We start from the raw sequence: 72,089 nt of genomic DNA on the forward strand, positions 1-72,089 counted from the left end.
CAGCCACATGGGGATATTCTTGGGGTTGTTGGCTCTTTGCTTCTTCTCCAAGGAATGGTAAGTGGTACTTACCTAACCTCCCTAATATTGTGACAAGTGTTGTTTGCTTATTGTTTTTGGTATTTAATTTAATTTGGAATTAAATTAATTGCTTATTTTCTCATTTCAACAACTCTCCCACACGGAAAGTTGATTGAAGTTTTTGGGAGCATTTCCCTATAAATAACCACCTTGGGATTTCTCACTTGAGTTGAATTCAAAAGGTATCTCCCAAAAGAGTGAGAAAGTCTTAAGTTCGTAATACTCTAGTTTTATTTGGTCTAGCCCGGTCTAGGCTACGGGGTAGGGGTCGGTTCGGGCACGAGGGTGTGAAACGTTGGAGGGCTTGCACTTGCGAGTCTCAAGGTTTTCCAAGTCTGAGCTCGTGATACGAGCGAAGCACGTGTCAAAGGTGAGCTACTCTTATCCTTACTTTCTCTCTCTTCCCTTTTATGTGTTTATGCTTTCATTAATTGCATGCTATGTTATGTTGTAATTATTATGCATGCGATCCTTTTGCAGGTATTGTTTCCGCGCAGTGTCAAACACCGCAAAACCCAAAAAAATTAATTGCATAATTCACAATAATGAGTTATACATTAACAATATACAAAGTATGTGACTTAGAATAGATAATTTGCATTATTTCCTAATGAATGAATGTAAAGTCGGACCACAATCAAATCTAGTAATTCAAAAACAAAATGAGAAACTTGAACAAAGTTAGAGATTATTAGATTATTACAGAAAAACTAGGAGAATAATTTAGTAAAAATAAACCAGAAAATCACTTTAAACGAAACGATATTAGAGCCTTAGAGGGGAGGTGAGGAATGCCACGCTGCCGCCAGTGAAGAGTGTCGCTAGAAAATCACTTTAAATGTTATGTTGTAATTATTATGCATGCGATCCTTTTGCAGGTTTTGTTTCCGCGCGGTGTCAAACACCGCAAAACCCAACAAAATTAATTGCATGATTCACAATAATGAGTTATACAATAACAATATACAAAGTATGTGACTTAGAATAGATAATTCGCATTATTTCCTAATGAATGAATGTAAAGTCAGACCACTATCAAATCTAGTAATTCAAAACAAAATGAGAAACTTGAACAAAGTTAGAGATTATTAGATTATTACAGAAAAACTAGGAGAATAATTTAGTGAAAATAAACCAGAAAATCACTTTAAACGAAACGATATTAGAGCCTTAGAGGGGAGGTGAGGAATGCCACGCTGCCGCCAGTGAAGAGTGTTGCACTGCCTCCGTTGACGCGGTGAAGAGTGTGGAAACCCCGCAAGTGAGGAGTGTTGGCGGAGGACCGGTGAGAAAGTGAGAGTGAGAGGTTGAGAGAGTGAGAGTTAGAGGAAAGAGACTGAGAGCAAGAGACTAAGAGAGCGAGGGTGGCTGTGGAAGGCGTTCAAAATTAGGATTTAGGGTTTTAGAAATTAGGGGGGGTTATATATATACAATATATATTACGAGTGGATGACAGATCGGATGATAAATGGATAACGGATCGGGTGACGGATGAAACGGAGCCCCACCCGAATCCGACCCAATCCGTCACCCATTTCATCCGTCATCCGCCCATCATCCATTTAACAAGGATTTTCATCCATTTATTTATATCGGGTGGAACGGATTAGTGGATATCCATTTAATATTGTCATCCCTAGAGCAAAGACTAGTTGTTAAAGGATTCAACTAATTCATAGTGTTAACTATGATGAAACCATTATGTTAGTCATGTTGCTAAGATCTATTAAAGATATTTCTAGTGATTTCTACCTAATGAGATTTGGTAAACGGATTTCGGAAACGCTTTCTTTAAATTGTTCATGAAAAAAGATTTGTATGTGATACAATCATAATGGTTTTAAAAACACAGTAATCCTAGGGATGCATAAAAGGTTCATTTATGGATTAAAGTAAGTATCATGGAGTTAGAATCTTCAATTTCGTGAGAAAATCAAATAAGTTGATATTTCTCATAAATGAAGGTCTTGTGTATACAAGATGTTTAGTTGGAGTTATACAGTCTTCTTAGTTTGGTATGTAGATGACATATTTTTACAAAGAGCATTTATTCCATTCTTGAAGGGTCGATCAAGTGATGGCTAATGCATTTTGTATGAAAAACCTTGAAGAGGAAGATGAGTACATATGGGAATCAAGAGCTATAGAGATAGGTCTCAAAGGATATTTGAGCTTAGTTAAGAAACTTATATCGATAAGGTTCTTACAAGGTTAAACATTGAAATGAGTTTCAATTCCATATTACATGGCACATCGCTTAACAAGACTCAATTGTTTGAGAAAAGCTAATGAGATTAAGGGTTAAGTGATGCTCCTTATGCATTTTTCAAAGGATATATCATACGTGACATGGACTATACTCGTCTATTTGATTCACATGTTTTAAGAATATGTGGCGATAGATTTCAATTGAAAGCCAATATAACATTGGAACAATTTTGAAATCCCTAAATTCCTTGCGAAAGGATGAAGAAATATTCTTAGTGTATGGAGATAAATATTATTATAAAATATCAAATTTGTAAAATTCATTTTAACTAAACTATTTCAATGGCCTAAAGACTTAAAAGGCTCATTTGAAATGAACATGATGGTGGGTGTTTTGATTGTGTGCCAGGGAGTCACAATTGCAAAATCATCGGTCATGTTTCCCTATGTTTATTTTTTATCAAAACAAAGTTTATATCTTATTTAATCACGGTTTAGTATTAAATAAAATGTCTAAAAATAATTGTGAATTTCAATGGGACTATCAAATACGTGATTTGGTAAATGAAACCCCATAAGTGAACTGAATTCATAAATTATTTAAGTTCTTAGTTCGAAATCATTAAACTGGTTATAAATGATTTCAATAAATGAACTAGCATGTAAGATTGATTGATAGTGCAGTTTCAGGGGCTATATGGACATAAAGATATTTAGTCAAGCACATGGATATGTATGAATAGTACATGATCGAACTTTGACCTACTTTGACATTCAAGTAATGGACTTCCGGATACATTAGTGGATTCCTTAGACATGAGTGGAACAAAGTTTTCACCCAATGATTGTTTTTATTGTGGGGCACCACAATTTCATGCCGTAAAAGGGGACTATAAAGGGTGTTTCCTAGTTACTTCAAAAGTTGAGTGGGAGATTTGGTTGCCACGAGATTGGATCAAGTCTGCCTATATAATAGGAAATGTGTAGTCAGGGCTTCTTGAAGAGTGAGAATTGAGAAAATGCATGGTCGTGGTCAAATGGATTACATAGTAATCATTTGATTTGCAATTCAAACTCTGATTTCAAGAAATGATTTGTAGATTAATATGGTCTCGACATGTAATGCAATCATATTATCAATTCAGACACAAATTGACTTAAGAAATTTGAATATTGCTCACTTGTCTTAGCCAAGTAGGAGATTGAAGGAATATATCTTCGTCAAATGCAATTACTAGATATTAAATGGATCGAATTATGGAGATTATTAAATTCGTTCTCTTGGGTCATCGTGATATCATAACTAGAAGTACTAACGATCTGTAGGCTAGTAAAATAGGCCAAAGCCCATTAGAACAGATCCTATAAAGTCACACTACGAGGCCTAGATTGAACATAAAAGGAAAAGGCCCTAGATGGGCATCTCCCTCTAGGTGACCGGCTATATGGAGAGTTTCAGGTGGATTGGGCATGCTTCCTACTCTAATTATAATATTATTATAAATAGACTAGGTGCCTAGGGTTTGAATAAGAGTTCATAACAAACTCTCATTGGCAAACACAAAACCAACCACTCTCTCTCTTCCTCTCGTCCCTCCTTGTGTGCGTCGGTGGTGGTGCGGTGGTGATTTGTGTGGTGGCCGGTTTTCCGTGGAAGGTGGTGATCGCGGTGTTTTTCCTCTCTCACCCGACCAATCTAGTATTGGTGGATGTTCAATCGAATCCTGTGCGCCGAGTAGAGGATCAACATTTGGGGCTCTATTTCTCCCTAATTCGTAGCTATTCGCAATGTGGAATTCAAGCTTCAAATGTATTATTATGTGGTTCTTATGTGTTATTCATGTTGATCGTGTTTAGGTGCGAACGAATAAAATTCGTGAAATTCCGCAATATATTGCCTAATTGCCTACAGATAGGACTTAGTTTGCCTTGTGACGAGCTAATTTATTTATTTTCCCAGTTTTGTTTGTTTCTTTGTTATAGTGTCTTTGCTTGTTTCTTGGGGCTTGCCCCTTTCTTTCACCCAAAAAAAATATTATGAGTACCTTCACCTATATTTAAATATAATCGTCTCAAATTTTATTTTCTTAAAAATAATTAGGTTAAACGAACCCCATGCAATGCACGGATGTTAAATAATTATAATGATATATAATAATATAAGAATTAATATTGTCTAGATTCTTTTATATTTTCAATATAAACAAAAATGAATGCTATTGAAAACAGAAGTAAGCAGTACAAGGCACTTATTACCCTTGCAATTAATTAACAGTGCACATACCCCCACCAATTACCAATGCTAATGGCTCTATTCTATTCTATCTCTACAACTTTGCCGCCTTTGCTCTGCCTTTTCATCTTTCTTCAATTATCTTCCATGGAAATATAAAAGTAGAAATTTACTCTATATGCAACACAACTCATATTTTTGGGATGGAGTAACAACTTGTAGTTGCAAGAATTTTGAACTTTGGGGTATTCTTTGTCATCATATTCTTCGAGTCTTCTTCTATAAAGATTGTTTCAAGATACCCTCATTTTACTTGCCTTTACGATGGTATCGTAATGTCTTGCAAACTACTACTGTTGGTCAAGGAGGGGTCTTGAATTCTAGTAACGTTGTTCAAGGTGGTACTTGTAGTGTTGATGGAGGAGAAGATGAAATTTTCAAGGTGGTACTTGTAGTGTTGATGGAGGAGAAGATGAAATTTTGACAGAAGAAGAATCTTATCTCATGGATGATGAACCTACACATGAAACTAATGTGTATTTGCCCCCTAAATCTAAGACAAAAGGGCATCCAAAAAAAACGACGTGAGAAAGGTGGAAAAGAGTTGAGGAAGAAGACTAAATCTATAAAAATATAATGAATTGATTCACCCGATATTAAAACGCATGAAATACATTAAAATAAAAAAAAAATACATGTGAGAGATAATATGTGGATTCGGATTTTCGAAAAAATAAGAATTCACAAAACGGGGCTTCTACTTTTTTTTTTTTTTTTTTTTTTGCCAAATCCGAATTCAATTTGAACCTAGAAGAGTCAAAATGACCCCTAAAACCTTTAGCAGAACATTTTTTCAGCAAGCAAATCGAAAAAAATACTACCTCCGTTTTTTTTTATCTGCAACTTTGGAATATTTTATGTCTCACAAATATTCCTCAAAGTTGCAGATAAAAAAAACGGAGGTAGTATTAATAAGTGCAAAGTGGGCCCCACTATCGGTGACCGTTAATGGTAGGATAATGACAAGGTCACTATATATTGATACATAATTGTAGTTGAAGGTTACAGTGTGTAGCTTTCAAAAAGATGGGACATGGATTGGAAAAGTCAATACTAGAAGGTTATAGTATAGAATTTCCCAAAAAAGTAATAAAAAACAATGTACAAGTTGATATTTTAGGAGTTTACTTTAGATTTATACAAAGTAAAAGTCATAATTTATATACGAACCTTATTTTTACATAACAATGAATTTATTTTTAAGGAAGTAATTTTGGAGAGAAAATATTTAATAATACATTGTCAAGTGTTTTCTTAGTTTCGCTTTTAGTAGTATGTAATAGATAGATTACAACACATACTCATGAGTCTTGATACATATTTAAAGAATGAGGTTAGAAAAAACAAATGGATAAATCAATTAATATATATGTAAACGTCAACCAAAGATGCTTAGATTAGAAAACTTGTGAATATGCAAAACGGAGGAAGTAAAATAATATTAAAACCAAAAATGCAACACAACTTGTTTTATAAGTCCATTTAATTTGGACGGCGGAGTACCTTTTTATTTTATAAAAAAATGTGAATCATTACAAGTTTACAACAACAAAAATATGAAGTACACCATATATACGTATTATTTTATAAAATCATTTTTTTTGAGCTTATGAAATTGTTGGGTATTTGAATATTTTTGAACAATTTCCATTTCAACCATCCGAAAATAATTTGAACACTTCAGTTTTTGGCAGGCTCAAACTTACGTTTCTTTTACAATCAAATTTCATTAAATCAATCATACAAATACCTCACTATCTCTCATCACATCTACTTTGCTATTAAAGAAACAGTGTATAACTTAATCACAACCTTATCTCCTAATTCAACCATCTGAAAATAAGTGTTCGAATTAATATGAGATCTTGGAGAAAATCAACTTAGCACAGCAAAAGTAAAGGCTGAAAATGGGTAGGAAACAAATTTGACATGTAAATTTTTTTGAAAATGCTTATTCGTGCATAAGTGAAGCATTTTATTTACACCCGTCTCATAAAGCTACCCAACCAAATCTCCAAAAGCAACTACTATATATACTTTAGATAACTCGTATATATGTACACATTACAAAATAACTTCAATGTGGCAAACTGATGCTAAAGCAATGCTCCAAACCATTATAGAATGTGGTACATACTACAAACAACATAACTTTAACCTAAACCATCAACATTTTAAAGGCCTCTGATAATGTGGAGGCAAGGAAGGACAATTCTCATTCATGTGGGCATATGGCTCAACGGTGTTGTATTCAGGCAGCTCCATACGATACTCTCCAAGAATCTGGCAAAATGGAATCTTCCCGTACTCAGTGTTACACCAGCTCGGCAAACGTGTTATGTTGCTCTCAAAAATTTTCAGCATATAAGCATCGCGGATCTGCAATTTCATTCATACATCCAGGCATCAAAAAAGGTGAACAAAACAGGAAGACATGAGAAAACATAAATAATTTGAACAAAGTAAATAGTACTCACTGTGAACTCTGTTACTTGGATAGAGTCATACAAAGGATCAAAGACTCCAGCCTCTTTATACATTGCAAGGATGAAGGCAACACATGTTGTGGATTTACCATCACTGTATATCCATTCATCTTGCTCTGGGATGGTTAGCAACTGCTCAAATGCTATGCCTCGGTTTTCAATCTCCAACAGGATTTCGTACAAGTCCAAGCCCTAAAGTAAAAGGTGCTATGATTAAACTACGGTATTCCGAAGGGATAATGTAACAAAATGTCGAGCTAAAAATTATCCATAAAACTCCCCTACATTAGTAAACATGTTGAAAGCTGTTAACATAATTATCCGAAGTTGTATATAGCCATTGTTGTCAGCATAAAGATAGCAACTAAAGGATAGAAGCCAGTAAGTTTGAAGTTACTCCACTTCATATGACTATAAATTCCAAATAGTAACTTTTAAAATAGGGCATAGGCTAGTATTGTCAATTTTATTTCGCTTGTCCTAGCTAGCTTTCATCAAGTTTCTAGTTAGTCAATTGTAGCCATCTACACATGCTTCTTTTATTACTAATGTTATTATTGTTATTATAATTTCATTCTTCCCAAAAGAGTATCCATGGTCCAAACAGAAGATATGTGACAGTTGGAAACTAAAATAAGATTCCTTGGGAAAAGACAACTGATTGAAATACGGAGTATATTAATAACAGGTAAGAACATAGGAGGAAATTAAACATTAGAATAATCACATTTAACCCTTTGAAGAGCTAATCTGACCGACAATTACAAAGGCTATCAATTTGCTAATAAGATGGCAATCCAAGATTCTGACTTTACAATTAAACTATTGACCATTAAAAAAAAAAGAAAGATTAGATGCACCATAATTTCCGAATTCATTTATATCAACATGAATTAATGAATCATAAGCATGAATAACATGTTGAATAATGAAAATATCTTTCCTAATTGAATACTTAAAGCAATTACTCATTGACACCTTGACAAAAATAACTCCTATAAATGTGTTCCTTTCCATGTTACCATTACTCATAAACTGCAACACCAACCAATTAAACAAATCCTCATCTCTTTCAAATATCATTTGAAAGTTGAACATAACAAAACTCACTCTTAGTTCTCATCTGAAAACGTCAGAATGTGTAGTGTCGAAAAACGAGGCGACATTTTTATCTTAACCCTAACAAGCAGTGATGAAAACGACGAACACCGTCTTAACCCAACCCTAATCACTGCCATCCGCTCTGCCATTTCCGACATTAAATCCCAGAATTTCTGCACCTCAAACCTCCTCTGCCTTGATCACCACCGCAACAGGCAAGTTCTTCTCGAATGGGTTCGACTTACGGTGGGCGCAATCCCAGCCCGGAAATGTTATGAATCATTCACCACATTGTAGAATCCTTCAAATCTTTAATCGCAGATTTTATCTCTCTTCCAATGCCGACAATCGCAGCTATCAATGGGCACGCGGCAGCAGCAGGGTTTGCGTTTGCACTGTCACACGACTATGTGCTGATGAGAAAAGATAAAGGAGTATTGTATATGAGTGAAGTTGATATCGGAATGACATTTCCAGAGTATTTCAATGTGTTGTATAGGGAGAAAGTTGGGTGGAAAGAGAGGAGAGAGATTATGATGAGAGGGAGGAAACTGAAGGGAGAAAAAGGTGTGAAAATGGGAGTTGTTGATGAGGTTGTGGTTGGGATTAATGGGGATGAAGTTCTTGTAAAAGGGTTGAAATTGGGGGAGGAATTGTTGAAGAAGAAGCTGAATGGTGATGTTTATTGTGAGATCAGGAAAGGGTTGTATCCTGAATTGTGTCGTGAGCTGGGTTGATAAGGAAACATGTGATTGTTCCGAGGCTTTGAATTGTTTGTATGTTTGATTTTGTGTTTGTATTTGGATTCAATTTCAAGTTGTTTTAGCATTCGATTTGTTGTTGTATTTGTGTGCAATTCATGTTGTTTGTGTGTTTGATTTTTTGTTGTTTGTATGTTTAATTTCTTGTTGGTTTTTTGCTGTTAGTAGGTTAAAATGTTTGAAAGGGCTATTGATAACAGGTTCTAGAAGAAAACAATTTGAATCATATACCTAGACCATTGAAGAGCTAATAATATCTACAATTTGAAGGGCTTACTAATAGCTAATAAGATGTAATATTGATTATAATTCCAAAACAATCTATCCATCTTGAAACCTGGCCATTTAGACATCATTTTAAACATCAGTCTTGTGCCTTGAAAAAAATAAATAAATAAATAAAAAAAAAAAATTGGCATGTAATAATGCCTGGTATCATAAAGAATAGGGTACTATTTTTTCACAAAAGCAATGTGCAACAAAGATCATAGTGGTATTGACACCCGAGGAAATTACACTATTCCTTATGCCATTCTACTGTCTTCCTCTATTTCACCAAATGAAAACAGTTATGGGTCAAGGGATAGGGGGGGGGGGGGTGCTTGCCATGCTTACCTCAGTTCCAAGTCGCTTATTTAAAGCCTCATTCCACATATTTGCTGCATACGCTGGCTGTACTCTAGTCCACATAGACATGACAGAAATGACCTGCAATATTACAGTATTTATTGAAACTGAATGAGCCACCCTAATAGATCAGATAACAATAAAATTCAAAACAATCAAAAGCGGCACCAAATAATTCAATTAAGTAACATGCTACAATAAATTTTTGCAGCTAGATGTGGAATATTATAATAAAATAGAAGGAGATCAACAATTTTCTGAATCAAAAAATAACAAAGATGATGAAAACCAGCCAAAAGGTATACCAAGTGAGCATCAAGAGGCGGCGGAAAGTTGTCGCCTATGGTATCAATCCAACTAAATATCATATTATGGTAACCATATGGTTTTCCAGACATGCTTCGTGCAAATTCCCAAGCAGCAGTAGTGTTGAATTTTGCACGCACGTCAGGATGCAAGGGAAGCAAAGCTATCTGTGGATTGGATTTGTCCTTCAACGCCAGTTTCCACCATTCGTCCCATGGTATGATCGCAATAACTTCTTCACCCTACAATTGCAAAGGAGTAAATACAAGCACTGGACATAAGGATCAAACTAGCATTACTTTCAGAAAATACCTTTTCATTCTCATGCCCTGATTCACCAACCCAAAGATTACCATACTCGTCTTTTAGGCAAACTGCCGTATGACCAGCAAATGCCCCAGTGACCCATTTCTCTAGTGTCTCAAATCCTCCCCAACGACCACGGATCTTTGAAACAGCCAGAAAATCCCCAGAATGGACATCCTCTGGATTAATTATTGTCTGCCAAGACTGAGGACGCTTCTCAAATGTTGCACCCATGTGCTTCTCAAGAAAAGCTAAATTAGCATGCTGACCCCAGGCTGAATCAGAAAATAGAGGCAAAACATCCACCAAAGAAAGGAAAGTCCCCAACATTCCAGATGGCATTAAAAACACTGATATCCCATGTTGCTTTACCTGCTCCATGGACAGTAAAAAAAACAATTGTTTATCTCAACATTAGGAGAAATTTTACAAGCTAAAAAATAAATATAACTAAACCATACATATTCCAGTTCAGCAGCTTCCTCCCACGATTCAAACTTAAGTGTATGCTCACTGGAGGCAAAATAATAATCCCAAGTAACCCTGTAGGGCGTTGCAAAAACATAAAGATCCATACAGGTCCAACTGTGGGCTGAAGACGTCTGCAAAGAAAGCAGGTAACATAAGGAGGTCAACACAGATGATCAATCACGAAACTCAGTCTTCTTCCATTGCTGATGGCTTATCAATGATGCATATCACTAACATGTCTTCTTTTTTTTAGATAATAAATCTACACAATCACTGATGATAATGCAAGGTTCTTCAAAAAGAAAGCGACACAGAATTCTAAAATAGTTGAAAAATCCAATAAAAAACAGGACTTCCCAACTTCCATGATTATCAACTTCAGTAGGATGAGTGCTCTAGTAAATTCATCTAGTAACTACCAAGGCTTCTTTAATTCATGATCAAGTAATAATAAGAAGAAAAAAGAATACAATAGTGCCAGAAAATTGCAAGGCACAAAATTTCAGCGAATAATTCGACCCAAATCATAAAATCAAGCAGCTTACACAAACTTCAGACCCAGCACATTATTTGAAGCAATTTAATCCAACTAAATTCTATGCCAACAGAACAAGAAATATACATATAAAAAGGGGAACCCATCTAATCACTAACTTGGTAAATAAACGCAACATAGAAGCTAAAAATAGAAACATTAAACATTATTAACACCGATCAATGCGTGATTTTGGCATAAAAATAATAAATACCGTAAGATGAAGAACACCACCACCCAAGCCCTTATCGCCGGAATCAGGGAACTCAAGACGAGCAGTATTCTCAAAAAAGCAAGCCCCTTTCCACTGAATTGACTCATTATTTTGAGGGGTAATTGAACCCACAAAAGAAGGCATCAAATCAACTGCATTATGAAGATTATTAAGTACAGGCCATGAAATTTGGCGGGGTAAAACAGGAAGAACATCATTCACCCTAAAGGGTACTTTAATTGCATCGCCCAAATTCAAACAAAACCCTAACCCTATGAAAATTAGGAACAGCAGATTGAATTGGGGTTTTTTGGTTTGAATCATACTGTAAATTAGGGTTTCTGGGGGTTAATTGAGAAGTAAAATTGAGGTTGGAGTAGGTCAAAAGTGACAAATTTGGGGGTTTTAGTCATATTATCGATCCATTTTGGATTAGAGAGAGAGAAAGAAAACGTGTGTGGATGATTAGGGACGATACTATTCAACTGAATTTTGGGTTTTTTTTTTTTTTTTTTTTCTGGTTGATTTAATTTTTGGGGTTGATTAGTTGGATGTTGGTATTCAACTTTAAATGATAATGTATTGATGTGTTGTTTGGACTCCTAGTCCAAGTCAGTGTAGGCAAAACCACAAGATATCTGTCAATAAACTAAAAATTGCTAATGGCTTAAAAAATAAAAATTTAAAAAATAAAAGTTAATAAAAAAAATAAATTGCCAAGCAAAAAAAAATGCAGAGTAAATAAGAAAGCTTATGTAGGGCGTCAATTTGGGTGTCGAGTCCAGTAAGGTCGGGTCATATTGGGTCTATATTAATTGGAGTCAAGTTAAATTATTATGTCATACAAGTTGAAATTTGAATTTGGTTCTTTCAGATTGGTTTCGAATTGTGTGGGTCAGATCACTTTTAACACCTATTCAGCACTCCGTAAATGAGTAGATATGCACAAAGTTTCATAGATGATTGTCCGTACCGTATGGCCGGGGTTATTTATTCAGGGATTACTCAATTGGTCATGGATTACTCGGTCAAGGGTTATTTGATCAAGGGTTACTCGGTCAGGGGTTACTCGGTCAGGGATTATTTAGTCAGGGATTACTCGGTTGGTTTGGGGTTACTCAATCGGTCAGGGATTACCCATTTAGTATTTTGGTGTGTGTCAACCGACTGGGGACTATGGCCAGCCACACAGAAAACGCGTTGGTGGATATGATATGCTTAGAGTTAAGCATAGGTCAGGCTATGAGTGTTGTTTAAGCACGTTATGAAAAATAAAGTGCTTAAACAACACTTGTAGCCTATCCCAAACTGGTACACTCGTAGCCTGACTCGTAAAAAAACTCGATCTGTGATAGATAAACCTAGTATGGTACAAGAGCTGCAAAATTTAGCCTACATCCTTATGCAATAACCTTCACCCCCAAAATGACATCATTTTATTGTTTATTGCTTTTATCAATTTCCTGTCATCCAAAAAAAAAAAAAACATTTTCTGTTATCAGAAATATGTTCATTTTCAGAAAATTTAACTTTTTCAAATTGCTACTCACCAATTGTAGGTGGGTGAAATATGTTCATTTTTGTATTAGTAAATATTCAATTTTTTGTACGAAATATATACATGTCACCTCCAACTTTCTTATCTGATTATATTTGTATAAAATAATCAAAATAGAAAATTAATACGTAATACTAAACATGAACACATTGTATTGAAGAAAAGATGGGTGGAAGACCAGTGACAAACTCTCCAGACAATGGATTGATGAAGTTGGTTTGATCGATCTAGGGCACAATGGGCCAAGCTATACCTGGAACAATGAGGCGTGATGGTCTTAATTTAATTCGTCAGAGACTAGATCAAGCCCTAGCCAATGCTGAATGGCTAAAAATTCATCCGGTTACTCGGGTATTTCGTCTTGCTAGAACCTATTTAGATCATTGCCCAATTTTAATTAATACTAATCCTCATGAAGTTAACGACAATTATCCTTTTAGGTGTAAGGAATCTTAGTTAGAAAACTCTTCGTTTGATGAGTTTTTTTAATTTTGCTTGGGGAAGGGGTAACAACAGATTTGCGGAGTAAATGTCTATTTTTATTAATGAGGCCAGATTATGGAATAAAAATGTTTTTAATGCAAATCTCAATAATAAAAATAGATTGATTGCCAGAATCCAACCCAAAAAGCACTTTGCTTGAATTATTCCTCCTTCCTCATTAACCTTGAAAAAGATTTGCTAAACCAACTTCATAATACTCTGAAAATTGAGAAAATTGCATGGGCTCAAAAAGTTGGGGTAGATTGGAGAAAGTTTGGAGATTGGAACACAAAATACTTTCATATCCTAGCCAAAGTTAAGAGTAGTAGGGGCAAGATCCTTAGTCTAAACAATGATAATGGAGAATGGGTTCATGATCAAATTTTACTGAAAAACTTGTGTGTCACACATTTTAAGAATCTATTTTCTTCGAAACAGTTTTCCCAACCTAGAACCATATCCTTTACCCCTAATGGTGTTATAGGGGAGGTTGCTTACTTGATTATGCCATACTCTTAAGCCCGGTGAGTAATCTGGAAATAAAAAATGCCTTAAGTTCGATGGCCCCTATGAAAAGCCCCGGACTAGATGGCATTTAACCAATTTTTTCCAAAAATATTGGGAGACCGTAAGCAATTCGATCACCAATCTTGTTTCTACTGCTTTCCTCGAAGGTATTAGTATTCCTACGGACATCAACAATTCTTTCATTACTCTCATTCCAAAAATTGATCAACCGGCCTCCATGAGTGATTTTAGACCCATTGGACTTTGTAACTCCATCTATTAGCTCATCACAGAAATTCTCTCTAATAGAATTAAATCTCTTCTTAATGATTTTATTAACCCGATCCAATCAAGCTTTATCCAAGGCCGCTGTATTGAGTAAAACATTCTTGTCATTAAGGAGGTGGCTCTTTATTTTAAAAGGGCTAGCAAAAAAAATTAATGGCTTTCAAAATTGACATTTCTAAGGCCTATGATAGTCTCGAATGGGGTTTTATTAGGGAAACCCTTTTGGGGATGAACTTTCCGAATAAGTTTGTTAAGCTCACTATGAGTTGCATTACCACTTCTAGCTTCTATCTCTAATCTTTGGAATGGGGAGATCACCGAGAGCTTTACTCCCTCGAGGTATTAGAAAAGGTGACCCTCTCTCTTCCTATATTTTTGTGTTGTGTTTGGAGAGATTATCTCTTTTGATTAAGCAAAAGGTAGGGCTCGGAAATCCATCAAAATTGATAATTAGGTGAACATTTTCCACCTTTTCTATGCAGATGATGTTTTTCTATTTGCAAATGCGCCGATTGATAATGTAGAGGTGATAAGGGATACCCTCCTTGATTTTGGAAATTAAATAAGTCGAGGCTTTTCATAAGTCCCACTAAGTCTAAAATCATTTTCCCTCCCAAAATATGCCTTTCTCTCAAAGTTGCAATCCTCAATGCCTCGAACATCATGGGAGCACCTTCTTTTGGAAAGCATTTAGGCGTAAACATAAGCCCGTATAGGCTTAGAAAAGTTGCTTACGCTGATTTTCTTACTAAAACGAAGGACTGAATAAGAGGATGGCAAGCTAAACTTCTGAATATGGTGGGAAGAACTTTATGCAATGCAAACAACCCTTATTCCTTGTGCTATTCTTGATGATCTTGAGAAAAGTTGTAGACGATTCCTTTAGAATAAAGTGGATTGTTCCCATTATCTTCCTAGTTATTGCGAGAAAATTTGTCTTCCTTTACGTGTGGAGGCCCCTGAGATTCGAAAACTGAAAAAATTGGAATTTGGCTTTTATGACTAAACTTGGATGGAGAATTTTGCATGAATCTCACAAATTATGGGTGAAAATTCTTAGAGCTAGATAAAAAATTCCTCTTTCCTCAATTGCTTCCCTAATGCTAATGACTCTCTTTTTTGGAAAGATATTCTAAAAGGGAAGGAGCTTCTTATGAGAGGAAACACTTATAGGGTGGGAAATGGTCATGACATATGCTTATGGTATCACCATTAGGTCGCGGATAAACCTATTTACCTTACTATAGATACTCCAATCCCGGATTCCATTGCTCATTGGAGGTTTAGCAACATTATCACCAATGGACAATGGAATGTGGAGAAAATCCGTCATATCATCTCTGAGTATTTATGCAGTATGATACTCTTCCTATCATAGCTTCAGTTGAAGACACTATGTGTTGGCACATTGGTCCTAAAGGCCAATTTATAGTAAGCAGCGCTTACCACCTAATCTCAAACTTCTCTAAACACCATTCCTTCCCTGCTATTAATTGGAAAAAGGTTTGGCACCTAAATGTCCCATACAAATACAAGATGCTCGTGTGGAACATTTGTCACTCCATTCTTCCTATTGCTTCTGTTCTAGCTGTTATTTTGAGAATTTCAATCCTATTTGCACAAGATGCGACATGGATAATGAGGACCATCTTCATCTCTTTCGAGACTGCATTAATACTAAGGTGTTGTGGGCTAGAATTTTTACTGGAAATAGAATAGATGATGGCTTCAACTATCATCTTTTCTATATGATACGTGTCGTTTACTGTATTAAATTAAAAACCTACCTTTAACCTTCAAAAATATAAACAACTAGTAAAAGGGTAAGAAAGGGTCGATCCCACGAGGAAATTAAATAATTTCCGAAATCCAAAGCTTAACTAATAATACATGTAATACAACTATATACCTAGTTACATATAAAAGAATAAAAGGAATACTATTTACATTATATACCTATTTACATAAGATGGGGGGGTTTTGAGAATCGGAACAAATATATCGATGAAAAATAAAAACAAGTGATGACAAGCTAGCCGGATAATTTCCACCATTAAACTTGGAACTTTAACCATAATATTGAGTATAATTATTGAATCAAAGATTAACTTAATAGATTAACTGTAGTGGTTTTGATAGCAATCCCACCCTATTCTTCCTAACTTTAAATTAGTATTGAATTAGGCCGATACTAATCCTAAACTAGACTTGCCATTGCAAATATGATCGCAACCACAACGACTACATCTAGAAGCATTCGGAACTAGAAGAACATCATTAATCCTAATCAATTAACACATAGGTGATTAATATAATTAGATCAAAATACACTCTAATCTTAATTCGACCCATTCGCAGAACCAAATTAACATTAGTTGCCACTTTTATTGTGCAACTTAAACTAGGCCAAATCATCACATAATTAGCAATCAATTGCAATTCAAACATAATAAGATAGCAAGTTATACTTGAAATAACAATCATATGACAATCAAAACAGTGTAATATTGAATACTAATCAAACTTAATACTCAATAATCAACCCAAAAATTATAATTAAATTCAAGTCTAAACAAGATTCAAGTTCATTGAATTGATAACAATATAGCTAATCAAAGTAATACAAAAGAAGAGAGGAGAATAAATCACTTATACTCGTACGAACTATGCCGGCAATCCGTAATCCGTAGTCGCGTCCCCTTGCTCCAATCGCACAAAGACTGCTATATCACTTCCCAAAACTCCCTTGTTTCTATTAACCTAAAATCTGACTATACTTGCATGCCTTCTTTGATAGAAGAACTCCCCATTTATACACAATTGACAGCCATAATCGTGGGAAACAAGAATAATAATTCCCAAAATTGGGTGAAAAATATACGGCAATCAATTGTCAAACTTGCCATACTATGAAATTGTGATTTCAAAGAATAATATTTGAGCAAATCTTTGGGATAATTGAGAGTAAAGAGAGGAAAGAATTAAACATGATTTCTTCCATTATTATGAGTAGTTTGATGTTGCTCCAACTTGCGTGAATGATATTTATGAGCAAGACCTTCAGGACAGAAGCAACTAATTGGATGCAGATCTCTTGTTGCTTTAGCTTTTGTATTTCTGTTTGTTCTGTTAGAGACAATCAGGGAAGCTTTGGTTTTGATTTTTTGGCACCTGTTCTAGCTGATTTTCAATTTGCCTGGCTAGATGATGCCTTGTATGAACCGTTTGATTAAGTAATTTAATATGCTCCCTTTTCCCTAAAAAAAAAAAAGAACACATTGTATAATAAAATTTTAAGAAAGCAAAAATGAACATTGAGTCCATGGTATAATAACTGATCTTTAGGTGCCTCATTAATTCTAACCACTTAGAAGTATCTCTTTTTTATGTATTTAGTCACCTTGGATAAATAGAAATCATCGCTCATCAAAGCATAGATACCATCGACCAGGGTCGTCCTGTCAAATTTCTGGGCCCTGTTCTAAACTATAAAATGGGGCCCTAACGAAAAAAAATATAATACTTAAATATTATTTCAAAAATAATATCATATTATATATATATATATACTCAGACTATTATTTGAATAATTAACAACATCATGTTAATCTAAACCTTCAAGTTATTTAAAAAGAGTTTTTCTTCTAACACTTTTGGAAGCAAATTCGTCAACCAAGTCTTCATATTGTATCGTCTCCAAAAGATCGTTTTCGATCGCTATTAATGCTAATCTATCAAGCCTTCTTGTAGCATAGTAGATCGCAAGTACGTTTTCAACAGCTTCAATTTAGAAAAGCTTCTTTCTGCAGAAGCAACAATCACAGGAATAGTGGATAATTAGCCGTTTGATAATAAACGAAAATCAAGAGAAGTAATGGTAAAGGCTTAAAAATTAATTCTTCCATTGAAAATTGGAAGAGGAAGGTGAGATAATTACTAATTATTTTTGGGTAAAATAAGAAAGTTAATGAGAATTCAACATTGAATGAGATATGGAATAGAAAAAGTGATGGAAATTTCATATTCAAAGTAATGAAATTAATTTGGAGATTGGAATTTGGAAGTTTGATATTGAAAATGGAAGGTAGTAGATTGATTGTGGTCTTAGGGAGATAACGATGATGTACTTGTTATAGCCAAAGAAAGCATATGAACAACATCTATAGTTGTAAACAGTAAAAAATAGAGTTCTTCGAAGCTGTGCTAATGGTGGTCAAGGATAAGGTACTGCCTTCAGCTGGAGACATTGAGTCTGCATGATAAATCTGAGAGACTCCACAGAGAATGTATAAGTCAGTGACAATGGTGAACATGAAGTTTCTTCGGCAACGATTTTTCCAAACAAGATGCAAGAGAGGCAATGAAATTGTCTAAGTGCAAGACGATCCTTACCCGTGAAGGTAGTTTACTTGCTTACTTGTTAAAGTAAGGAAGAAACAATACTTGTTGTCAACAAAACGGAGTCTCAAACCATTTATCGCACTGGTCTCAAAAACGAAATTCTCGTATTTTCAGGCAGAGCACCAGTAAAAGAATTCACAGGATGGAGTTGTATTCTTACTAACTATAGTTAGATAGTACTAAACCAGATACAAAGCATGCAATAGTGAAACAAAAAAAGTCTTTAAGACAAGACAGGAATTGATTGATTCGAGATCCCTGTTCCAAAGAAAAAGTGCTACCTATAGTTCATTATAAGTAGACAGTTACCTACTGACTTAGAGTGAGAATACTCTTTATATGACACTTATCTCAGAATACCCAACTTGCGACATGGAGGCAAAAAAGAGGATCATATCAACTTGTTGCAACCTAGGATAATAAGCCCATGAGCTTGGTCTTACTTCACCGCCTGAGACCTTCTGGTCTTCATTTAGTAGAGAACTAAAGAGGTATGCAATGGCTCAATATATTATATTCTATTTGAGGGAAAGATCTATTTATATAAAAAAATAACTTATAATCCGATTCAAAGCAACTGCTTGACAGAGCTGCAAAAACAGCAATAAGATCCAAGGCTCAGTTGAGCAGCTTAGAGGGAAACCGGGTTATGGCACAAGAAGGCGGAGATTGATCAGAAAAAAGCCGAGTAGCTGCCGGTACTTCCTGGCAGTAGTCGGCCACTGTACGTCGAATAAATGGCTGACTTTTGATTATTATTTTTTTTTACTTTGGTTGGGCTTTAATTGAAAATGGGCCCCATAAAATTGGGGGTCCTCTGCAATAGGTTTGTGTGCACAGGAGAGGGTCGGCTCTGTCATCAACTATATTTCATTGAAGATGGAACTTAAAAATAAAAAAAAATAAAATGTCTGATGGAGGTGGTTGGGAACTCACTTTGTGACTTAAAGGTCACAAATTCGAGTCAATAAGCTCAAACGTCCTACTAAATTCTTTTGAGCATGAACTTTTAGGGTGTGGTCCATATTTTTCCCAAAAAAAAGGAATAAAAAAGGTCTAATGTAATGCCAAATCAAATAATTATGTTCATCTAGAATTTCACCAGCTTTGACATTTAGTGGTAATTAAATGCTAAGCATGAAGCATGAAAGACTTTCCTAGACTATTTAGATCAACAATAAGGCAAAACATATCTAATGCAGCACAACTTCTTCCTGACAAATTTTCTTAATTACAATAGAAAACATTTTTCTCCCAATAGTTATTGAACTGATATGAAAATCATATTATATGAAATATTGGTTCTATTGCTGCGAAAATCATAAATCAATGTTATAATGGATAACTAGTATTTAGGCCAGGGCGATGCCCTAGGTCATTATATGGGATTGATCATTAATATACGTTTTAATTTATGACTCAATTTTCTTGTAATTTAATATATTATTCATATTGTCGTTTTCTACCTATTAATTTTTTTTAAGGGTAATGCTATATATATGTAGCCCTTAGAGTTATGAATAAGTATTCAATAACTTTGCTTATTTGATATTAATTTAGGAATGCATGATAAAATTACGCGCAAATCAGCGTAATTAATGTTATATCTTCATTTGTTTTTTTTCATTTTTAGCTTTTTATATGTAGCCATAAGAGCTATGTATAGCATTTTCCTTTTTTTAATTCAAAAAATAACATAAAATATCACATAACTTGGTGGTAAGATCCTTAATTCTTGAATTTGAGGTTACATGTTCAAATCTTATGAGAAACTTTTTTTATAAGTGGCATATATTTGTTCCTAGGAACGCTATTTAATATATTAACTAGTGTGTGACTTGGGCGATGCCCCGAGTTGCTAGTTTATAATAATGTTTCGTTTTTTTTCTTAATGTATTGATAATCATCTTGAAAATTTAATATTTTGAAAAAAGATTTGTATTAGGAGAACCATATTCAATATTTTGTATGAAAAATGAAAACTAATAATCATACCTTTGCCATTTCTGCCCAAAAAAATCTCACCTTTTCGAAATCTGAAAACAATCCCACCTTTAACACCCATCTGCTCAAAACAAGTCTTTTACCGATTTGTGAAATTGGTAATATGCTTTAGAAGGTGACTTGACACGTGTCACCTTCTGATTGGTTTTTCTTTATTAATTTAAAAAACAAATAAAGGAATAAAAAAAAAAAAAAAAAAAAAATCTCTCTTTCCCCTTCCCTTCCCTGCCACAACCCTCGTCCCTTTGCTGAACTAGCCGCCCGTCGGACCCAACCACCCTCCCCTTGCCGGAGCAAATTAAACCCACTTATGCGTACTCTGTGTTAGTCTCCATTAAAGTGGCAAGTGAGCTTTCTCAATCTTCCCCATTTAAGTGGCTTAATTAAGGCTTAACGATGGTTCGTTTTGGGTTAGGGATGGGATGTGAAGGTGGGAGTTTGCGTGGTGTTTCACGGGATGTTGGGTGAGAGGGGTTAGGGTTTCGCGTGGGTCGGGTGGGTTGTGTGGGATTTGCCGATTTGGTGACCTGGGGTATGGTTGGGAGTATGTGGTGGAGGTTAGGCGGGTCCCTAAGGTGGGTGGTCGAGTTTTCGAGGTGGAATTTCTGGGGTTTCGGGGTTGGGTGGGGGGCTGCTGGACCAGGCGGGGTTGGGTGGGGGTTCTTCTAGCGAGGTTGGGTCAGGTGGTGGTGTATGTGGTGGTGTTGATGAGGTGGTGGTTACGGAGGGGGTGGTGATAATGGTGGAGCTGCCATGGAAGAGGTTAGGGAGGAAAGCTTAAGAAAGTAAAAAATAAAACAATAAAAAAAAAATATTAACCTGTTAAACAGATTATGGGTAAAAATGATCATTTTGAACAGATGAGGGTCAAGGGTGGAATTGTTTTCAGAATTCGGAAAGGTAGGATTGTTTTAAGGTGGGTTAAAGGTAGTTTCCAATTTTCCAATTCTATATGTTACTATGTATGATTTAAAGATATTCAACTATTGACTATTTAACAAAAAAATCTTATTTTTCATCAAAAAATAATATAATTTTTTTAAAATTTCAAAATTAAAGTTCTTAAATTATCCTATAATATGTAACAAATAGTACAATTAAGGACTAATCATGTTATCCAAGTTAACTATAATTTGGTTAGGTAAACTCACATAATATATGGATAACTAAAGTGGTAAGACTTGTATAGTAATACTTGTTGGTTTCGAGTTCAAGTCTTGCTATAAGCAATTTTTTAGATTTCAAATCTAATTCATGTTGTGGAGGTAACTTGTCATATTTATAGTGTTTAAAGAGGTGATACGTGACATATATTGATGACTTGGCACGTTTATTGACCTTAAAAGGACACTTATCCTGATTTAGAAACGCTTTTTAATACTTCCTTCATTATAGTAATATTGCAACAACTAGACTTTTACACTATTCGTCACGCTTGTTTGACCACAAATTATGATTTATACGTAAATTAAAATATAGTCATTTAAGGTCTTGTTAGATTCGTTTCATAAAATACTTTCACAATATCAAATTTTTATAATTTTTACTCTTATATAATTATAAATATTTAGCATATAAAATGTGTTTTAGGATGCATAATTTCATCCTTGTTGCAGTATCTATAGAACGGAGGAAGTATATAAGTATAGATTAATTAATATAGATTTATTATTTATGCTAATTGTGTCATCATTACTCGAACAACTTGTAAATGGCAAGACTTTCAACATCAAATTCAAGGCAGCAATAACCAACAAAGGACCTTTTAACTGCCACTTATACGCGTCAACACTAAACAAGTGAAACAGGCAGATGTGAGTTAACTTTCAATCTAGTTTTCTTTAGATCCCCAGCTCCAGATCTTCCTATTTCAGCCTTTCATATCTTGAACCAAAAACACAAAATTGGGCATAGATTATAAAATCTCTCCAAGCTTGCTTGCTCGAGTCATCAGTCACAGGGAGTATAATTATGATGCGTAATCTTAACAAAAAATGAATCTACGTCGTAACTATATTCTCGACATAATAAAACAATATCCTCAACCTTAGCACTGTGCCTTTTTCTATTTCAGAGCAACCCCAAACAGGGCAATTAGCAAGTATCATTAATTCAATCAATTTCCTAAGACAGTACACACAAGCATGGAAATCACAAGCTAGTTCTTCAACCAGATTCCACCAAAGACGATGTGCTCACTTGTGGGAAACCCTGATCCTTCCAAGTTCCAACAACAAAAACACAAGGAAAGTGTATAATTGCAGCAATATAAATCCACCCTCATTGTTAATATCATCAGCCACACTTGCAATCACTCTTTACCATGACATTCACAACCTCAGCAGTCAACAGCAATGGAATGAACTCACCGTGCATAATTTCCTGAAACAGGGAATAATCAACGGAATGAACATGACGAATACAATCCAAATGCCTTAATCAGCACAATTCCTCTTGATCTTTCGGTTCCGCATAATGAATTACTCTTCTTTCCATCTTTTCTCTAAAGGCTTCACTTTCGATGTTACCATTTCATATCCCAAACAGGAAGCAATTGGAATAGCAAGGGACATGCAATGCAGTATCTTCTACAGCCATTGGTTGCCTAAATGGATTTAACTGGATCTGAAAATACAAAGAACAAGTGTCAAATGTTTGACTCTTTGGAAGAAGGATGAGCAAGCGTACTTACAGGAAGTGCCAGCTTGCAGCCTGTTGCGCTGCTCAGACAGCAAGCAGCTAGATGAGCAGCTTCTTCACAGAAGTCAGTAAAAACGGCTGGAGTATTCAACCCATGAATCAACTCCTGAGAAACTCACGTAAGAGATTCAACAATATTAAAAATTGCATATTATCTCAGAGAAGGGCTCTTCATAGGGAAATTCCAGGATATAAAGAGATTCTTAAAGTAGTATAAGCCTTACAACTGTTTCCATCCAGCTTGGATACGCAGCAACACCAGCATTTGGGGCGATGATCAGATGTGGGAAGGAATCCTGAAGATTAATATTCAGGAGCAGTGCCATGAAGATTAATATTTTAAAAAAATCTTATCAAGCTTAGTTTCAGTAAAGTATTATCTTGCCATATGCTGAAAAGTCATAACATCCATATCCAAGTCATTTTACCATGCATACTATTAACTTCCATAAACAAAAGTGTGATATTTTAAGTAGGTTATTTCAGACAGTGCCTGAAAATAATACAGTTAGCCATTAACCCCACATCTAAAATATACCCTAATAATTCTTCAAGCATCTCGAATAGATACATATAAGTGGGTAGACAGTGGGAGTTAAGACCTTCATTAGATCTTTAAACCGATCATGATAAAAACCTTTAAGAAGCCGCATCGTCACCACACTACCACTACTAGTCTCACTAGGATCCTTGCACTCACAATCTCTATCATCACAACGCACATAACTATGGAGATGAGTCGTTTCACCATCCCTGCTGATTTAAAGGCAAAAGAAGTTAGAAACAGGAACCCACAACAAATATGTGGAGACAGATGAAACATACATGCTGCAAATAGTCACACTCAACATGAAAGTGTTAGGCAAAAATTGGAAAACAAAGTTCTGCATGGCAAGTAGAGAGCATATAGAGGGACAATTGAACAAATATTAAGAGCAATGGTAGCAGTTGAAAACATGGCATGACTAGATGAAATTAAAAAATAATCTCTTCTCTTGAATCCCTAACACCAGCCAAATTTCACCTTAAACAATGCAAGCAATACAAACTCATATAGTTGTAGTACATGAGAAACTTTGTATTGTTATCCATACACATCTTTGTCACAAGACTCACAACCCACAAGCATCTTAAGTTTGACAACCAAGCAACCAAGAGTATACATTTTGGATATCAAGCATTACAAGGGCAGCTAACCGCCATACATTCATCAATCCAATCTTAATGATGGAGGTTGACCTTAAACTTCCCAAAGCCCCCTCAACTGGAACTAGCCTGAAAAATATTTGTCTCTAGTCCTAGGCCAAACTTAAAGCTGCAACTAGTATCAAGAGTCACTGACCTACAATCTGGAATCGCCGGTCCAACAAAATCTATATGCACGTCATAGTCCGGGATAAGCGCAAGCAATTCCCCAAAGACAGCAAGTTGGATAAGCTCCTTATCAGGTCCTGAAGAATGCCATAAATCAAAGAATAAGTTGAAGCAAAAGGAGTTAAGAAGTAAAACAAATAATTGCCATCATTATACAGTTGCTAGAGAATCAAACTAAAAAGTACAAATAGACAATTGCAAGCAAGTGCATTGTTTCTAGAAGTGGCATGCAAATACAAACTATTAGGCAATACACAACTACTGGTTAACAATAATAAATCCATGATTCAATATTGCTTACTATGCTTCTAATTGACACTCAGTCTCACTCATTAGGAGGCAATGAGGCATACAGTTGGAATGTTGGATTATGTAAATACATACATGCGATCAGTAAAACCACTCAATCATTCAATTACTAATCTTTTCATGAAGATAGAACCAGGAGGAGCTTACAAAACAAATGCCTACCTAAATCATCCTTTGGAATAGAGCTCCGGAGAGACAAATCATGATAAAATAGAGCACCATGAACCCTAATCCCTAGTCCTGTAGTGGCATACAAATCTATAACCCAAGACCAGCTGAAGAGACCTTCCTATAGCCCTTAGAAGGGTGCAGAAAGCAGCTGATAAATCTCACAGACAGAAACATATCCCAAGAGCCTAAGACACCTAAAACTAAAACTATAAGGAGTTATAAGGCTGACTAAAACTAAGCAAAAGCCTGACCAAAATGTACAAAATATGAAACAAACACAATTTAATAGAAATAATACCAAAACAAAATATCCCCATATGAAATAATAAACAGCCAACGCAAAAAAAACTCCCCCAGAACCAAGTAAAGTGGAAAAATCTAATGACAACAATGACTTAAGTGTCGTGAAGTTGATAAACAAAACAGCAAAGCACAGGCTACTAAAATTGAAGTGCTGTGAAGTTGGCTATATCTAGGTACAGTCAAATAGCAACAGTGGAAGTTGAAGTGCCGTGAAGTTGCATTCAAGAAATCAGAATTGCAAAAAAGCCAATATCACAGCATCATCTTTTTAAACACTAATCTCCATGTTTCTCCACAAGTTATTAAAAGCTAAGAACATGACCAATCACAGACATCCTCTGTCAGTGTTGCGGAGACATGAGATAGTAGAAAAATAAATCTAAAGTCGCTTCATTGCTACTGAAATAAATAATTATCCAGAGAAATACTATAACATGCCAGAGGAAGGTAACGCGTTTATTTCATTTTAAGTGCAGTCTGCTACTAATGAAAGTAAAGGAAAATCCAGATTTCTCAATAAAGCTGGAAAGAGGAGAATTGTAAGGAGAAGCAAAAAGTAAAAATAAAAAAAATAAAGCACCAAAAAGATTTAAAGACAAGCTTCCCTAAACTATTAACAATGGGACATAGCACCATCAAAGCAAAAATGGATAGTAGTGAAGAATAGAATTCACTATTGTCATCTGTATAATAATTGCAGAGTCAATTTTCTAACTTTTAATGGCAAAAGTGTCCAAACCCTTAATACTCATATCTTATTAAATTCTCTATTTTACTTTAGTTTTTTCAAATACTATCAATTCTCATCATAACTTCCACTATCATCCGCATATTCAAATATATATAATATACTAATCACATTTCCTTAAAAAAAAAAAAAAAAAAGCAGTTCTAATAATAATAATAACAAATAATGTATATGATTAATACACCCCGTGCTTTAGCACGGGTATGCTCTAGTTATTTTAAATAGAACAGGTTCACATTGTCCCTTTGTACACATTTAATACAGTGACCAAAGCACCAGACTATGCCTAAACAGTTTGCAACATTAAATCATATTCCTACTCTTAGATTTTGGGTTAAAAAATTAAAGCACCCATGGCATGCAAACCATGTGTGCTTAAAATCAGAACTACAAATTTCTCAGCAGTCCTCAGATAAAAATGAAGACAAAAAATTTACACAAGACAAATGCCTACCAAGATAATGGATGTTGATAAGTTTACTAACATCTCTACGCCGTATTCTACTATCATTAAGTTGGAGAGCATAGTAAATTGTTAAGGGCTGCCATGAACAAAAAAAACATAGGTCAATACAAGCACACATAGGACAGCAATTGTAAACCAATGATGTGTTGCATTTTAACCAAAAAGCACTGAGTGCAGATAAGCATGTGAGCAATGCATGTATATTGGTTGTATCTTCTTCGACAGAGCAATGAACTTCTACATTATAATATTTTAAATCTCAAACATATATAGCTCAATGCAGTAAATTAGATACAGATTCAGGACAAAAAGAAAGGTTTAGCTGGAAGTAGGATTAGGGAAATGAAACACAAGTAGAATTAATTTTATAAAAGTAGCATATTAGTCAACTTAGGACTACAGATTGTACATTATTCACAAATAAATTGTTCAATATACAAATTCTATGAAAGTACTTTTTAACAAGGTACGGAGTATACAATAGTTTTATATTGACCTAATTTTAGGAGTGGAAAACCCCTTTCATCCGTCTTTGGAAAAAGAACATTACAAACTAAAAAGTAAATACTAAAAGAAAATTAAAGGCAAATGTTTTTAAGTATAATAATAATACAGTCTCATTATCAGATTTTTCTAGCAGTAGAGCTCACAAGTTTTTAAGAACCCTAGTATCCATATTTATCTATAAGATAAAGTTATACAAGTAATTGAAATAATAACATGACCCTATCACACATTTTAATTTGAAACTCAAGCCCCACAACTACCCTAGAGCCATAAACATATATACGAGTATAAATAAACAATGTTAACTACACCAGTCTAGATGGATCGACAGCATACTTTTTAATCATTGTTTAAAAACTTTTTATATAGTACATGCTTCCTCTGGTTTCTTTAAAATGCAACACTTCTCATTACATGCTTGTCAATGCGTTATTTCAATCATTAGTATCTTTTATTACTAACATGTAAAAATTATAAAAATTTGATATTAATAAAGTATAAACTGACACGAATCTAACCTGCTCCCACATGACTATAATTTTTCATTAACTATAATTTATCAAAGCTAATCAAAGTGGAATATATGAATAGTGTAAAAAGTCAAAGTGTTGCATTTAAAAGAAAACGGAGAAAGTATATAGGTTGGTTAGCTGGCATTAGTTGTTTTATAATAATGTTTGGTAAACTAACAACCTAATATGTAAAATGACCAATAAGATGCTCCGGTTATCATAATAACTGTTGAAAATCCTTTCTACCAAAATGTAAAAGTCAAAAGGCAATTTAGAATTGGAGGCAATTGAAAATTGGCTTGAGGATATATTTCAAACAAGAGTTCTATAGTGGATATGATTATTCACAATGACATTAACATTGGCCAAAGTTTGACATGATCGCAAAAATGAGATATTGTTTAAAGCAAAGAGAGAAATAATTAGGAGTAATTCATCATGTTATAATTCATCACTTTATAAGTTTATAATTCAAAAAAACATCCTATCCAAAAAAAATACCGATTTCAAATGCAATATTGTCAAAACATCATCATAATGTTTTATGTGTATCTTCGTACATTTAGTTCTTTTTCATACTATAGATTTGCACAAGTCATAAATGAAATGCAACATACAACTTTTTCCATAAATAAATCAATTGGTGTACTAAATAGACGAGCTAAACTGCTTTCATTGTGCCAGGAGTATAAATGGAAGTACAAAACACTCCACACAACCATACCCAATGAAGCAGCAAAGCAACAGGTGAATCTAACGAGATGGATCTCCAATCATAGTATTCCTTCCAACAGCTTAGCTGTTTTGACAATGAAGATATAGGATCTGCATCAGATGTCATCAAATATGTCCCATTACAAGTTAATAAGCTTAAAAATTGACACAAGGGTATTTATAATTCCAAAACCAAACTAGGGACTGGACTGTACTCAAATCCATTTAATTGATCAAGCTTTAAAAGTTGTTTAAACTTTTTGCTCCTCAATACATATAGAGGGGAAGACACATACTGTGATATCAATCAGGGTCCACCTACCTCCTTCCAAGATTTTACAAATCAGCATATCACAAACACACACACACCTTCAAAGGGACAACAGCTCCTAATGTATGTATCAATATGTATGCACAATTTCCTCAAGGGCCAGAACCAAGACACCACAAACATATAAATTCCATCTTTTAGTTTTTGTACGAATTCCTCAAATTTTAATAACATCTCATATAAGATTAATACTTTACGCACATCAATGGAAAGATACTTTGCATCAATACTACAATCCTTATGTCAGCATCATTTTCAAATATTATCACAAGAAACATTGTAAGAAGTAGCTTCAACAATTTATTCACACAAGCCCCTGTGTTTTTTTTAAAGAGAGATTTGAAACAGTCAGTTCCAATAGTGATACTTTATGACATGTGAACTAGGATCAGCAAAGACATGCAAACTTAAAACTAGGCTTTCCACATATACAATAGCCAACTAATCCACCAACATTCCTGTAGCCAAATGCATCTCTAATCTCATTGCAGTTCTTAATGCATTAAGCATAGGTAAAGGGGAAAAAAGTAGTAGTGCATAGTAAGTATGTCTGGGCTATCTTGGAGAGGAAGCTAGGGAGTTATAAGAAGGAAAGGAAGGAAAACTGCTAAATATATAGAAGAGATTAGGGAGAGAGAAGGCATTCTGATAATTGTGACGAGTTATACCTTTGTTTTAGCTTGTTAATGGGTGTGTCCCACTAGAAGGCCTGGGGTTGTAATTCTACTTAGTGATGATTTAAGTGCATTGCTAATAAGACCATTTATCAATATACCCAAATTATTTTCTTCTCCTCATTTCTACTTATTTTTATTTTCCATCTATTACAAGTTCATAATCCAAATTTTCAATTGCTCCACTTTCTCTCCATCCACGGTTTTGAAACATTTTGGAAAAAATGAGCATTTGAAAAGTACTTAGTATTAATAATTTTAATTGGTAGGATGGCTTTAGATATTTGGTTTTGAATTTTGTCTATTAAAAGAGTTGTTTGTTGTTACTGAATTTTAGAGAAATTCTTCTAATATGCATCTCATATGTGATAAATTTTCAAGGACGTAAAATAATAGGATGCAGTAAATACAAGGGTAAAAATGCAGTGTGTCTTGACGTGCCCACATTCAAATTCAATTTAACACAATACAAGTCACAACTTTAGAATTGCATGCTAAATTCTTTCCTCATATACCATATTACCATCCCAGAAGGCATTAATCTTGGTAGTGGCATATTGAAAGAGGACAGGTTTTTGCTGCCCCATTAACTAACCCCACTCCACATGTACCTATGTAAATTCAACTTGGCATCTTGGGATAAGCCCAATCCCATAAAGGACCCGCCATCTTCACCTAAAAACATACTCCCTCGGTCCCTCCGTCAACAAATAATTTACCTATTAGGTTTGGACGCGCATATAAAGGTATTTACTAGGTTTGGATACGCATATAAAGATATTTAGTAGGATGGATTGAGAATGTGAAAGAAAAGTAGAGGAAGGGTCCACATCACAGGAATTGAGATTTAAAAAAAAAAAAAAGTCCATAAAAAATAATACAAGAAAATTATTTGTCTGCAGAGGGAGTTTACAGAGTATATCTTTCTATCATGTTAAACAACGGAAGATATATAAAAAAAAAAAAAAAAAAAAAATACAAATAAAAACTTTATTTCAGTCCTAAGCACGGTAGTCTAGCTTTATAATATTGAAGTGCAATAGACGTCAATTTAAAATAGTAAATATCTTAATGCTACAAACTTATTGATGTTAGATGTAAGAGCATCACAAATCGATCACAAGCTAATATAGGAAGTGTGTGTCCATCATGTTATCAACATTCAGAGATAACGTCAGGAAACTCCAATATCACCAACGAGAAGAAAGGTAAGCCCCTCAGTCCAATAATGATTATGAAAATATCTATACTTCCTCTAAAATGGAAAATACACCTTTTGCAAGAACACATACCAGTACCACCAAAGAACTTACTCAACAAATAACCAACAGGATAGAGAAACCTACTTCATACCCCCCTACAGCTATAATTGTAAGAGTACTTCCTCAGAATTCGTAAAAGCCTGCAGCAGGTTTACCAAAGTAGTCCGCTTATTCACTTGCACGCAAAAGACTTAACCATCCTCAGGATCTCGGGTTATCAAAATTAGAATTAAACATGAGAAAACACAAGAGATACAACATAGAGAATCCAAGGACCAGTCAACCAGCATACCCAACTAAATGGTCAGCTCTCCAAAATCTGAGAAACAAAATACAAAATTTTTGTCTAGTGTGTTCCTGTTAAGACTTGTCCAAATCGTTGGATCAAGTTCAGTGGTCAAAAGGCAGCAAGAAAGAGACTCAGAAATCCTATGTAGGCCTGCCATTAGCTTGGCCTCAGGGAAGGTGTTGACTGGAAATTCACCCCCAAAGAGAAAAACATGTGTCAACTGCTGGCAGCACTAAACCTCAAATAAGCACAGCTTTGGTCTGCACCAGAAGCTCAGAATCTTGTATTCTTATTTCTGGAATTGAACATGTAAAGAGGGTGGTTGCTTTCCAAATTAGGAGCGTATGAAGAAATAGGAAAACTTGGACATAAACCAGAGAATTATTACTAATTAAGACTGTGATGATGACTCGTGAGTCAAACCTAAACAAGTGTACTCTTCAACCGTCCTCTAAGTCAATCAACCTCCTCTACCTACCCCTACCACCACAAATAAAAGAAAAGAACAATAGTTCTTAAGTATTAATATTCTTGTTAAGACAAGCATTGCCAGCATGAGGGTTTTGATTTTCAGTTCACTCTTGGACTGACAAACACCCTATCAGGTACTCCAAACTAGAGAAAAGCAGAAAGTAATACCAGAACAAGGGACCAATGTGCTTGGAAGGTTCCAACAATTGATTGACCTATGAAAAGGGATTCAATTGAACTACTTTAGTGATGAAAATTTAACGGTTCCAATTACAAACAAGAAAAATTACACTATTCAAGGAATCATAAGATCAAAGGGATGAAAGTTACGCTGGGCAATTATGATTGGTGTTGGAAACCCCACAAGAGCATTCACATGACCAAATTCCTCTCTGATGTATGCTCCTTTTTGACAAAAATGTACATCTACTCTCCTTTTCTTTTAAAATCTACATGCAATAATGAACACAACAGATAAGAAGGCAAGTACAGTTTCATAAAGCCACTGTAATGTAATGTAAGAATAACAGTTATTAAGCACATACATGGTACCTGAAGTGTAGCTTCCTCAGAAAATGTGAACGGAAATGTGTTCAATATATCAGCATCTCTCATTTGTTCCTCTAACCTCTCACATTCTTGCTCGTGATCACTCCAATGAGAAATCTGAAACACGAGTGGCAGAATGTCAAAATAGAGGACATGGTGTGTGTCTTGATTTAAGGTTGGATCCTAATAATGTGCCTTGTGCACATTTAACACAGCAAATAATACATCAGCTGTTTCCACAACATAAAAATCCAAACTCTAGAAATATGAATGTAAGGAAATAATGCACCTTCCAAAAAAAAAAAAAAAAACCACTTTTCTAATTACGAATGGTAACGCCTAAGACTTTGATTGATTGATTGATTGAACGCGTAAGACTTTGAAGATCATGATATCTCCCAACGATTTTCAGGCACCTCCCCACATTAGTAATAACATTCTACTTAAGACAAGAAGCATCATAGGAGATGGGCAGAATGTGAGAGCCAAAAAAACATTTTAATCATACCATATCCAATACTCAAGTTCGTATATAAGCCTACATATCGCTGTGTTTAAAAGGAGTGACCCATTTTCACAGATCATCCACATAAGGACATATATGTGTGTATAACCTCCCAGTATTATAAACAACCAAACATCCTTTATTAACCATCAATCCCTTTGTGCACAAAAATTCACCCAAAAAACCACAAAGGACCACAAATCAGCAATAATGTAGACCTGAGTCAACATTGTTTCTTGCTCATTTCAGTCCCAACTTGGAGACTAATGATCATATGATGACACTTCTTCCAGCCTAATGTGCAATACATTACAAGTCATTGAATGATTAAGTCATCGAATGACTAATACCAATACTTTTAACTTTCATAATTCAATCACGAAGTCAAGCACCCAAAACAATTTGATATGTATTCATGATTCCATTGACTACCTCAATCCTTATTCAGATTTCAGAAGTATATAAATTTATTCTCTCACCCACTTACTGACCCCTTGATTTAGAGTTTCGAAAAATAAAACCCAACTCCTGAAACAAAGGCTTTTCAGAATTCTTATATTTGCACCCAAATATTGCTCAACAACAGTGTACAATCCTCATTAGCAGTTCAAATATCATACAAAATCAAAGTAATGAAAGCAATTTAGTCTCCCAAATTATCAAAACTCATTATACACACCTCACTCAAAGTGTCTCAAACACCCAATTTATAACAATAATAAGTAAAGAAATGCTAACTTCGTGAAATACCCACTACCAAAACCCTAATTGCAGGAAGATGAAACTGACGATGAAGATGATTAAGAAGAGAGAGAAATGTAAAACCTGGTGAGATAGTGAACAATAGGCTACAGCACCGCAACGAGCACAGCGCCTTATTGCTGGGCCAACGCATCGAGTGCCTCGCCCTTTTGCCGCGCACTCCATTTTTGCTGCAGTCGAAGTGTGCCTCCAAAAGCTTCCCTTTTGTTCTATGGCTTAAACAATGATTGGACACTTGGACCCTTTTTGGATGGGTTTCTTTGCCCATCAAACAAACCAATTACAACCAACCCAAATTGAAACCGGACAAAAGATAAATCAAACCAACCCGCTAATTATGAGAACCAACCTAACTTAAGATGTCAACCAAATAAATTCATTTTAACTATAGACCGATCTCAACCTGAATCGGAACCAAATCATCAACCCAAATTGACAAGATTAGGGTTAGGTGTAATAAATGTACTACGTAGATAACTTACTTAGAACTCAGTGATTTATCACTGTGATACACTTTATGAGCATGTTAAACTAGTTGTACGACTAAATGTTCACACTTGTACTGTTACTCTTGACACTTTCAATGAAGTTATTGCTTTATTTGCGACTTCTTATAAGTGATGAATACGGAGTATTTTTAAAGCACTCGTACTATTCAACATGAAAATTTGGAAAATCGCAACATACTAGTAATTTTTGAAATTTCCATCCATCATAGATACAAATGTGCGCTTATTGATCACATGTTGATCCGTTAGGTCAAATGTAGACCTTGGGAACAATATTGTGATAAGTATTGTGGTTGGAAAAGCTAAGTATCTAAAATATGTCATTCTTTATCCCAAAGTTTGTTACCAACAAAGTATTGGTTCACTTAATAAGATGTTTACTTTAAATCCTAGAGGTTTGGGGTTCAAATTCTACCAAATGACGGTGCTTCGGGGTAGGATTCCCTTATCTTTTCAAGTGTCCTGTAAATACTGGACCCAAACAATGATGGTTAAGATGTGGTTTGCGTTGATCCTTTTTTTTTATAAGAGAGTAGTGCCTTAAGACTTTAGTAGAGAGGCACACCCACACACTTCTTGTAAAAAACTTTTTTTTTTGTTTTTTTTTTTGGAGAGAATGTAAAAACCCTCATTTAAATACATTTGTCTTTGTGGAATTACTTGTTGCATGGTGTAAGACGCCAAATCACAATACCTTTTGATTTTATTTCGTAACTGATAGGAAATAGACGAGGATCGATTGATTTTGGTGATGTGTTTGATAAGCGCGGAACATAGACAACAATATACAAAACATAAATTTGAGAAATATAGTAAAACATAAATGAGATGACACTACTACATTTTTAATCTAATACAACGGTATAAAATTAGCTAATACAACGGCTAATTTCATATCGTTGTATTAGATGTAGTCTAATACAACGGTTTATACTAAAATAGGTCTAATACAACGGTTTATACTAAGATAGGTCTAATACAACGGTTTATACTAACCGTTGTATTAGATTAACTCATCCGTTGTATTAGCTAATACAACGGGTTGAGGAGTCTAATACAACGGATTGAAGAGAAACCGTTGTATTAGACCCTCTAGGGCTTTTTTTTTGGGTCTTATATTCTCTCTGCTTATTTGCTCATTCTCTCATTTATTTTCATTTCACTTTCTGTCTCCCCTTATTCTTTCTCTCTCTAGAACCCTCTAGCTCTCGCCTTTCATTCATCTCTCTCTAGAACCCTCTAGCAGCTCTCGCCTCTCATTCTCTCCTCACCTCTCCTCTTGTCTACCCTCTCTCTCTCCTCAACTCCCTCATTCTATTTTTTTTTTCGTTTTCTTGATTCTTCATTAGTTTTATTCATTTTTTTTTGTTGGTTTTTTTGAATTTTTGTTTTTTTTTGGTTTTTCAGGTTTTTATATTTTTTTCTGGGTTTTTATTTGGGTTTTTTCTGGGTGTTTCTGGTTTTTTTTTTTCCTTTTTCTGGGTTTTATATTTATTATTTGGGTTTTTTTGGGTTTTTTCTTGATTTTTATCGTTTTTTTTCGTTTTCAGATCTTCGTTTTCGTTTTGTTGTTTCATTTGCAGATTTATGTTTTCCAGATCTTTGTTTCGTTTATAGGTATTATCCGTTGTTTTTTTTTTGGTTTTTCTGATCCTTTGCAAATCTTGTTTTCGTTTTCTTGTTTTCGTCTTCGATTTTCTTGTTTTCAGATCGTTTTTCGTTTTTTAATCGTTTTTCAGATCGTTTTTTTTTCGTTTTTCATATCGTTTTTCAAATCTTGTTTTCATCTTCGTTTTTCGTTTTTTTGTTCTTGTTTTTTCAGATCGTTTTTTTTTGTTCAATTTCTGGGTTCGATTTTTTTTTTGTTTTTTGATTTCTGGGTTCGATTTCGTTTTTTTACGATTTCGATTTCAATTTTTTCGATTTCGTTTTTTGGTTAAATTTTGTTTTTTCTGGGTTCGTTTTTTTGTTCGTTTTTTCCGGGTTCGTTTTTTTGTTCGATTTCTGGGTTTTTTCAGATTTGGGTTCGATTTCTGGGTTTTTTTTTTCTTTTCAAATTTTCAATTTTTTCAGATATTCGTTTTCAGATTTTTTCAATTTTTCGTTCTTTGTTTCTCGTTTTTCAATTTTTCATATCTTAGTTTTTCAGATTTTCAAATTCTAATCATCCAGAAATACAATACCAAAATTAAGATGCAAAGTTGCAAACTAAGAAGACATTGATCAATTGACACTTCTGGACTTGGACAATCTGGACAGGACTTGGATAATAATAATAATAATAATAATAATAATAATAATAATAATAATAAGAAAAAGAAAGACCTAATACAACAGAAGAAAGATTTAATACAATGGATTGGGGAGCAATCCGTTGTATTGGGTTCAGTTATTCCAAAAAAGAAGAAAGGAACCTAATCCAACGGATTGCCCAATCCGTTGGATTAGGTTCCTTTTACCGTTGTATTAGACCTAATCCAACCCTAGCAAATGTGATGGTTGCTAGCCGTTGTATTAGCTCTCAAATGTAGTAGTGTGAACACATATATATACGTGTATTAGACCTAATCCAACCCTAGGTCTAATACAACGGTTTTTAACACCTAATACAACGGAAATAAGAGTTGGATTAGCTCTCAAATGTAGTAGTGTGAACACATATATATACGTGGTTCGGTCAACATGACCTATGTCCATAGAATAAGGGATAGTATTTTCTTATTAGCTTTCATGGTGGATAAACAAGAGATAGAATAAAGGAAATACAACACTCTCCATCACACATAATATCTCAATGGAGTTACATATTGGCTTGTATTGGCTAGGCTGATCAATCTGAGCAATTTGAATTGTCCACCCAATGGTTCCTTATATAACACAAGGAAACCTTAAAGAAACCTTAAATAATTCCCAAAGGAATATCATTAAATTAGTAGCCGTCATAAACGTACCCGAAAATAGGAAGCAAAAATGTCTTCACTCGACTAGGCATAGACGTGTTCCCCAGCTTTGACAGTCCTTTGTAAAACGGTGATAACTTTCTCTTTTGTTATCGGAATTGGGCATATGACCTATCATTGAAAAACTCTTGAAACAAGCTATCACCTCCAACTTGAATCACTTCAAGATCACTGCAAGAAATCAGCAGGGTTCCGACGGACACGTTATTCCGTCGGAAAAATCGAAATTTTCGATGGATTTTTTATCCATCGGATTTTTCCGACGAATTTAACAATTCCATCGAAATATAATAATAATTAAAAAAATAGTTTTCGAAATAAAACCCTAACACACAATCCTCCCCCCTTCTCTTTTCTGCCTCATCTCTCTGTCATTACTCTATCTCTTTCCTCTTCTCCTTTTCCCTTCTCCTTTTCTCTTCTTTCCCCTTCTCTCGTTCTTTGCCCTTGTCCTTTTCTCTGGTCCTCTCATTCTCTTTTCTCTTTCGTCACTCTCATTCTCCTTCTCTCTCTTCTTCGATCTCCTCTTCTTCGATCTCTTCCTTCTCTCCTCTCATTTTCCCCTCTTTGTGACCACCTCAAACAGCAACACCACCGCAACAACAATGACACCACCACCGCACAACAACAACAACAATTTTTTGTGGTGGTTCTACGGTGGCGCAGCAACAACAACAACCACATTAAACGCGGCGGCCCGTCACACTTTGAAGTTTTTTGTAGATCTAGGTTAGATTGTAGATCTAGTTTTATTTTTTTAAAAAAAACAATTCTGATTATAGTTAACTTTTGATGTAATTGTAATGTTATTTTATTAATTTCAGGAGATAATTGTATATTTATTTATTTTGTTTGATTTTAATTTATTTTTTTTGTTTATTTTTTTTCGGATCTTTGTGAATGTTTATAGTGGTGGTGGGTGGCTATTTTTGTATTCTGATTTTATTTTGGGTGGTTGTTTTTTATTTTGGGAGTTTGGATGGTGAGGTGGGTGGTGGTGGTTGGTATATATGGGCGGTGAGGTGGAGATAGGAGATTATTTGGGTGGTGAGTTAGGGTTAGGGTGGTGGGGAGGGATACGGGTTAGGGTTAGGGTGGTGGGAGGGTTTTTCGAGCAGGTGGTTTGGTTGGAAAACAGGTTGGGCAAGTGGTTTGGTGGGAAAAGGGTGGACATGGTGGTGGTGGGGTGATTTTTTTTTTTGGAAGGATATTCCAACGGAATTTCCGTCGGAAAATTCTGGCGAAAAATTTTCGATGGACTTTCCGGGCTGGAAAATCTCTTCCGACACTGGAATTCTGACGGAAACACAAATTCCGTCGAAAAAGGTCGTTTTTCAGACAAAGGTGTTTACGACAACAGTTTTCGACGGAATTCCGTCGGAAACACGTTTTCCGACTGAAAACGGGGTGAATCGCCTATTTTCTAGTAGTGGATCACTTTTGGATTGAAAGATATGTGCATTTGAAATTGGCCTTTCGCCATTGCACTAGATTTCAAGTCACAGTTATTATTATAATAATACGTAGTATAAACTAAAAAATCATAATAGTTACTCCAAGAGAAATTGTTATTATACATAACCTTCAGCTCATACATCATTTAATTTGTTTGGAAAGATAGAAAAAAAAAAACATTAATAGGGTTTAAGTTAATCTTAAAATTTGAAAATATATTCTGTAAGAAAAAAAATAAAAAAAAACTTTGAGAGTGAGGGATAGCTCAAGGGTTAGAGCTCCTCTTTTGGTTACAAGAAATTTTGAGATCAATTCTTATCACCCGTCTTTGAGCTCACCCAAAAAAAAAAAAAAAAAAAACCGACCAAAAAGCTACTCATTAACCCTTTAAATAAATCCCTTCAATAACACTTTTTTACCCCCAAAATTTTGGGTCATTTGATTCAATCCCTTGTGTTTCTTTTGTGCCACACGATCTATAAAAGATGGAATATATAATATTTCATTTTATTTTCCCCAATTTTCATACTTCTATCAAGCACACATGCATCCAAATTATTTATCTTCTTTATTCTTTTAGAAAAATAATCAAACATTATCCAAAGTAGTTATATCAAATCATACGACCAAAATCGAATAATAACCTACTCTCACGAGTCAAATTATATTAATATGTCATATGGTATACAACAATAATGTTAGGTAAATATTGTTATTTGTTAACTTTATATTTAAGAATGATGAAAGCATTTACGTAATTCAACTTTAATTTGTTGGCAATCTCTAGCACATGAAATGAATCCTCTAAACATGGGGAAAAACTATTAATTATTCTTTAGAAAGCAAGTTAAAAAAATAAAGGATGGTTGATTGTCTGAAAAAGGGAGATTTGCAAGTACTTTGGTGATCTTAATTTGCAAATAGTAAACATTTCTAAAACAACGCGTACGAAATTAAGCCCCTTTTCTTTCCAAGATAAGGAGATGGGAAAGTTCTTGTTTTCAGACAACACAATATATGTCTAAAAGAGAGATTCACCAAATCTTTTGGTAATTTTAGAGATTATTAGCACGTTTAAGTTGTTACTTTTGCTTTTATTGAAAGAGAGACTAAGAAAATTTCGGAGTCGTCGTATGTAAATATGATCACACTACTACGTACTTATATATATCAAGTTATAAGGCATGCTCAATAAAATTAGTTGGCTATTTTAATGGTTGTCAAGTCCTCTATTAACCGTGCTTATTTCAATAGTTATATATAAGTATAAAATAGTTGTAAAATAACATAGACAAATGACGTACAATAATACATGTGTATGTTCAACATGACTAACTAATGAAATAGTTAAGTGAAAATTATAGCCTTTCATTAATTATTGCTAATTTTGATAACTTTTAATGCAAAATGTTACTCTATAATCTAGTAATCGTAGCTTTTATAAAAGAAAATGAATAGATATGAAGCACCTAATTTCTTTAATAAACAAAATTGTATGTAATTTATTATGTATTATATTCCTAAAGGCATACCAATTGCATGACAGTACTATCAACCACTCTAGTGCCATAAACTCCATGCAAAACACAAACTTGTAAGTTAAAAAAAATAATGTATAGCCACTATTTGTATGTCAAGCACTAATACATTAATCATAATAAGTAATATTTTGTATCTTTGAACTAACTAATCATACTTCAAAATCTATTGTCAAACAATTAAACAAACATATATGTATTTATATTATAGTCGTTTCGATCAGCTCATTCTCACTCCCAAGCTCTCAAGCCTCAAATTTATTTCCTTTTCTTCGTGATATTGTGCTTTGTTTCAGTTTACTTTTCTTTGGAACTATTCAAAATCCATGAGCCATGATGTTAAGTTAGAACTAAACCACTAACTACCAATTTTGACATATACAATGAACATGAAATATTTTCAATCACATCTTATTTCTTGTCAAACTAACCAAAAAAAAAAAAAAACTACAAAAAAAAAAAAGTATCCCACTTAAGCTAAATTTATGAAAATGTATGTTTCAAAGAAAAACATTGGAAAACAAATTTCAAATTTTTTTTTTAAAAACAAATTTCAACTATTTTGAAGATTGAATAAAAAAAAAACAAAAAGTAATAGAAAAACCACATCCTTCCCTTCTCTCCACCTAAATAAAGAATTATATTCAACAGCGATGAATCCATTTGATTTATTTTGCATGTATTGTTAATAATTACTACCAAGTATATAGTATGGAGTATTATTGTTTTTACAAATATATATTGGGATGATATAGTCATACAGTATATGGTTTCAAAAATATATTGGGATGATGAAGTATTATTGTTAATTGATTATTTGACCTATAGTAGGAGTAGTGGCGAGCTCATAATTCATAAATGTCAAATTCAATGGGTCAGTTTATTGTATAGTGTAACTATAATCACGTAACTGAAGGACCAATCAATAAACATGCATATTGCAATATTCTTTCCGAATCAAGTAATTAAGATCAGTATTCTTCCCACTCTAAATCAAGTCAACAACAATTTCTTAAATAACTACTTATATTTTAGAATTCGTCTGGACTAAAAGTTATGCATTCTTTTCTTTTGCGTTCTCCTCCACTCGCTTCATTATTTAATGGGATAACCATATATATATTTTTATATCTAAATTGTTGTAACGATGCGAGAAACAACAACAAAGAAAGCAAAATAAAACATACATATTTATGTGGTTCACCAACAATGCATTTGCTATGTACACAGGCAAGCTAGTGAGAGAAAAAACTTTATTGATGTAGAGGAATTCTAAATTACAGATTTATAAAAAGATCATCGCAAATTCTTAGCTACATACTGGTGCAGCTAATAAGCTAGCTTCACCAACCATATATATGAACATACAATGCTTCACTAAAAGAAATAGCTCGAATTCTGACGGACTGATTCCGACGGACATGAAAATCCGTCGGAAATTTTTGACAAATTTAAAAATTCCATCGGAAATCCGTCGGAATTTTCCGACGGAATTATAATCCGTCGGAAAATAAGTAATTTTCGTCGGATTTTAATTCCGTCGGAAAGTTCTGACGGATTTTTTCCGCCGGAATTCTAATTTCCGACGGAATTTACTTCTGTTAGAGATTTCCGACGGATTTTCCGTCAAATTTCCATCGGAACTATTAAAAAAAAAATAATCTAAACCCTACATTTAACTGCCAGTCGCCACTCCCTTATTTCCCCCCTATCTCTTTTTCTCTTCCCTTTCTCTTTCCTCTCCTCTCCTTAGTTCTCAGACTTCTCACTCCTCTCCTCTCTGTTCCTCTTCTCTTCTCCGCCCTTTCTCTCTCCTCTTCTTAGTCTCACTTTCTCTCCTTTTTTCTTCTCTTCTTCTCCCTTTTACTATCCTCTTCGATCTCTTCTCCCCTTTCACTCTCCTCTTCGATTTCCTAGCCACCGACCCGCATCACCATTAACGAACGCCAAAATTCTTGTCTTTCTCCTAGCCACCAGCTCGCATCACCATCAACAAACGCCAAATTTCGAGGTTTTCATTTCGAACACCATCAACTAAAGGTTTTTCATGTCAAATTCAACCATGAAAACTCTAGATCTAGAGTTTTCATGGTCGAATTTAACCTTTAAAACCCAAATTCGACGTTTTTTTGGTGGAATGTGAGGTATGTCCTCTTTTTCTTTCTTTTAATTTGGTTTAAATTTTTTTTCTTCTTATTTTTATGGTGGTGTGTGATTGAATGCGGTGGTGGTGGGTAGTTTTAGGTCGATCTAGGGTTAGGGATTTCAGTGGTGGTGGGTTGTGGGTCTTTGTGGGTTAGGGATTTCGGTGGTGGTGGTTGCGAATATGGGTTAGGAATTTTGGTGGTGGTGGGTTGTGGGTCTTTGTGGGTTAGGGGTTTAAGTGGTAGTAGGTTGTGGGTTAGGGGTTAGGGGTTACAGTGGTAGTGGGTTGTTGGTAAAGGGTTTTGGTGGTGGTGGGTTGTAGTGGTGGGTTATTGTGGGTTAGGGGGGTTTCGAGGGTGGATCTGGGTTGTGGTTAGTAGATGTAGGTTGTATTGTTCGAATTTTTTGGATGTTTTGTTTTTATTTTTTTTTTCAGTTTGGGTGAGTCTGGCGAGGGTTTGGGCTGATAGTGTGATGTGGGTGCTGGTGGTGTGTGGTGACGGCTGGTGGTGGTTTACGGGTTTTGGCGGGTATTGAGGTGGTTTATGTGTTTACGGGATAGGTGGGCTGGTAGGGGTTAGTGTGTTTACGGGTTTGGTTTTGGTGATCGGGTTAGGTGGGTTGGTAGGGGTGATGTGGGGCATTTTTTTTTTTTAAAAGCATTTTCCGAAGGACTTTTCCGGGCCGGAATATTTCTTCCGATGCATGATTTCCGTCGGAAATTCCGATGAAAAAGGTCGTTTTTCCTACAAATAGCTTTCCGACAACCAGTTTCGACGGAATTTCAGTCGGAAATGGGTTTTTAGACAGAAAACATGGTGTTTCCGACAGAATTTTTCCGTCGAAAATGGCATGTTTTCTAGTAATGCTTCAAAATGAACATACATTTTTTTTCTTTCCTTTCCTTACATCTTAACTCTCTCTCTCTCTGATCTCTTTTCTTCTTTCTTACATCTATTAATTTTCTCCTTCCTCTGATCTTTTCTGAGTGTTATCTTCTCATTTCGAAATTATCTCTCTCCTCTTTTATCCTTTCCTTATAAGTTATTTTTCTTTCTTACCTCACTTTCTTTCAATCATTAAACATATTTATCCATCTACTTTGGGCAATATCCAATTCGTCACCATTGTAGCAATCTCCATCGTCATCATCTTCGTCGTGATCTGAATCGGTAGGTAATTTTGAGTTTTTTTTTGGGTTAACAAATATGTGAATGTTATAAAATTGTTGATTTTTTTATCAATTTCGCATTTGTAATTACTTTTTTCATCATGTTATAGATCGATAATTATTATCTTTATGATGAACCAAGATTGGATTTAAGGTGGATGTCCAAAATTTTAGAGCTAAAATAATTACAATCGAACTTGTTTATAATTTCTGTAAAAATAAATAAAAATGAACACGTAGTACTTTGAAATTGAACATTTAGTACAAAATAAACATTTAATACACTTAAAATGAACATTTAGTAAATTAGTACAGAAAAAATGAACATATTTCAACGATTTATTTTATCTTTATTTTTCTTTATTAATTATTAATTATATACAATGAAAGTGAACCTATATGAATATATGAAAATCATGTTCATTTTTAATATATTAAATATTCATAATTTTTTTGACGTGTTCATTTTTTTACGTGTTCATTATATTTAACATGTTCATATATTTTTATGAAATGTTCATTTTATTAGGTATGATCCAGCTATTCTATAATTGTATGATAAACGTTCATTTTTAATCTACTAAGTGTTCATATTTTTATTACTTGTTCACTTTTTACTACAAAATGTTTATTTTTTTAACGTGTTCATTTTTTATTACTAAATGTTCGCTTCCATGTTTACATTTTTATTTTTACTAAATGTTCATTTCTAAGGTCGTAGTCAAGTAATTATATGATTATATGATAATTATATTCATTTTAATATACCAAATGATCATTTTTGTAAGAATATTTTCAGTTTTTAGTACTAAATATTTTTTTTTTACGTGTTCATTTTTTAAAACTAAATGTTCATTTTTTTTACATATTCATATTTTTTTTAATAAATGTTCATTTTATACGGCGTGACTTATTGAAATATCATAATGGTTAGGAAATAATTTAAGGGGTATTTATAATAACTCATAGACTAGGAAATATGAGTTTTAATTAAGGAAATAAAACCCCAGGCAAAACCGACTTAATCGGCCCAAAAAACTCCAGGGACAGACGTGTCAGATCAATCTTCTATGCTTCTCTATCGAGGCACGTCCATGCCTTGGAGTGTCTTGCTGTACTTTCCTAGTTTCCGACTCCTAGCTCACGATTTTAAGGCACCATTTTACATTTTAACAAAAATTAATTTTTTTTGTTAAAAGACTTAATTATAATTATAGGACAATTGATAGAGAGTACGTAATAAAATAATTAAAACAGTAATAGGTCGGATTACTACTATAAACAAAGTGGTTGTTTGGTTCAACATGGGAAATTATTTCCCACATAAATTCATATACCGTAGAAAGTTATTTCCCTTGCTAATTGCATAAAAATTGTACAAAAATGTTTGTTTGACATCATAAAAAATAGTATTTTTTAAGAAATAACTTCCTATACATTGTAGGAATTCACTCACCTAGGTGAGTTATTTCTCATAATATGTGGAAATTTACATTTGTAAAGGAAATACCTTCCGACCAAACAAGCACCAAAGTATATATACAAGTATATCCCAATGCAAGAGGATTTCAAGGAAACGTGCGAAGTTAATACTCGTATCAATTTCAAATCTCAATTCATGCATTATGGTCATGCATGCTGATTTGGACAACGTTGTACATACTAGAATAATACAAGTATATACGGTACGGTGTAAATAAATAAATGCTCCATGCTCTCATCCATGACCATGACTAGTCTAAAGCACAAATAAATAATTCTCTCTGTTCTTATAATATTAGAAAAAAAAATCTTCTGAAATTTTTCGTGTCTTAAGCATGCACCCAATATAGGTTTTTTTTTTCTTTTCTTTTTTTTTTTTCCTATTCAAAAATTCACTTATGAACTTTGGATCCATGGCATAATACAAATCTTAGACGACAAAGAAATTTGATAAGTAAAGTGATTGAGACACAGTGCATGCTCAAGCTTTGTTCATTTTTAATCTTTAATTTAGGACCCACGTAAAATGGACCTCTTTTTGACTCCTAGCAAACTGTATTACTGTAATTATAATAGTTTCAATTAAAAATCATGATCTTCTTCATAAAGTAGATGGTAGAAATTTTAATTAGCTGACCCCCTCATATATATTCGTCGACATAGCTGAGAAGATTCGATTTGACTAATTATAAGGATTACCAGTACGTTTCAGCTAATTTAAAATTTACTACTTATATGGAGTACTGTACTATGTTTGCAAATTCATGGAATAATATATTTTTATACTTTATTTTTTTCTTTAGAAAGAAAATACTTTAATGAATACGAAATACGATATTTATAAAGTACATGTTGGAAAAATACCTGTTGAAATCAAGAACGAAGACAAGAAATGCCGTTATAACTGATCAAGATCCGTCCTCCTTCGGTTGTGATTTGAAACCCACTGCCTTAGAAGCGAGATACGCCACCACTGGTACAGATATCCCAGTGACGCTCGCCCCCCAAGTATTACACAACGACCTCCGCAATACCCAAACTCGAAGGTTGAAATTGCTCAAGAACTGTTCAAATCTCAAAGGGTAGGTTTTTGTTTTTGGTTTCAAATGAATGTATATTCAAAAGGAGAGAGAACAATCGTATTTATATGTAAACCAAAAATAGGAAACAAACAAAACCGACCCAGGAAAGAGGCGGGCCCAGTCGGGCAACCGGCCGCCCAGCCGGATGCGAGAGAGAATCTCCCAGACTAGGTGTCGCGCCCAGTCGGGCGATCTCAAACTTCGACCCGGGTGAGCAACCAGGTAAGCGTCGCCCTGTCGGGCTCGTCAAATCGAGGTCCCGCCGCCCGGTCAGGTGAACCACCGCCTTGCCGGGCGCGAGAACTCTCCTGTTTCCTGCAACCAATTTCACCCAGTCGGGCTACGCCCGCCCAGGCTGGGCGCGAGTGTACTTGGAACATTGTTTAATTCCTTCCACGAGCGTGAATCGTCAAGGCTTTGCAATTATCCGATTACATTATCATTTCTAACAATCCCCCACTAATGCAAGCGGATTAACAACGTGAAAACTGAACAATAAATGAAAGTCTCAATACATTAGTGCACAAGGTTTTCAACACTTCCCTAGTGAGTATCCTAAAATTTTAACTCCTAGGAGCGAGGAAGGGACCTTGTAAACACATACCTTGACTTTAGAGCTTAAACAACTCCGCAAATTTGGCCACCCTTGGGAACTAATGAGTACTTCAAAAGAACCATGCTTGTTATCCCTATAAGAGCGCCACTCTTCGTACTCACACAGGTGTTGCCGTGTGAACCACTTCACACACTCCAACAAATCCGAGAACTATTCATGCAAACATGTACAACTCACAATATTTTGCAATTTCAAGGACTATTCATGCATTGGAGTTTCAACATTAAGAACAATTAAGTTCATCCTCTTTCAACAATTTTCGGTGCACCTATCCTGCTCAGCGAGCCATGGACTAGGTGTATCATTAAGGGCTAAACCTAACCTCTTTTCTTCGGTACCTCTTACATTCCTACTCAAGCAATCTCAGAGCTGATAGTCTCAGGTCACTTAATACCATTATCACTCCCTACTCTTGATTTATCGGGATAGTGGTATTAAGAGCTATACTCAACCTGCTTCTTGAATTTACCTGGTTAATAACCACTCAAACAGAGTCATTTGATTCAAATAAATGTAAGAATAAACACTAAGCAATAAATCTATCTAATTCCTCAATCAGACAATAACTAGCAGGTTAGGATTTATTCATATCAATCATAACATATCAAATGTTTAATTAATACTTATAAACCTCACATCCGTTTAACAAAAAGTTTCAACCCCATTCTTGTTGACGGTTCAATTACCATTCTCTTGCATAGACCCTTCATAAAAGGATCGGCTAGGTTTTTCTCTGTCCGGACATAGTCCAAAGAAACAACCCCATTTACAATAAACTGTCTCACTGACTTCTACCTAACATGTATATGTCGCTTCTTGCCACTGTAGACACTATTCTTAGCAACACAGATAACAGCCTGTGAATCACAATGCATAGAGACCGATGGTGTTGGTTTCCCCCACAATGGGATGTCAGCCAATAAGTTTCTCAACCAGTCGGCTTCCTAGGTAGCAAGATCCAAAGCTATGAACTCTGTTTCCATTGTCAACCTGCCAATACATGATTGCTTTGCAGACTTCCATGATATAGCACTACCACAAAGAGTAAAAACATACCCACTAGTAGAGTTCACTTCATCACTAAAACTTACCCAATTAGCATCACAATACCCTTCTAGAACCAAAGGACGGCCAACAAAGTTTGGACCCTAACTCATGATTCCTCAAAGATATCTCAGTACACGTCACAGAGTTCCCCAATGTTCGTCACTTGGGCAATGAGTATACCTGCTAAACTTGCTCACAATAAATGCAATGTCTGGGCGAGTGCAATTCATCAAAAACATCAAGCTCCCTATTACCTTGGCATACTCTTCCTGAGAAACAACTTTTCCCAGATTCTTCTCTAGAGATATACTACTATCATAGTGAGTTTTCAAAGGCACAACATCAAAGCAATCAAACTTTTTCAAAACTTTCTCTACATAATGAGGCTGATTCAGAAAATAGCCTTTCTTGGTCTTTAAAACCTTAACACCAAGAATCACATCTACTTCTCCCAAATCCTTCATCTTAAACTTAGAGGCAACCAATTTTTTAGTTTCAGTTATAGCACTCAAATCAACACTAAATAGCAACACGTCATCCACATACAGGCATATGATCACACTATGATTACCAAACATTTTAGAGTAAACATATGCATCACTATCATTGACATCTTGAGTCTACAGACCTTATTCTCCATCCCAGGAACTACGAACCCTAGAATTTTTTCAAACCACTGCTTTGGTGCCTGCTTTAGTAGTCTACAGACATCTTGAGGAAATTTTTCATACCACTGCTTTGGTGGCTACTTTAGTCCATATAAGGACTTCTTGAGTCTACAGACCTTATTCTCCATCCCAGGTACTACGAATCCTGGAGGTTGCTCATATAAATTTCCTCTTCCAATTCACCATTCAAGAAAGCTATCTTGACATCCATCTGATGCATAAACAAGTTAAATGATGAAGCTAAGGAAAATAAAGTACGAATAGTAGCAATCTTAGTCACCGGAGAATATGTATAGAAATAATCAATGCCATATTTCTAAGTGAACCCTCTAATCACCAATCTTGCCTTGAACCTTTCTATAGTGTCGTCTATCCTCATTTTCTTCTTGAAAATCCACTTGCACCGTATAGTTCTACTTGCCTTTGGTAAATCAACAAGTTCCCAACACTAGGCGAAAAATGGTAATCAGCACCGGTTCAAAACCTGAACCGGTGCAGATTTGAGGGATGCCAAAAACCAGAAGATTTCACACCGGTTCAAAACCGGTGCCAATTCTTAGATTTTTCACCGGTTCTTGCTGTGAACCGGTGCTAAAAATGGCCCAAAAAAATTTTTTAAAAAAACTTTTAGCACCGGTTCTGTTTCAAAACCGGTGCCAAATATGCCCTAAAAAATTTATTTATTTATTTATTTATTTTTTTACATTTTTTCACTTAAATTGTACCAAATACTTATATATAATCATAATATACATAAAACACATATATATTCTTCAATAACTTGTAATATTACACTTTAAAAAACTGGAGAGAAGAAAAAAAAAAAAACAACAACAACAACAAACTACACAATCAAAGATAGGAGGCAGTAGCAGCAACAACAGAGGTAGAAGGTCATCCTCTGATATAGCACGTAAACAGTCATCCTTTGATACTGGTTCACGGGCATTTTTACGCTTCAAACATAGAAGGTCTACTAACTCCTGCAAGTTTATCAAGCCTCCATTGAGCGATCTGGTGAACAAACATATTTCAACAATTTGCACCCCTTTCTAGGCAGCAAGATGTATCAGAAAATACTAGACATGAATAAAAATGCATCACACCAAAAGCAAAGGCAAGCAGGCAAAGCATCATAATATATACTTGTAAAATTTAGCAAATCCACAGTAAATATACTATATTGAATGGTCGACAAATGAATCATACAAAAGAGCTAAGACAGCATGACACTCACCAAGTTCATAATAAAAGTCACCAATTCCCAAAAGCTCTGCCCAAAAACCCTTGTTTGAGGCAAGAGGATCCACCCCTACTTTAGAGCACATCTCATGAAATTGAGCTCTGAATGTCGAGTTTTTTCGTATATCATTCTGTAGATAATGAAAAGTGAAAAATAGAATTACAATATCATCTCTAGTTTATGCCAATTTGCACTGTTTAAAAGGATTCTTCTGCATTTAAGTTTTAATAGCTCAAGGTCCTAAGTATAAAAAATTTTGGTTACCTAAATCTCAAGACCATGTAAACAGTAATCCTAATGTCTACTTAGTCAATCAATGACAGTGAATGATAAAGAGAGGGGCTTGATCAATTGCAATTATTTAAACAAATTAACAAAACCCTAGATCAATGGCAATAAAATTGAGTTGTGGAATCTGATTTCAAACCCCAAAACTTACTATCAAGTCTACTACGGCTACTAAAACCCAACTAAACCCATAATCTAAACTAAGTGAAAACACCTAGATATCAAAATTACAATAACCATCGAACAAGAGGGACAAAATCAAACTCAAAATCAAACATCACATACCAAAAAAAAAAGAAAAAAAAAAGAAATTCAAATTGGCCTTATGCTTACTCGAGCAACAATCTTATATGGTCTTCAAGAAAGCAAATGAAAGAATAGGATATATATTCAAATCATTAAGATAACTATGTTCCTAGATGTATACTGTATGTCCAACGAATTTCAAAAAACCACTAGCGCACGCAACACACGAACAAATCACACATATCAATCCACTAGTAGTTCAAAATGAGTCCCCTCATCATTGGTTAACTATGAATAACTAAGAACTGACTTATAGCAAGTAGCAGTAGTTCTCTCTATACACTTGGTCATTGAGAACTAACATAAATAGGCTGCAAGACAATCATCATCTAGCAATCACAATTCCCCATTAAGACACACAGAGGGACTCTTAACTAAATTCACAAGCCAACAACAACAACAACAACTCATTCAGAAACAAGCAACATCCTTCACATTCAATATCTATCCCTCGGCACGCAACAATATATAGTTGTTGGCAACCATATCATCAACAAAAGGCAATCTCCATCAGAACAATTAACATAAAAAAATCACTTCAATACCAACAAAAGCCAAGAAACAGTAGTAATCATTATCAACGTTACCAGCTACAAAAGTACTAACATAACCAGCAATATTAATTCACAACCCAACAACAACAACAAATTCAAAACCAGCAACTAACATTCTTCAAATTCAAAATCTATCCCCTGGCCAGCAACAATATATTATTTCCAGCAGCCATATCATCAATAAAAGGCAACCTCCATCAGATCAATCAACATAAGAATCACTAATGAGCAATAAATATGTGACAATAACTTATATGTGATAATATTTAAGAATCACTAAACAACAACAATAGTAATCATCATCAACATAGAAAAAACATTGCCACAAGTATATGATAATAACCACTTAGCACCCTTGCACACAGAGCACCGCAACACTACGTTAGAACATCCTAGCACACAACAACCACACTCAACAACAACACCAGCACCCCACAACAGAGCACCACACAACACACACAACACGCAATAGCAGCGCACCACACACGCAACAATAGACGCACAACACCACACGCGCAACAACTAACCTCGCAACACCACGATTAAAATAGAAGGGAAAAGGAAACTCACCAACTAATTTTTAGAAAAAAAACAAAATAATAAAATTATAAATAACCTGCAAAATGCAAACTAGTTGGATAATTGCTACAAAAGTACAAATTACATAACAAAGAAAATTTAAAGTTCAAATACATGACAATGATAGATTATAAAATCACTTCAACAAGCTCAACCCCAACATTCCCACAATTCAGTATGTCAAAAACATCAAAATATACAGAACACGTACAAATTCCAACTTATTAACATCAATAAAGCAATAAAAATCCAAAAAATTACGAATTATCCCCAAAATTACCCTCAACATACATCAGGAAGTGCAGCATCAAGGTGGGAAACATTGATCTCAACAGAAACACCGTTAGACGGAGCTCCAACAGTGAAAATAACAGCTGAACCCACCAAATCCACCAAAGACACAATTGTGCTACCATGAAGAGTATTCGCAGTATTCTACAATATCATCCCCAAAACAATTTCGGAGATTCAGAGTCAAATTAGAAACCCTAATTACAAAACCTAAAACCTAGATTTCAAATCGAAGAGCACATACCACGAATTTGTGATTTTTGAATCGATAATTGACTCAAGTTTGTTGTTGTTGTTGTATTTGGTTCACATTGACGGCGGCGACGATGGTGGTTGTGCTTGGTTATGGAGAAGGAGAAGAAGATCGAAAGAGAGAAGAAAGGAAAGGGAAAGTGGCGGTTATGGAGAAGGAGATCGAAGGAGAGAGAAGGAGGTTGAGGAAAGTGCTAAGAGAAATTTCAGAAGCCCCTTCAATGGAGAATGTCGAGTACGCTTCAATGGGAAGAGAGAGAGAGGAGAGAGGCAGATGAGAGAGGAGGAAAGATCGAGGAATTGAAAGAAAAATAAAGAAGATTAATTATAACCGGTTTTTTTTTACAACAGATTTTGCACCGGTTCGAACTGAATCGGTGCGATTTACTCACTTTTCGCACCGGTTTTGTTAGAACTGGTGCGATTAACTCATTTTTCGCACCGTTTTGGTTAGGATCGGTGCAAAAACTCTTTCCCTCAATCCCGCCTATTTTTTTCGCACCAGTTTTTAAAAACCGGTGCGCATTTGGCGGTGCCCATTTAAGTTTTTCTTCAAGTGCAAGTACCATTCTGCATAATGGACTCAAGTTCACTGTCAACTGCTTCCTTCCAAAGGCTTGCATTAACCAAGCTCATTGCTTCTTCAAACGTTTTGGGATCTTCATCTACAACCTGAAGACAAACCATGACCTCATCCAGACCATCCTCACCTTCCATCTCATTTAGGAACGTTGTAAGGAAATCAGGGTCAAAAGTTGCTTTTGTTCTCTGTCGTTTACTTCTCCTAGGCTGAGTTAACTCCTCAATCTTGGGACAAGTTTCAACCTGCTCGTAGACAAAGGAATTGAAGAAACATTGTTAGTAACATCAATTTTCTTCAAAGGAAACACTTGTTCGAAGAACTCTACATCACGGGACTCACTAATGACATTGTCACCCAGACTCATAAATCTATAGGCAGCACTGTTCTCAGCATATCCGATAAACACCGTATTAAACAATCCTAAACCTACTGTCGACCGTTTGAAGGAAGGATATCCCACCTTTGCTAAACACCCCCACACTTTCAAGTAACTCAGATTCGGGGCTTAACCTTTCCATAGCTCGTATGGAGTCTTGTCTAACTTCTTGTGAGTAACTCTGTTCTGAACAAAATTTGTTGACAGTACAGCTTCCCCCCATATGTTGTCTAGCAACCCAAAACTCAAGAGCATTGCATTCATCATCTCCTTCAGAGTCCTATTTTTCCTCTTTGTGATCCTATTCTGTTGTGGTGTGTACGGAGCTGAGACCTCATGAATAATTCCCTCAACTTCACACACATCCTAGAGGAAAGTTGAGCCATACCCTCCTCTTCTGTCAGATCAAACCCTTTTAATCTTTTGACCCAACTGATTTTCAACTTCTTCCTTATACACAAGAAACTTGGACTCAGCTTCATCCTTTGACCTCAAAAGATAAACCCTGCAATATCTAGAGTATTCATCAATGAAAGTAACATAGTATCGTCTGTCACCTCTACTCTCCAAGTTCTTAAAGTCATCTAAATCAGTGTGAATTAGATCTAACAATGTAGTTTCCATTTTTGTGACAGATTTGTAAGGTTTCTTCACAAACTTAGACTCTGCACATACTTCACATTTTTCTAGTTCATCTAATGACATATTTGGGAGCAAATTTAAACTTTTCATACGTTTCAATTTGGTAACACCAATATGAGCCAATCTAGCATGCCATAAATCAGCAAACTCAATAATATAAGCAGAAGAAGAACTCTTATTAATCGAAGATTTCAGTTACAATTTCAAGAATAAAAAGACCCCCACTAAGGTACCCTTTGCCAACATATTCCCCATTGCGGGTTAATACAAGATTATTAGCATCAAAGACTAACTTAACTCCTACTTTGTTAAGCAAAGCACCAAAAATAAGGTTCCTGCGAAGAGAAGGAACATACAGTACATTATGCAGGGCCAGAGTCTTTCCTGAAGTTAGCTTAAGCGTACCTTTCCTCTCCCTAGCACTTCAGAGCTGCTAGAGTTCCCCATGTAGACTTGTTCACCTTCCTTGGCTTCCTCCATACTAGCAAACAAATCTTTGTTGGCACAAAAGTGTTTGGAGGCTCCTGTGTCAACAATCCATTTAGTGTTATTCTCTACCAAGTTGACCTCAGAGAGTACCGCAGCAATGACATCATCATCATCATCATCATCCTCAGCTAGATGAGCCTGATTCTTGAATTTTCCTTTCTTCCCATCGTTGACTTTCTGATCTTTTTTGCCCTTCATTTTGCTGTCCACAGCAAAGTGCCCCACTTTGTCACAATTCCAGCATCTAGAATTGGCCTAATCAATCTTGCCCCTAGGCTTAAGGTTACCCTAATACTTTTCAGATTTCCCCTTGCCAGCACGATTGTTACCAAATTTCCTTTCATTGTCAGAATTAAATTCTACCAGATTAGCCTTCACGACTAGTTCATTTTTCGGCTTGGAGTTGGAATCCTTAAGCCGATTGGCTTCCTCAATTTTAATGTGGCTCACCAGTTCTTCAAGGGTTAAATCTCTTTTCTTATGCTTGAGATGATTTCGATAGTCAGGAATCAGGTAATTTCTCAATTAAAACATTAGCTTGCAGAATCTCACACATCTTCATACCTTGAGCAAGAATTTTAACAACATAATTTTCATACACATGGACTTGATCCATGATAGGTTTTGAATCAACCAACTTAAAGTTCAACCAATTTCCAGTCACATACTTCTTTTTCCCGGCATCATCAACACCATATTTCTTTTCTAAAGACACCTACATCTCCTTAGCATATTTCATATTAACATACAAATCAAATATGTTGTTTTTCATGTGATTCAGAAGATGACCCCTAACAAACTTATTATCACGATCAAATTTCTTGATTTCAGATTCATTAACAATAACAGTAGTGGTGCTCTGGCTAGGGTCAGATTCTTTATTCCCATCAACATGAGTACTAGGAATTTCAATCATAGCATTGGTTTGAACAATAGGTTTTAGAGCATCCTTAAACAAGAAATAATCAACTTCTACTTGTTCAAAAGCAATCAACATTCTTTGTGACCATCTCTTGTAATTAATTCCATCAAGAGACTCAACTTTAGACAGATCTAGGTATAAACGAGTTTGAGAATTACTACTCATGTTATGAAGAGATCTAATAATATTATTTCGCTTCTAAATTGTTAGAAAATACATGTTGAATTCAAGAATGAAGCAAGAAATACCATTATAACTTATCAAGATCCGTCCTCCTTCGGTTGTGCCGTGGTTTAAAATTCACTGCCTTAGAAGTGAAATACACCACCAGGTACAAATATTCTAGTGACGATCACCCCCCAAGTTTACACAGCGACCTCCACAATCCGTGTACCTGAATTCGTAGGTTAGAATAGCTCAAGAACTGTTCAGATCTCAAAGGGTAGGTTTTTGTTTTTAGTTTCGTATGAATGTGTATTCAAAAGGAGAGAGAACAATTGTATTTATATGTATCCCAAAAATAGGAAACAAACAAACAAAACTGACCAGGAAAGAGGCGGGCCCAGTCGGGCAACCAGCCGCCCGACCGGGCGCGAGAGAGAATCTCCCAGACTAGGTGTCGCACCCGGTCGGGCCATGACCGCCCGGTCGAGCGATCTCAAACTTCGACTCAGGGGAGTAACCGGGCAAGCGCCGCCCTGCCGAGCTCGTCAAATCGAGGTCCCGCCGCCCGGACGGGCAAACCACCACCCTGCTGGGCCCGGAACCCTTCTCTTTCTTGCAGTCGATTTCGCCCGACCAATAGGCGCGAGTGTGCTTGGAACATTGTTTAATTCCCCCCACGAGCGCGGATCATCAAGGCTTTGCATTTATCTGATTGCATTACCATTTCTAACAGTACATGCATTGTGCAAAACATTAATTTTAATTTTCAATAAAATTAATAAAATATGTCACCAACCACCCTTATAATTTTTTTTTGTTAAAACATACCTAATTATAATTTTTTTTTTTTGTCAACAACCACCTTAAACCATAATTTAATTGTTTGACCCACTATTTTGACGTTGACTACCCTACCACACCCCCACTCACTCCACGTAATAACCACCTCAGCTCGAAGCCACCCCTCACTAGCCTAAAACCCCACATACTAACCACCCGAAAATCGTCCACCCAACCCGAAACCACCCTTGTCGGCTAAAACCCCACCCCTAACCACACGAAAACCACCATTGTCGCTCTGACTCCACCCTTCACCAACCAAATTCCCCAATGTAACCACTTTAAAACCACTCCAACCATCCTACCGACTAAAAAAAATTAGGACAAAGAGGGGTGTTTTGGGTTGGGTGGAAGGTTTGCGAGTGCTTAGGGTGGGATTTTAGGGCAGAGAGGGGTAGTTTCGGTTAGGGTGGGTGTCTTTTGGTGGTTAGGGTGGGGTTTTGCTCTAGTGAGGGATGGTTTTGAGCTGGGACTAGGGATGGTGGTTAGGATGGTGATAAGGTAGCGAAGCTGGTGTGGGTGGTGGTGGTAAGGTGGTTAATGAGTAAAGGTGGTTTTGACAAAAAAAAAAATAATAATAATCAAGTGTGATTTTTTTTTTTTAAAAAAAAGGTAATTTATAACAAAATTTGTATTTTATAAGGTGGTTTGTGACAAAATTTCCATAAAACTATACTAAAACACACACTTGAATTCCTACCCAAAAAAAAACACACACACGCGCACATACTTGAACACAGTACAGCTCCAACTCAATTCTCTGTAGTTTTAATATTACGGAGTATCATGAAGTCATTAAAGATATTCTCCCTTAACTTTTTTCATAAAATAATTAAGCTAATCTAACCTTTCCGTTTTATATAAAAGTACTCTTTGTGTCTGTTTGTGGTTGGCCGTTAGTAAGTCAAACCCATATCATTAATGATCGTATCGCCAACCACATACAATTAAAGTCCGATTTTTCCTGATAGTTAACAAATACTGCAGTTGTTATAACAATTTAACTATTGATGATTTTATACTCTAATTAACCTTAGCTTTTGAATTGTACAGGATTACAACTTTGAATTGGTACATGCGGTATTATATATTGTTTCGGTTGAAAACAATGGGACCTTGCCGAAGGTCCACTAAAATGGAGAAGACTGGATTCGATCCAAGCTGTGTTGGGCCGAAGGTTTCCTGCACAGTGAACACACGTAAACTAGCCTCGGGGGTGTTTCCGAGGAAGGCCCCTCCGATGCTAAAGTCAGTACAATGTGTAAAAAGGAAGACACTATGCAAGAGAGTTTGTAGCTTGAGGCTTTTGTGGAGTATTTCTCAATGCAAGAATGAGCATATGAGTTGGAATAATCCGTGTATGAGATAATGTATGTGATGATGCATGTGTTGTTGTGTCTCGTATGTGATGTTATGAGATGTCTTATGTAAGAATATGACTCTCTCCTTGAATGTGTTAATATGAGGGCTTTTATACCTCATCATATTTGGAGAGGTTGGGCTTTAGCCCAATTGGCTTACTTTGTGGGCTGACTTTTGACTTTTGAGCAATTGGAGAGTTGAACCTTGACCTTGGGCTTTTAATTGGATCATTTAGTGCTCAGGCCCAATTTTGACTAAATTGGACCCAAACAACTTGCCCCCCAGACCCGATTCGGAAGAATGACGGGTCGGGTTTGATTTAACTCAGAAAAGGAGGGAAGTAAATGATTTAATTGATCCAAAAATTTGAATTTAAACCGTAATTAATGAGATAACAACGGTTAATGATTTGCGGAAGTTGGACGGATAATGGGCGGTTTAATCACAAGACATGTGTTTAATGGTTACTTAGTGGGTACTTAAGAGAAATTAAAGCACAGACTCTTCGTATCCCGTACCTGGAGATATAAACAGAGGCGCGTCATTCTCCTCACTGATTCACCAACACAAACCCAGAATTCTTCGAGAGAGAATCCAAGAATCCGTATCAAAACTTCGCAAATTCCCCCGAGCATTGAGCTTAGAAGCTGAGACTTGCCACTACGAACTCGTAAATCGGCAACTTTCGCTTCAGATTAGGTAAATTCCTTTGATTTCAGTTTATTTTTCTTCGAATTCGAACTCCTTCCCCTCTTCTTTCGACTTTTCTCTTCGAAATAGTCCATGGCAAGAGGAGTTAGAGGTAGAGCCCGTGCTCCAAGAAGAGCAAGGCCGATTCCCGATCCTAGGAATAGGATTGGGACCTGGAATGGTCGAAGGCCGGAGTCTGACCCTGCTGATGGGATTAGGGCGACTCCCCTTTCCTCGGCTCCTCCTCAAAGAACGGATGAGCCGAGTGCTTCTGGACGGGACGATGAAATTCCCGCTGTCCTTTGGGATATCCTCCCTGGGTTTTCAGAGTGGGAGAATGCCGAAGTCGCTTCGGCCATGATAAAGAACCGCCCCTACTCATGGTGGGTAGAGAACGCCGATCAATATCGATTTGCCGAGCAAATTGAGTTGCACTACGGCATTTTTGAAGCTGATGGATATTGGTGCCGAATGCCCTCAGCATCCGATAGAATCCATCGTCCACCCCCGGGGTATGTGGGGGTGTACACGAGACAGCTTCAGTATGGGCTGAGGTTCCCTTTGGACGTTTTCGTCCGAGACTTGCTGATCCATTACAACATTTCCCTATGTCAGCTAACCCCCACCAGCATCCGAAGGGTGATGACATACTTATGGGTCTGCAAGTTCTTCAGATACGTGCCGAACCTGCACTGCTTCAGAAAGCTCCATCGGCTAGTGCCAAATATTCAGAGTGGGCACGGAAGCCATGGTTCTGGGTGGTATCGGATTGAGTCCCGGCCCCAATATTTGACCATGTGGCCAAATGACTCTTCAGACAAGGACTGGAGAGGTCAATGGATTTGGGTTAGGGCACCCATAGATCCGGGCCACCCTTGTGTCTTCAGCGCTCCCCGGTACTTAGCTGAGCCTGATCCCGAAATGGGAAGTCTAGGTCCCCCCGCAGATAACGGGGCGGATCCGAACCTGGATCAGCAACATATCTTCGGCAAGCTGCCGAACCCGGGGGGGAGTGGTCGAATGCAGCATATCCCGGAGACTTGGCTCCCCGATACGCATTACGTTTTCCAAGAGAATATGCTAGCAGCTGTTGGCCTCAGCCGAAAGTTTAAGGATGGTAAGCTTCTTCGGCTGGGGCCGAGGCTTTTTAACTACCTCTTTTTCTTCTCTCGCTTTGCTTTTTTATGCTGTGCCAACATATCTGAGCTAAACTTTTTCCCTTTCCTTTTTTCAGAGCGAGACGAGACCAACGTTGGTATTAACTACGCTCGTCTTGGTGTTAACCGAGAGCGAGTTGTAACTGAACGGGCCCCGTCTATCACTGAGCCGAGGCATAGGGAAGTTCATCTGGACTCTTCCCACTTCCAAATTGAGGCTGTCGCTCTGTATCAGAGGCAGAAGCCTTGGTGGAAGAAGAGAGACCCTTGGTTTCAGCTGCTGAACGAAGAAGCTGAAGCTGCCCGCACAGCCGAAGAGGTTGCACGGGTACTTGAGGCTTGTGAAGGAGGAGAAGGGTCCTCCAGAGCTGCTGAAGCCGAAGCTGCAGCTAGAGCAGCTGAAGAAGACGAGGCTTTGCTGAAGACCTCGGTGAGCTTTCAGACAACTTTTTTCTTTTCTTCTTCTTCTTTTTTTTTTTTTTTTTTTTTTTTTTTTACTCACACTCTTCTTCCCCCCTGTCTGTTACAGTCTGAAGAGAGTAACAGACACAGAGAAGGCAAAGCTCCTGTTCGTCCCGAAGATCAAATACAAGAGTCTTCAGACTCAGATATGGACGAGCAGCCTCTTCTGAAAAGGCGCCGAAGGACGGCCATCATCGGCCCTCATGACTTTCAGCAGAGGCCGATGACCATCGGCGTCGCAATAAGGGAACCTGAGGAAGGCAATGGATCGCCGAGGGTTCCCCAGCCAACACCCCAATCTCCTCAAAAGACCCCTCCGCCACCTCCTGAGATGGAGGTGGATCAGAGGACTCCCGAACCTAAGGGAGGGGTCCAAGAAGAAATCAAGGAGAGTGCTGCTGAGCACGGAAATAAAGATGCCGTGATGTCAAGTGCTGAAGGCTTCACGGCAGATATCGCAAGAGAGGTTGAGGCTTTCGTCCTCACCCCTGAAGAAGAGGAGGTCATAGTACTTGACTCCTCTGAGAAGGACGATGCTGAGACAACCAAAGCTAATCAAGCTCCATCGTCGTCCTTCCCTTCTTTCCAGACTCTGCATTCTGGAGAAATGGGTTTCTCGGCCCCCCGAATTCCAATCCCAGATCACATCTGGGACCTCATATGGGGTCAAAACCGAGAAGGAGCTGCAGCCTACTTCGGCAATTTTGCTGGCATGTCCGAAGTAGACAGGGCAAGGATCTGGTCGCTGAAGGCCACTGCTGGGATGGGCGAATCCAGTAGATCAGTTCCTGACCCAGCCAGGTCTAACCAACTGCTGATGATGCAGGTAATTTTCCTTCATTTCCTCCGAAATTCAGCTCTATTTTTTTTCTTATTACTTATTTTTTTTTGTCTTCCTGTTTTCAGTTCGTGCACAATCAGACTCTCACTGTAGAGCTGATTGATACCCTACAAGATAGGGTAGACGCTGCTGTGCACGAAAGGAAGGTGGCTGAAGAGGAAGTTAAGCTTGCTAAGCTGAAGCAAGCAGCAGCTGAAGAGAAGCAGCAGGAGGTTGAGGAGTACGGTAAAAAAGCTGCCGAAGCTCTGAAAACCTTCTGCGATGCTATGGAGATGGAGGTTTTTCCCCCACTGATGGAAGGGGAAAAATTCCTCCAGGAGCATATGGGAGTGGACGTCTCCAAATTCAAGGCTGCTATTGAGAGCCGAATTCAAGAAGGAACTGCTGCACAAGCTGAAGTGCAGCAGCGTCTAGAGGCTCTTGAAGCCAGCCGAATGGCTGCTGAAGAGTTGCTCTTGGCCAAAGACGTCCAACTCTCAGAGGCTGCTGCTGCTGCTGAAGCTCAAAGAGCTAAATTCCAAGAGGCTGAGGATCAACTGCTGATCCAGAAAGTTGAAGTGGCCCAAGCTCAGACAAAGGCTTTCCAAATTCAGCAAGAGCTGAATGAGCTGAAGGGGTCCTCCTCCAAAGTCGCTGAACAGCTGAAGAAATCCAAGGAAGACTTGGAGGAGACCCAGAAGAAGCTGGCTGATGCTGAGGCTTTACTCAAAGTCCGTGTTTACACCCAAGAGGAATATGAGATGGGTTTCAGAAACGGATTCCGAGTATGCCGAAGACTCTGCCTTCATGCTGAGCCGAAGCTGGACTGGTCTAAATGTGCTGAGTGGGTCCAGAATCCCGAAGACCCTCACATGAAGTATGCAACTCCAGCTGAAGCTGAAATTCTTAAGGCTGAGGAAGCCGAAGAGGAAGCTGAAAGACTGGAGTTGGAAGCTGAGCAGAGGGAAAGGGAGGCTCGGCAAAATGCAAAGCCCGCCTCTTCTGCTGCTGGGGCTGAGGCCACCATGGGACTCAACGCTGATCAGTCTGATCCTCCGGCTGAAGCATAGGAACTCGGGCAGTCGTCTTCAGAATCTTGCGGTTCATCATGTGCTTAACTTTAGACTTGCCGCTTTCTGAGTTTTTTGCCTTGTTTTTTGCTTCAGCTTGCCTTGTCGTACAGCAGTTTTATTTTTTTGCTTATGTACGTATTTCGGCAGCTGTTATTTTCCGCTTGTGGGCGGCTGCCGATACTGAATTATTGAACTTGTAGCTCAAAAATTTTTTCTTCAGTTGCTTTATTTTTGAATGCTTTACTGTTTCTTTTCTTCAACTCTGCCGAACATAGCTGCACTGCGTGCTTCTTGCCCCCACAGAAATTGAAGTATGACTTTAGTTGAATAAGCAATTTCTGAACTTCTTCAAAATAGATATCCGAAACACAGGGCCAACTTAAGGCAATGCTTCTGGGATACAAGTCTTACTGAAGATTGACTGTCTGAAAGTTGGATATCCGAAACACAGGGCCAACTGAAGGCAATGCTTCTGGGATACAAGTCTTACTGAAGATTGTCTGAAAGTTGGATATCCGAAACACAGGGCCAACTGAAGGCAATGCTTGGGATATTAGCTTTCTGGGACTAACCTCTTTAGAACAAGTCTTACTGAAATTTGACTTCAGCTGAAAGACCAGCGTTCTTAAAGAAGACGTATATCCGAAACACAGGGCCAACTTAAGGCAATGTTTCGGATAATGGCTCTCTGGGATACAAGGCTCAGTTAAGGCAATATCCCAGGATTGTCCATGGACTCATGTCTTTGGAGAACAGGTCTTACTGATGTTTGATTTCAGCTGAAAGACCAGTGTTCTTTAAAAAGACTGAGTTTTGTAAGCCATCTGAAACCCAGTTACCCGAAGGCGAAGGTTTCAGACGAGGCTGATTTAAAAAGGCTGTTATCCTTGATTTTCTGTCTATCTTTGAAAAATGGATACCCGAAACACAGGGCCAACTTAAGGCAATGTTTCGGATAATGGCTCTCTGGGATACAAGGCTCAGTTAAGGCAATATCCCAGAATTGTCCATGGACTCATGTCTTTGGAGAACAAGTCTTACTGAAGTTTGACTTCAGCTGAAAGACCAGTGTTCTTTAAAAAGACTGAGTTTTGTAAGCCATCTGAAACCCAGTTACCCGAAGGCGAAGGTTTCAGACGAGGCTGATTTAAAAATTTTCAACTGTTGCTGTTATCCTTGATTTTCTGGCTATCTTTGAAAAATGGATACCCGAAACACAGGGCCAACTTAAGGCAATGTTTCGGATAATGGCTCTCTGGGATACAAGGCTCAGTTAAGGCAATATCCCAGAATTGTCCATGGACTCATGTCTTTGGAGAACAAGTCTTACTGAAGTTTGACTTCAGCTGAAAGACCAGTGTTCTTTAAAAAGACAGGTTTTGTCAGCAATCTGAAACCCAGTTACCCGAAGGCGAAGGCTTCAGACGAGGCTGAATAAAAAACCCTCAAAGAGTAGATAGAACAAAGAAAATTTTGAAAGGATAAACAGTTGTAAATTTTATATAAATGGCGGCTCCAAGGCCTGTCATTAGTTCAAAATGTACTTACAAAGATTGTTCTGCCCCGAAGGGTTTACACATGGTATTTTTTCAGTACATCAGCATTCCAGTGATTCTTCAACTCAGTTCCATCCAACTGCCGAAGTCGGTATGTCCCTGGCTGAAGCTCATCATAAATTTCATAAGGTCCCTCCCATGTAGCTGAGAGCTTCCCATGGATTCGGCCTTTCTGAACTGCAGCAGCATTCCGAAGGACAAGATCCCCAATTTTGAGAGGCCTTGCATGGACCCTTCGGTTATAAAATTTGCTGACTCTCTGCTTATAGGCCGCCATTTTATCTCGAGCTGAGTCTCTTACTTCGTCGAGGAAGTCGAGAGATTCCCTCATCAGTCGCTCATTCTCAGCCGAGAAATGGTGCACTCGAAGGCTCTCAGAGCCAATTTCCACTGGAAGGACGGCTTCGGCACCATACACCAGTTCAAAAGGTGAGTGGCCCGTTGCCTCTTTTTCAGTTGTCCGAAGGGACCAAAGGGTTCCAGGGAGCTCCTCTAGCCATTTGGACTTTTGATCTTCCACCCTCTTCTTGAGGGCACTTAAGATCTGTTTATTTGCTGCTTCGGCTTGTCCGTTACTCTGCGGGTGGCATACCGCTGAAAATGCCAGTTTTATGCCGAACTGATCTGTATATCGCTTCAGCGGTAAGTTGTCAAATTGCCTCCCATGATCGAAAACAAATACTCTCGGGATGCCAAAGCGAGTGATGATATTCTGCCAGATAAATTTTCTGACAGTTTGCTCTGTAATGTTCGAGGCTGCTTCGGCCTCGATCCATTTACTGAAGTAGTCGACACCAACTATCAGCCATTTTTTCTGGTACACAGCCTCTGGAAATGGTCCCAGTATATCCAGTCCCCATTGGGCAAACGGGAGTGGATTAAGGATCGGCTGAAGATCCCTTGCTGGCTGATGGATAACTGGAGCATATTTTTGACATTTTTCGCATTTCCGAACCAGCTCCTTAGCATCTGCGATCATGGTGGGCCAGTAATATCCGGCCCTCAATGCCTTGTGGGCTAAGGTTCTTCCCCCAATGTGGTTCCCACAGATGCCGAGGTGAATCTCCCGCAGGATATAATCTGCATCTGTTGGTCCCACGCATTTCAGCAATGGGGCTGAGAAGGACTTTTTCAGAAGTTCCCCCTTGAAGACAATGAACCTAGAGCTGGTTCTCTTCATTTTGGAGGCCAAAGCTTTGTCCTCAGGAGTTTCTCCCCGAAGCTTAAAAGCTAAAATGGGTTCCATCCAACTAGGCTCTGGGTCGGCGCAGCACACTTCAGGTGCTTCGTCGACACTTCTTGCTCGACGCACTTCTACATATACAGATCTGTTCAGCTCGGTAAAAGATGAACTAGCAAGTTTGGAGAGTGCATCGGCCTGAGTATTCTGACCCCTTGGGATCAGCTGAACCTCAAAAGTTTTCAGCTCTGCAATGACTGATTTGATCTTGGCAAGATAAGCTATCATGGAGGGCTCTTTGGCCTCATAGCTGCCACTGATCTGATATGCAACTAGCTGAGAGTCTGTTTTTAAGCAGACATGATCGGCTTCCAAGGAGATGCACAATTGTAGGCCGGCGATTGCTGCCTCATATTCGGCTTCATTGTTCGAGGCCTTAAAAGAAAATTTTAGTGCATACTCAAAGGATTTGCCTTCGGGAGAAGTTATCACTACTCCTGCCCCCGAACCGTTTTCGGTGGAAGACCCATCCGTAAACACGGTCCAGACTTTCTTGTCACTGTCCAGCACTTCTTGGTATGAGCATTCGGCCAAGAAATCCGCCAGGGCTTGAGCCTTGATGGCAGCCCTCGGACGGTAGCTGATGCTGAATTCGGTGAGCTCAAAAGCCCACTTGGCTAGTCTACCGGATTTTTCAACCTTGCCAAGAACTTTTTCCAACGGCTGATCAGTTAAGACCACTATCTGATGGCAATCAAAATAGGGCCTCAGCTTCCGAGCAGCTACCACTACCGCGAAAGCAACTTTCTCGAGTAGAGGATAGCGGGTCTCGGCATCCGTCAGTGTATGACTGACGAAATAAATCGGTTGCTGACTCTTACTCTCTTCCCTCAGCAATACTGCGCTGATGGTGGCTGGGCTAACGGCCACATATAGGTATAGAGTTTCTCCTTCAACTGGGCTAGCCAGCGTTGGGAGTTGAGCCAGATGCTCCCGAAGCTGTTGAAAGGCATCTTTTTGCTCTTCCTCCCAAACAAGCTCTTTTGTTTTCGGGAGTTTCAGGGCTTTGAAGAAGGGTAACCCCTTATCCGAAGCTCTAGAAATGAACCTCGAAAGGGCTGCCATTCTTCCGGTGAGCCGCTGAACATCCCTCTTCGTTTTCGGCTCAGGAAGGTCGAGCGCCGCTTTGACTTTAGAGGGATTGGCATCAATCCCCCTTTTGCTGACCATGAAACCCAGGAATTTCCCTGACTTCACGCCGAAGACACACTTCTTCGGATTCAGCTTCATTTGATGCTTTCTCAAGGTGGCGAAAGTTTCAGCCAGGTCCTTTACATGGTCCTCTAGTTTTTTGCTTTTGACGATTGAATCGTCAACATAGACTTCCATGTTTCGGCCCTTTTGATCGGCGAAAACTTGATCCACCAGTCTTTGATAGGTTGCCCCCGCATTTTTCAATCCGAAGGGCATCATTTTGTAATTATACACCCCAGCGTTCGTGACGAATGCTGTCTTTGCTCGATCGTCGGGGTGCATGAAGATCTGATGATACCCTGAGAATGCGTCCATGAAACTAAGCAAGGCATGGCCACTTGTCGAATCGACTAGCTGATCGATCCTCGGCAAGGGATAGAAATCCTTCGGACAAGCCTTATTTAGGTCCGTGAAGTCAACGCACATCCTCCAGGTACCATTGGGCTTCTGAACCATCACCACATTTGCCAGCCATTCCGGATATTGGCAAGGTTCAATGAATCCTGCCTCCAATAATTTTTTGACTTCGGCTGCGATGTCTCGGTTCTTATTGGCGGAGTAATTCCGCTTCTTTTGCTTAACTGGTCGACACGCTGGGTCAACATTAAGCTTATGGGAGATGAGGTCTGAACTTATCCCGGGCATATCAGCTGCCGAGAAAGCAAACACATCTCTGTTATCCCGAAGGAGCTGAATAAGTTCACAACGGGTGTCAGGATCAAGGTCCATCCCGATTGTTACACATTTCTCAGCATCTCCTTCGGCTAACTCAACTGTTTCAGTCTGTTGGTCCATGTCCATTGCCGATGGACTGGACTCTTCAGAATCTGGTCTGCTGCCAATGTCAGCAGGTGTCCCAGTCTTTGTGTTCTTCGGCTGGCTCTCTGAGTCTTTCGGCTCAGATGAAGAGTCAACCTTTTCCCTTTCGGGACCTTTTTCCCTGGGCACTGATCCTTGGGCCGAAGCACTTAGGCCTTTCGGCTTTTTTGTGCTTGGCTCTCTTTCTTTTTCTTTCTCCTCCTCATCCTTGTCGTTATCTGGGCGACTACTGGATGGCTTGAGGTAGTTGCACCTTCGGGCGTCCTTCTGGTTGCCCTGTATCCTTTCGGGGAAGCCGGCGTCTGAGACATAAATCATCAGCTGATGATAAGTTGAGACGACCCCTTGGATCTCGTGAATTATGGGTCTCCCCAAAATCACGTTGTACACTGAAGGAGCGTCGATGACCAAAAACTCAATCATGACGTTCCGGGCTGCCTCATCGCAACCGATGGTGACAGGAAGTGTCACCTTCCCATCTGGATAAGTTGAAGCCCCATTGAACCCGGATACCGGATAGGGTACCGGCGTAAGGTGCTTGGGCTTCAGCTTAATTTGGTTGTAGGCCTTTCGGAACAGAATGTTTGCTCCGCTGCCGCCGTCAACAAGGACCTTACTGACGTCGTGGTTGGCCACCGTGGCGATGATCACCAACGGATCCTCGTGAGGGAACGTAATCCCCCGGCAGTCGGCGGCTGTGAACGTCATGTTCGGCACCGGCGACTGGGGAGATTGAATGTCAGCGTTGTTCACCTGGTGAGTCAAATCTCTAAGGTGACGCTTGTGCTCCCTCCGAGAGTATATTCCTCCCGAGATAACATTGATCGGAGGGAATTTCCCCTCCGGTTTTTTACTGTTTTTCCGGGGGAAATCAAGGTCCTGCCGAGGGTCCTTTGCTAACCTTTCGGATTCTTTTTTCTCGCGGTGATCCGCGATGTATTTTTTCAAGTATCCCTTCCGGACCATGTCTTCTATCTGGTCCTTCAGCTGGATACACTCTTCAGTGTTGTGGCCCGAAGACTCGTGGAACTCACACCACTGATTTTTATTTTTTCGCTGATACCACTCTGGGAGTGGTCTCGGCTTTCGGTAACTCTGCTCCTCCTTCGTCACACTGTAAATTTTGGCGCGTGGAAGAGAGAGCGGAGTGTAGGACTCGTATCTGCCTGTGTATGAGGCAAACCTGTCCTTCTTTAGGTCGCTGGCCGAAGATGGCTCCGAGGCCTTTGATTTTCCCTTTGCCTTATGGCCTTGGCCTTCAGACAAGGGTATTTGCCTCTGTTTCCCTCCCCCGGATTGAGGTTGGGTTTTTGCTTTATTCCATTCTTCGGCTCGGATGAACTTATCCGAAGCACTAAGAGCTTCCTCCAAGGTCTGCGGGGTATGCATGACCATGAAGTCTAGGAATTTTCCTGGCTGAAGGCCATTCTGCATTGCAAAAACAGCTAGCCCCTGGTCCAGCTGAGAGACGCTTGATGACTCGTTACTGAAACGGGTCAGGTAGTCTCGGAGGCTTTCGGTTTCCCCCTGTTGCAGACCCATGAGCTCTGCGGTAGTCTTTTCTCGGCGGTTTGCCGTGGAAAACTTGCTCCTGAACTTGGAGGACAGATCATCCCAACCTGTTATGGAGCCTTGCCTTACTCCCTTGGAGATCCACGCTTGCGCGACCCCCTTGAGAGTGGTTGGGAAATATTTGCACCAAGTTGCCTCGGATCTGGGGCAAAGATGCATATGAGCCTCATACGAGGCCACGTGGTCCTTCGGATCCGTGGTCCCGTCATATGTGATATGCGACGGTATTTTAACCGTGGGTACGCGCTCTTCTAGTATCCATTGCTCGAATGGTGAACTAGCGGGAAGCATAATGGCCTTGCCCTTGTTCCTGGCCGAAGGGACCGCGCTCCGCCCTCTCAGAGAGGTAGGAGTGGTTTTCGTCCCTGGCTGGGAAGTCTGGGCCTCGGCTGCAGGGAACGTGAGGCGACTACGCACGCTCGGTTCCTGGCCGCCGAGTCGGTCAAGGACGCTTCTGCGAGCAGTCTCAGGTTCCCGGCGAGTAGATTCTGGCCGAGAAGCTGAGCTGCTGCTCTTATGCGCTGCTGGTCTTGAGGATGAGGATCCTTTAAATAATTGAGAGTTCTTCTTCCTCTGTTTTTCATTTTTCCAAGAATCCTCCTCCCACTCTTCCAGTTCCCGGAAGGAAGGAAGCTTCCCACCGTCATGGTCTAACTTCCTCCGCTGATGCCGGGTATGCGGAGGAGTTCGATCACGAGGCGGTGGCATATTCTGTGCCCTCATTGCCTCCATGAGTACTGCCAGCGCTCTTGCCACCTCTTCCGAACTGGGCCCCGTCAAAGGGGTCTCCGGCCGAGTGTGGGCATGAGGCCGTGCAGCCGATGGTTGGCTTCGGGACACTGAATATGTCCTATGATCAGACTGACCCCTGCTAGACCGAGAGTGGTCCGGCCTATATTGAGAGTCATGCATTATAGGAGATAGGGAATCCTCCTTGTGTGATCCTCCCCCCGAGCCGGCACCCTTGGGAGAGTTCCGGTCCGGCGAGGGCGATGGTGTAGGGGTTTTAGGCTTTTCGCCCGCTCCTTGACGGAGGCTTTTGCTCTTGCGGTTCTTAGCCATGGCTGCTAAGACAATTGCAAGATGATCTTGGTTAGGAATTTGGCTTAAAGATTTTTGAAAGTCTTCCCCACAGACGGCGCCAAATTGTTTCGGTTGAAAACAATGGGACCTTGCCGAAGGTCCACTAAAATGGAGAAGACTGGATTCGATCCAAGCTGTGTTGGGCCGAAGGTTTCCTGCACAGTGAACACACGTAAACTAGCCTCGGGGGTGTTTCCGAGGAAGGCCCCTCCGATGCTAAAGTCAGTACAATGTGTAAAAAGGAAGACACTATGCAAGAGAGTTTGTAGCTTGAGGCTTTTGTGGAGTATTTCTCAATGCAAGAATGAGCATATGAGTTGGAATAATCCGTGTATGAGATAATGTATGTGATGATGCATGTGTTGTTGTGTCTCGTATGTGATGTTATGAGATGTCTTATGTAAGAATATGACTCTCTCCTTGAATGTGTTAATATGAGGGCTTTTATACCTCATCATATTTGGAGAGGTTGGGCTTTAGCCCAATTGGCTTACTTTGTGGGCTGACTTTTGACTTTTGAGCAATTGGAGAGTTGAACCTTGACCTTGGGCTTTTAATTGGATCATTTAGTGCTCAGGCCCAATTTTGACTAAATTGGACCCAAACATATATAATACCATGAATTTTGATTACAGTAGAATTTTCAATGCATGCATGGTAGATAATTATCTAGCTAATTAGCTGATTCATTAACTTAATTACCCACGTTTTTTATTTCAGATGGTTGTGATTAGAAACAAACATGAATATGACTAAGAAAGATTATCAACATTACCTAATTAATTAAGTTGCAAGATTAGAGTTTGAGTATGATCACATTGTGACATTGATTTTGTTGTGCGACAGCGGAAGCAAAGGTCGTAAACAAACAAGAAAACAATAAAGAAATTCAATGCAAACAATAAGAACAACACCAAGAATTTACGTGGTTCACTATCGATGTGATAGCTACGTCCACGGGCACCGAGATCGAATGATTTCACTATAAACTGCAAAGATTACAAAGATGATTCTTGTATTTCTCAAGAACGGCTCTCACTCTGTCTCTCTTAACCCTAATACTGATATTAGGGAGGTTTTATATTAATCCCTAATTAAAAGATACTTGGGCAAAAAGATAATAAAATAAGATAACCTAAAACCGCAAAATCCGCGTTCCGTATTTTTCCTTCTCCGCCCGGTCAGACCGGGCAAGGTCTGCCCGATCGGGCGCGAGAAGAAAACTCCATACGAATGCTTCAACGTATCCAACCCCCACCGCCCGGTCAGACCGGGCAAGGTCTGCCCGATCGGGCGAAGGCTCGCCCGGTCGGGCGAAGGCTCGCCCGGTCGGGCGCGAGAGCAGCTTCTTCAACGAATTTGCCAGGCACCTCTTCTTCTTCCGCCCGGTCAGACCGGGCAATGTCCGCCCGATCGGGCGGACAAAGCTACGAAGTACGAGTCACCTAATATACTTATCAACAATCTCCACCTTGACGAGAACTCGTAGTCAGCAAACGACCCCATCAAGACATAGTGAAAAAACATCTCAAGCCAAACCCGATGCAGGACTCATGCATAAGCCATACATCCCGATAAGTCTTCAACCAAGACCCATCACATACTCGTCTCCAAGTATAACAACTCATAATGCTCCACCTGCATCACAAGCCCCGGGCAAGCTCCACCTTAATGCCAACACACCTACACCAGGAGCTCCCCAACTTCGCCCCTCAGGGCCTACTACATCACGTAGTAATCAATATTTAGCAAGTCTAAGCAATGTTTAAACTTGCTAAACGGAACAGGCTTAGTGAAGAAATCAGCCGGGTTGTCAGCAGTCCCAATCTTCTTCACCTTAATCCTCTTGTCAGTACGTAAGAAATGATACCTGACATCAATGTGCTTCGTCCGATCATGGTGTACTTGATCTTTAGCTAAGCAAATCGCACTTAGACTATCACAATACACTGTAGCAAAATCCTGTGCAATACCCAGTTCACCTACTAGGCCTTTGAGCCAAATAGACTCCTTAGCTGCAGAAGTTAGAGCCATATACTCAGCTTCAGTAGTTGACAACGTAACTGATGACTGCAATGTAGACTTCCAACTAACCACAGAACCACCCAAAGTGAACACATAACCAGTCACAGACCTCCTGGTATCCACATCAGCTGCATAATCAGAATCACTGTACCCAGTGACCAAGCATTCCTTACCATTCCCGTACACAAGACCAATATCAGCTGTCCCTCTCAGGTAGCGAAAAATCCTTTTCACCCCTTGCCAGTGTTCCCTCCCAGGTCGAGCCATAAACCTGCTTACAACACTAACAGCATGCGCAATATCCGGCCTAGTACAGACCATAGCATACATCAAACAACCAACCGCGTTTGCATATGGAACTCTAGACATATAAGACAACTCCTCCTCTGATTGAGGTGACATAGACAAAAACAACTTACAACTAACAGTAGTTGGCGTACTTATAGGCTTCGATTTTTCCATCCCAAAACGAGACAGAATCTTTTCAATGTAGCTTTTCTGAGTCAAGAAAAGCTTACCTCTAGCCCGATCCCTGTAGATCTCCATACCCAAAATCTTCCTAGCTGCACCCAAGTCTTTCATGTCAAACTCCGAGTTAAGCATCTCCTTTAATCTAGCAATATCAGATTTATTCTTTGTGGCAACCAACATGTCATCAACATATAACAAAAGATAAATCATGGAACCATTATCCAGCTTACTATGATACACACAGCAATCATATGAATTCCTGTCAAAACCTTGTGAAACCATAAAAGAATCAAACCTTTTGTACCACTGTCGGGGGGATTGCTTAAGTCCATACAATGACTTTAGCAATCTGCAGGCATAGTGTTCCTTTCCAGGAGCTTCGAATCCTTCGGGCTGCTTCATCAGAATCTCCTCCTCCAAATCGCCATGAAGGAAGGCCGTTTTAACATCCAACTGCTCCAGCTCAAGATCAAAATGTGCTACAATTGACAATAACACACGGATAGAAGTATGTCGAACCACAGGTGAGAATATCTCAACAAAGTCAACCCCTTCTACCTGACTGAACCCCTTAGCAACTAGCCTAGCCTTAAAACGTATTTGCTCAGTTTCCGACAACCCTTCTTTCTTCTTGTAAATCCATTTACAACCCACAAGCTTCCTCCCTTCCGGTACCTTTACCAGTTCCCACACTCTGTTCTTGTAAAGAGACTGCATCTCTTCACCCATTGCGGCAAGCCATTGCGCAGACTCACTACAACTAATTGCTTGTTTATATGTGGCAGGTTCAAATGACTCTACATCATCAGCTACACTCAATGCATAACCTGTCATCGCATCAACACAGCAATTTCTTCCCTCCATCTCTTCAATCAATCTAACAGGCTTCTTGATAACTCGTTTAGGCATCTCAAGAATGGTGTCAGGTTGACTAGATGACCCCTGATTAGATTGCTCCACCTCATCCCCAGAGTTAGAATGAGTAGGAGTAATCTCAGGTTCAGGAGTACCCGGCACTGGAACATCAGCATCATCATCAATATATTGTACCCGAGGTAAATCAGCAATGGTAGACTGATGTACCT

The 72,089-nt window shown here is 37.8% G+C and overlaps 2 protein-coding genes and 1 pseudogene across 4 annotated transcripts; 1 reads left to right on the plus strand and 2 right to left on the minus strand.

The window, feature by feature from the left end:
- Positions 1-6,505: 6,505 nt before the first annotated feature.
- Positions 6,506-12,009, minus strand: LOC110698074. The gene is made up of 7 exons (XM_021875474.1): positions 11,390-12,009; positions 10,631-10,771; positions 10,176-10,541; positions 9,863-10,105; positions 9,546-9,638; positions 7,060-7,260; positions 6,506-6,961 (listed from the first exon to the last, which is right to left on the minus strand). The coding sequence occupies exons 1-7, from the start codon at positions 11,711-11,713 to the stop codon at positions 6,749-6,751; spliced, it is 1,581 nt and encodes a 526-aa protein (XP_021731166.1). The 5' UTR covers positions 11,714-12,009; the 3' UTR covers positions 6,506-6,748.
- LOC110698075 lies at positions 7,267-9,317 on the plus strand (annotated as a pseudogene).
- Positions 12,010-22,515: 10,506 nt separating the features above from the next.
- LOC110698076 (zinc finger MYND domain-containing protein 15-like) lies at positions 22,516-33,549 on the minus strand. Of its 3 annotated transcripts, none has more exons than XM_021875475.1 (11): positions 33,341-33,549; positions 32,014-32,127; positions 31,792-31,910; positions 31,630-31,676; positions 28,445-28,545; positions 26,690-26,777; positions 24,673-24,781; positions 23,933-24,086; positions 23,555-23,626; positions 23,323-23,436; positions 22,516-23,255 (listed from the first exon to the last, which is right to left on the minus strand). In XM_021875475.1, the coding sequence occupies exons 1-11, from the start codon at positions 33,440-33,442 to the stop codon at positions 23,163-23,165; spliced, it is 1,113 nt and encodes a 370-aa protein (XP_021731167.1). In that variant the 5' UTR covers positions 33,443-33,549; the 3' UTR covers positions 22,516-23,162. The 3 variants fall into 3 exon arrangements, with proteins under 3 accessions (XP_021731167.1, XP_021731169.1, XP_021731170.1); XM_021875477.1 differs by having other exon boundaries at positions 23,933-24,083; positions 33,341-33,548; XM_021875478.1 differs by lacking the exons at positions 26,690-26,777; positions 28,445-28,545 and having other exon boundaries at positions 33,341-33,547.
- Positions 33,550-72,089: the final 38,540 nt, after the last annotated feature.

The sequence above is a fragment of the Chenopodium quinoa genome, unplaced genomic scaffold, assembly GCF_001683475.1.
Source record: "Chenopodium quinoa cultivar QQ74 unplaced genomic scaffold, ASM168347v1, whole genome shotgun sequence".
Taxonomy (NCBI): Eukaryota; Viridiplantae; Streptophyta; class Magnoliopsida; order Caryophyllales; family Amaranthaceae; genus Chenopodium; species Chenopodium quinoa.

What these genes read in the sequence shown, in the direction of transcription:
- LOC110698074 (XM_021875474.1), bottom strand. Translation starts at nt 11,713, where the DNA reads ATGATTCAAACCAAAAAACCCCAATTCAATCTGCTGTTCCTAATTTTC. An exon ending in AAGCTGCTGAACTGGAATAT is followed by an intron (nt 10,542 to 10,630) that starts GTATGGTTTAGT and finishes TCCATGGAGCAG; the next exon opens with GTAAAGCAACATGGGATATC. An exon ending in CAGGGCATGAGAATGAAAAG is followed by an intron (nt 10,106 to 10,175) that starts GTATTTTCTGAA and finishes TTGCAATTGTAG; the next exon opens with GGTGAAGAAGTTATTGCGAT.
- LOC110698076 (XM_021875475.1), bottom strand. Translation starts at nt 33,442, where the DNA reads ATGGAGTGCGCGGCAAAAGGGCGAGGCACTCGATGCGTTGGCCCAGCA. An exon ending in ATTGTTCACTATCTCACCAG is followed by an intron (nt 32,128 to 33,340) that starts GTTTTACATTTC and finishes CTCGTGTTTCAG; the next exon opens with ATTTCTCATTGGAGTGATCA. An exon ending in GCTGCAAGCTGGCACTTCCT is followed by an intron (nt 23,256 to 23,322) that starts GTAAGTACGCTT and finishes TTGTATTTTCAG; the next exon opens with ATCCAGTTAAATCCATTTAG.